This window comes from Cricetulus griseus, chromosome 3 (genome assembly GCF_003668045.3).
Source record: "Cricetulus griseus strain 17A/GY chromosome 3, alternate assembly CriGri-PICRH-1.0, whole genome shotgun sequence".
In the NCBI taxonomy this organism is placed as follows: domain Eukaryota; kingdom Metazoa; phylum Chordata; class Mammalia; order Rodentia; family Cricetidae; genus Cricetulus; species Cricetulus griseus.
The window spans coordinates 258,385,650-258,457,738 of NC_048596.1; the positions used below are offsets into that span (position 1 = coordinate 258,385,650).

General features: G+C 42.0%; 1 pseudogene; it reads right to left on the bottom strand.

Moving 5' to 3' along the window:
* Positions 1-34,124: 34,124 nt before the first annotated feature.
* LOC100768813 lies at positions 34,125-34,537 on the bottom strand (annotated as a pseudogene).
* Positions 34,538-72,089: the final 37,552 nt, after the last annotated feature.

The following is a 72,089-nucleotide window of genomic DNA, read 5'->3' on the forward strand; positions in this document are numbered from 1 at the left end:
GAAGGATTAGGAGGTTGTTCATGTTGGAGATGTGTTATCAGAGGTAAGCTTTGAGGTCTCAAAAGACAAAACCATTTTCCGTTAGCACCGTGTGGTTGTGGATCTGATGGAAGCTCTCAGCTACTGCTCTAGCACCATGTCTGTCTGCTTGTTGACATGTTCTCTGACATGATGGTCATGGACTCATCTTCTGAAAGCATCAAATGCTTTCTGTTATAAGTTGTTTTGGTCATGGTGCTTTTCACAGAAATAGAAAAGAAAGACAATTACACGCTGAGCCCAACTAGTCTGCCCACCTTTGCTTGAATGCGGAGTCATACCCTGGGTCATGGGAAATGACCTAGTGGCCATCAAATGCCATTAGTTCTTCAGTCTGAAGTAAGTCCTTGAGGGTCCTTCTCTCCTATATACTTGGATTTTTTATCTGACCTGACCTTGTGCAGGTAACCACAGACACTATGAGTTTGTGTGTGCGACTGTCATGTTTGGAGGACAGTATTTCATAGGACTCCTTTCCACCCTCTGACTCTTACATTCTTCTACACCTTCTTCCTTGATGTTCCCTGAGCCTTGATGGGGTGGGTTGGTGTAGCTGTCCGTCCACAGATGAGTCCCCATGGTTGTTTATTTTCGGCACTTTGAGTCTCCACCGTCTATGGCAATAAGAATCTTCTCTAACCAGAGTTGAAAACAGCACAAATCTATCAATATAAACATAAATAGTTAAAAGGTATTTTGACAACATGACCATTTAGCAAAACATCAATAGGTTCTTCCCTAGGGCCTATGACTCCTCTAGCCTTGGGTTTTGGCCATGTTTTCAGTATTGGGCATGAATTCCCTCCTATGGAGCAGGCCTCAAATCCAAAGAAAGAGAGCAGTTGGTTATCCCTATAAACAAGCAATCTTGCCATTATTGCACTAGTGGGTATATCTTGCCTGGCAGGTTGGTATTGCAGCATGCAGGGTCCCATGCTGGCTAAGACTATTGATATCTTTTCTTTCTCAGAAGTCTACACGACACCTTTGAACAGCTTGAAAGTTCGTCACGAAGGATAGAGTTTCCTGGTCACTTTAATATACTTTCCTTTGTATCTAGCAATCAAAAATGTGAGGTGACTTCAGCAATAAGGTCTTGCTCTCTAGTTAGAGTAGGCAACCAAGAGCAATGACAGCAGCATGCAATGTCTTGGGTATTTAGGGGACCTCCCTGAACAAGAGCTCACAAGGAATACTGAGGTTTTCATTTAATAATCCGTGTCTTCTTGGCAGTATTGTTCACCCGTGTGTGGGGGGTACCTCTGCTTCAAGCTCTCCTTTTCCTTTTAATTTTATTTCTAATTTGCTTATAAACTACTGGAATTTTATAAGACTTCTTTGTATATTCTTAGTTTTGGTTTTTCTCCCTTCTATCCTTCCTTTTCCACCTCCTTATTGCCCTTTCCTCTTAAGCCTTTAGTTCCTAGTATTCCCCCTTACCTGTTTTTTTTTTTTTTTTTTTTTCATATCACGTGTGTTCTACTATCCCATCATACTATATTTCTTACTTGGGTTGGTTACTTATTAACATAGATGCCTGTGTAGCTCCTTCATGCATACTTTATTTGGTTAACCCTCCCCCAAACCCTTCACGTCTTCATCCCCATGACTCCACTGCCAGCTTGGACCTTCTTGCTCCTGTATCCCCTATTTCCTATTTTCATTTCACTTCCGTTCTTCTTCTACTTCTACCTCCTCACTTCCTCCACTCCTTACCCTCCAAGGCTCATTTCTAGATTCCTGGATTCCTCACCTACTCAAGCATAGACACAGCAGATAGTAGATTTGAAGCTAGAACCCACATATGAGAGAGAACTTGTAGCATTATTGGGGGAGGCCGAATGACCTCCCCCAATAATGGCATAGTATTTTCCAGTTCCACCTATTGACAATTAGCTGCTCAACCCAGGCAGCAAAGGCCTGGGGGCTCCTTGGAGAGAGAGTCATTGGTTTTCACTCCATGTTTAATGCCAAGCGGCTCTGGTGATAGATGCAGTTGCTTAGGAAGAAGCAAAGGCAGCTGGTAGCATTGCTTTGTCCTCAGAACTCTTTATTTGTGGGCCACTTATTGGGAGGTAGTGTTTACTTTAAAGGTGGGTCACCTCCCTTCCCCTCACCATGTCCAGTTAATCCTCTCTGGAAATGTCCTCAGAGCTGCCATCAGAGGTGTATATTCTAGGTGATTCCAAATCCTATTAAGCTGGCAGTCAAGGTTAGCCACACCTTCCAGAAACTCCACCCCTGAATACTAATGCACTGAGGACAAAGCCTTCAAAACATGAGTTTTGGGCATTTCAGATCCAAATCATAGTAGAGCTTCATTCTAGAGTTCTCTGAGCATACCACTGTAATTTGTTTTTCTGTAAGGGCCTATTCATGGAGACCAGGAAACATTATACAATGAACAAAAATCAGAGTCATTTGAGATATCGACTGTTTTTCTGTCTTTGTAGGATAAAGGAAAGTTTTTGTAAAAGATACACTTTCCATTCATTTTATCCAAAACTATTCTTGCCATTCAGGGTATCTTAACCCATGTCAACCACCAAATCATTGGCTGCACATTTATTCATTAGCATAATCAGTCATAGAGGGAAATGGCTCAGCAGATAAGAACAATTGCTGTTCAAATGTGAGCACCTGAGTTCAAAGCTGTAAACAGCTGTCATGTCATGTAGGGGACAGAGCAGGACTCTCACTGGGGTTACCGGCTGTCAACCAGGTTAAGCGAGAGACCCTGTCTATAGAATAAGTTATAGAACAGGTTTCTGTGCATATTCCTACAATCCTTAACTTGGGCATGCAGCACACACACACCACACACACACACACACACACGCACGCACGCACGCACGCACGCACGCACGCACGCACGCAGACACAAGCATGCATACACACACATGTGTACAATGCTCACAAGTTAATCAATCAATGGAAAATTGGGTTTTCTTTTAAAAGTAACTAAATTGTAAAAGTGGTGGTTTTTTTAAAAAAACTGTGTAGGAATTTCCATTTCTTGTTTTTTTAAAAAAATCCCTTTATTTTTATTTTATAGTTATGGGTGTTCTGTCTGCATGTATGTCTGCCTACCATGTGTGTACCTGGTACCCAAGGAGGCCAAACAATGATGTTGGATTCCTTGGGACTGGAGTTGCAGATGGTTGTGAGCCACCCGTAGGTGCTGAGAACCAAGCTCTGGTCCTATGTAAGAACAGCAAGTGCTCTCAACCACTGAGCCATCTCTCCAGTTCTTAAAATCCATTTTTTTTGCTGGGTAGCATATACATGGAAAAGCATTTTCATTGTAAACACCCAACTTAATGCATTTCCACAATAGCAGCTTCCTATCTAGGCAGCTTCACCTGGAAGGGGAGGCAAGACTTGCATACATCTGTGCATACGTTTGGCAATCTGTCCAGCCACTCATCCCAAGAGGAACCAACCACTGCCTGGACTTCAGATGCCATTTATTAATTGTTTCTGCTGCTGAGATTTTCAAAAACACTGTCACATGCACAGGAACCTTCAAAACGTTTCTAACATTTTGTTAAGGCCCAATGACACCCACTGCATTTCATATATTTAAAGGGTGCAGTCTGATGTGTTTTGACGTACGAATATGCCCATGAAGCCATCACCACAATCAAGATAATGAACATAACCATCACTCCCAAATCTACCCTCTACCCCACCCTCCTCTTCTCTCTGCAGGCTATCAGTGATCTGCTTTCTGCCACTATACATTAAAGTTTTCTAGAATCTGATATAACTAGAATAATATGAAATCTGTTTTTTTCTTTCTCTTCCCATAATTTCTTTGAGATTCACTTGTGCTGCCCTCCTATGTATTATTATTTAGTTCCTGTTTATTGCTGAATAATGTTCTTCGGTATGCATATATACACATGTTTGTGTATATACATATATGGATATAAACACAAAGGATATATTATATATACATACAAATGGATAAAAGTGAGTAAATATATCATATTTTTTATTCATTCGCTTGTTAGGAAATACTTTTTGGTATCTGGCTTATTTTGCTTCACATTCTTCCTGCTACTTATAAGGAGTGGAGCTCAGAGAAAGTTACTTCCCGCTTGTGTGCTTAGTTTGTTTTACCTGTACAGTGGGATAATTCTTAAATAGTATTAATCACCTAATAGGGCAGTCACAAGAACTAAAGGAGTTAATATAGTTGCCTCCTGGTATCCAAGAGGGATTAGTTCCTGGCATCCCATCTGCCTAAAAACCTAAGTCTAGAGACACACAAGCCCCTTAGTGTTTAGTGTTTGCATGTAACCTCTGCGTATTCTTCTACACATTTTAAATCACCTCTAGATTACTTGTGATGCACAGCACCAGGAAAATGCCTCATGAGTTGTTGCTATTACCGTATTCTTAGAAAATTATGACAAGAAAAGAACTTGATCAGTACAGATTCAGTCATTTTCTTCTGAATCAATTCACTCTGAAGTTTGAACCTGGGTGTGTGAAACTCTTGGGTATAGAAGCTTGACTGTATGTCCAGAGCACAGAGAGCAGAGTTTGGGGTGGGGTAAAGACTTAAAGGGATGGATCAGCCCCCACTGCCCCCACTGTGGCCTGCGTACTGGATGTGGCTCTACCAAGGCATTGTGGACCCCAGGGGCTTTGATGATGCTGTGGTTTCATCCAAGGCCTTGTTCGTTAGCACCTATGCCAATCATAGAAGGGAAGTTTGTCTTCAGCAATTTTCCTCTTGTAGCACTTGGTCTTCTCTGCCGGTATTTGATGGTCATCCTCTCCTTTTGGTCCCATTTGCTCGATATCTTTGCCCTCTTGATCCTGACTATAGATGGGACCACGCCTATCAGAATTACCCCACAAGATTTCCAGCTTCTTATTGTGTTTGAACTATTCTAGACACATATGTGCACACAGCAACATCTACCTATGTGTGGGCAATGGCTGTGCACTAGGTGTGCTAGCTTGCTTCTTTGGTGCTGTGATAAAATACTTACAAATACCATCTTGAAGTGGAAAGTGGCTTACACTTGTAGGTAATAGAACATCACCAAGGGAAGTCAAGACAGGAACTCAAGACAGGAACCTAGAGGCGGGAACTGAAGCAGAGACCACGGAGAGACACTGCTTTACTGGCTTGCTCCCCAAGGCTTGCTTAACCTACTTTTTAAAATACAATCCAGGACCACCTGCCCAGGAGTGGCTTTGCTTATTGTGGGCTCAGCCTTCCTGCATTAAAAATCAAGAAAATGTCCCATAGACATGCCTGTGGCTGTTTGAATGAAAATGTCCCCATTGGCTCATGCATTTTCATTCTTAGTCCCCAGTTGATGAACAGTTTGGAAAGATAAGGGAATGTGTTGTTGGAGTAGGCGTGGAATTGTTGGAGGAAGTATGACTCTACGAGTGGTCCTTGAGCTTTCAAGACCCTACACCAGGCTTACTGTCTCTCTCTGCCTGTCTGCTACCTACAGACATAAAGCTCGTAGCCACTGCTCCAGTACTATGCCTGTCTGCTTTCTATCATGGTGATCGTGGGGGACTAACTCTCTAACACTTTAAGCAAGCTCCCAAGTAAATGCTTTACTTTCTAAGAGCTGCCTTGGTCATGATGTCTCTTCACAGCAATAGAACAGTAACTAAGACAATGCCCATATACCAATCTGATGGAGGCAATACCTCAGTTGAGGCTCCCCTTTCCCCGGTGACTATAGTCTTTGTCAAGTGGACAAAAACTAACCAGCATACTATACTAGAAAACTAGTTGCAGCTTCCAACTTTAGAAGCTTGCATGTGGCATTGGAATCATTCACAGGGAACTATGGTATGCCCTGAGAATCCCAGCTATTCAATAGGCTATTCAAGAAGGCAGTTATATTTTTTTAGGGAATATTTCAAAATCATGACATACTGACATGTAAGACTTTATCTACTTACCTGTGAGGCATAGTGTTATAAATATTAGAGGCTGGGGATGGAAAGATGGTTCAGTGATTAAGAGTATGTACTTCTCTTACAGAGGACCCCAGTTTTGTTCCTAGTGCCCATACTGGGTAGTTCACAAAAGCTCTAGGGGATCTGACACTCTTCTGGACTATGTGGGCACCTGCACTCATTTGTACACACACACACACACACACACACACACACACACACACCCCACAGTAAAAATAAATCTTGTAAAAAATGCAGCACATGTTACAAGTATTTAAAGGCTGGGAATGTGTACTTTTTAAAGATCCAAGTGGTTATAAAGGCGGAGTAAGGAGAGTGGCATTGCTAGAGAGTCAGAATGATGAGTCACAGAGTCTTCGGAGAGGACCCGCAGGCCTTTCCTGAAAGCTGCTGGTCACTGTGCACAGTGACTCTGTGGCCCAGCAGGAGGAGTTAAAGATCTGATGCTGTAGTCTTGGCATGTAGCTGGGCATGTAGCTAAAGCGGAAGAGAATGACCACAGCACTGTCCCACTCTTCTCAGTGGCTCAGATTCCCCTGGCACTGAAATGCTGATGTTGCTGCTGACCAGTTGTTAGGAACAGGTAGGTTACTGGTCAACCTTGAGGTCATTTGCATTTGAGATTGCTGATTCAAGTACAAATTCTTGAGAGCTTTCTCTGCTTCTCAATAATCGGAGCTACATCTTTTTTAGCTCAGTGACATTCACGACTGCCTAATATGCAGCCTGGCTTCCCTCTAGTTGCTCTCTCCATCTTTATTGCCTTCTCCTCAGCATTCTGTGGCTTCCACGCATGTTCTTCCCTGCATCAGATACTTCTTTTTACTTATTGGTCATAATTCCATAGGCACATTTTATATGTTTTGAAGACAATTTCTCATAGCCCAGGTGGCCTCTTAACTTCACTTGTAGTGAAGATGGCCCTGATTTTCATATGCCACTCCTAAGTGCTGGGATTGTAGGGTGCACCACCATGCCTGGCTTTCCAATTCTTTAATGACTTCTATGATCTTTGTCACGTGAGTTTCCAGGTTACTATGTCTATAATCTTAACCATTCGGTTCAGCCATTAATTAAATCCTGGTTGTGTCATGTGCTGCTGTGGCTTCTATGGAACAGGACACTTCTGGGAGCCTCTTTTCTCCTTGTATTCCACAGCACTGAGCAGAGCATCCATCTAATAGTTGCATCAACCCATACCATGTTACAGGAATGGAGCCCAGTACTTTTTCTTTTTTAATCTAAAGCTTATACAATTTGAGGAACCCTCTTTAAGGGGAAGCTAAAAGATTATGGGTACAAAATCAGAAGCAAAAGTGAGTGCACTTGTAAATGAATCCCTAGTACCCTTCTGGTGGGGGGGGGGCAGGGAGGAGGCTAGTGTAATAAAGGGAGATCAAGTAGCCCTGAAACTAAAGGTAGAGTTTTGGCCTTTTTGGTTTCTTTTCTCTCCTATTGTGCACAGACCAAAACCCGGACCCTGCTGTCTGTCTCACAGTTGTGTCTTATGTCTATGTGGGAGAGCACGCCCTCCCCTCCACTTCTTAACTCCAGGAGACAGATCTGGGTGTACAATTGTCCTAGAGAAAAAAAGGTTGGTTGATAATTAAGCATCAGCAACACCACTGAATTTTGAGGACTGAAGTTGCCTCTATAAGACAAAGATCTGTGCAAGCATTTGCCATGTACCCGTCACAGCTTTGGATTTCAACCAGAGAGCACAGTGCTCTGAGCCATTTTTCCTTCACAGAGGCTGCTATTTGGAATCTGGCCAGCTGATGTCGCTATGGGACCATGAATATAGCCACATCCTGATTTAAAAATAATAATAAAAAACCCCAACAACTTGGGTTTGGTGCTGTAACCCTGGGAAGGATAACCTCCTCCCTGCCCACAGCTGCCTGACCTCATCTCTTCCCCTGCCGCATAGTTTATAAAATTGAGGACTTGCTGACGGATTTAATTTTGATGGAGAATTACCTGTAGGCAAGAGGACAATCAAACTCATATTGCAAAGGAGGGGGGGGGTGCTGAGGTAATGGATCTCTGTTTAGCAAATGGAAGAGTGTCAGGCTAATGATTTGCCAGACTCCTTTTCCTCTGCTATACACTTTCATTTCCATCTTGTTGGGTACCACGAGCTTAGAACCAGTTATAAAATGACTATAATTTTCAGGCATCTGATTTCTTTTTTTCTGTTGCCTGCCCCTCATCTATTAGGACCATCAGCAGAGTCTTGGCTGAACTTAGAATTTACAGTCAGTTGCTGGATACAGAATTCTAGTAACTGTGCAGGCTTGGTAGGCAAGGAACTTGAAGGCAATGGTGAAGACTTAGGAAACTAATGTTTGATAGAAAAATTTACTGCCTCCCTATTTGATCTCTACTGCAAACCATGTCTGTTGCAGATCACAGAGGGACCAGATAGTCCTTTTAGTGTTTAAAGTCTGTTAAAAGAAGAGTCCTGCTGGCTTGGCTCACTAATAGTGTCTAGTAGAAAGCTTATGTTCTCCCTAGTTACGTGGTCTGTAGAGAGCTTTCCCAGGCATGATCAGAAACTCGCTTTGATCTCATGTTAGCCCTCTAATAGTCAGCTTGGGGTAGCATAGCAAATGACACATTCAGGGATGGTGGCTTAAATGACACCATGATTTACTCATAGCTCTGGAGGCTGAGAGTCCGAGATCAGGAGGTTAGTTTCCCCTGGGGCTTATAGGTGGCTGTGTCCTCTGCCACCACAGATGGAATTGCTACTGCTATGCCTGCCTCACCACAATGGACTGAAATCTTTGCAGAGCCATAGCCCAATACATCTTTCTTCCTTTAAGTGATTTCTATCAGATATTTTGACATTGTGACAAGAAAAGTAACTAGTAAAGCCCCCACCCTAGTCTAGGTTCCCCATTCTGAGAAGCTGACTAGCTGATCTCCAATTGTTTTAGCTTGGCTGTGCTCTTTTGAGTTTTGTAAAACAGACAGAGGAATCATAAGCCGTTAGTGCCTGCTGATCAGAATCACGTGGTCAAAGAGAGTCCCTGTTCATGCCTGGGAGGCTGGCTGCAGACCACATAACTCAGGGGAACATAGCCCAAATCAGTTGTTGACAAGAAGATTTTGTTTGCATGCTGACTTGGTCTCCTTTCATTTCTCTAAGAGTCTTTGAAAGCATTTTAAAGACTCATATCGACATTCTCAAAAACTAACTGACTGAAGAGTTAGTTCAATGCAAAAAGTCATTGACAAGATGCTTTTGCTTGCAATATGGAGTTTTGACCTTTTGATACATAAAAAGTAAGGCAGATGGATATAGATAGCATGCAGCTAATATGGTTTTGCTATAAATAAAAAACAATAAATCTTGTGTTTGAAAGTAATGGTAAATAAAAGAAAAATCAACTATGAATAACTCCTACTACAGAACTGTTTTTTTTCTAGTGATCAACACACTTTACAAAAAAAAGATGATAACATTTTAGAAAGCATAATTTTTGGGTTAGTTTTTTGTGTATGTGTTTGTATGCATGCACATATATGTACACGCATACAGTGTGTTTGTGCCTGTGTATACATGCACACATGTGGAGCCTAGAGGTTGACATCAAGCATCTTCCTCAATCACTTTACACCTTATTTATTGGGAAAGGGCTTCCTACTGGACCTGGTGCTCACTGATGTGGCTACACTGACTGGGCAGTGAGTCTCAAGGACCATCCTTGTCTCCACCTCCCCAGTCCTGAGATTATAGCAATATTCTTCTTCTTCTTTTTTCTTTTTTGGTTATAGCAATATACTTCTGAGACCAGCCTTTTACATGAGTTCTTGGGGATTAAACTCAGGAGTATACAGAAAATACTTTATTAACAGAGCCATCTTCTCAACCCCATTCCCAGTTTTCTCTCTGTCTCTGTCTTTGCTGACATTCTCTCTCTCTCTCTCTCTCTCTCTCTCTCTCTCTCTCTCTCTCTCTCTCTCTCTCTCTCTCTCCTAGAGCTAAGCATATACTCTTCCACTGAGATATACCCCAAAACTCAGTTCCAAATTTGTATGCATTAAACGTTCTCTGATGGTTGGATGCATTTTATATCACTGTTGATCTGAAGTGATAACTGCCAAAACCATGAGATATAAACAATTTCAGGATGGTCACCGAGGGCTTGGAAAAAAAATCCAGTGACAGTATGCAGTATGCAGTATGCAGCACGCCTTTGATCTCTATGAGCAAATGGTTATGGGACAGAAGTGGCAGCTGTGATATCCTCAAGGGGTGCAGCATCTTTCTGCAATCTGGAGTCTGTCAGGCCCACTCTGCCCCTCACCCGCAGGGTTGTGGTCTCTAACAGCTTTAGGAAGTGCTGCATTATCAATGACCTGAACGACATGTTCAAAATTGTAGTCATAAGCTAATTGTGATCAGATCAAAAACAGATTCAGACAGGTGGAACTCAACGCAAGCGTTTTTGGTTCTCTTAATGTCATGCCTTTAAAATGCACACACAGGGTGTACACGATACATAAAACCTGTGCCCGCTGAATCAAAAAGAGCTCCTTTGGGGAAGACAAGAGCATATAGTCTGTAAGAAAGAAGCATCAAGCCCAATCTGAATCAGCAGTGGCTTTCTTCCTAGTGCACAGAAAACAGTGGCGAACGTCCCAGCCAATAGCTTCTGAGGTTGTAAATAGTGGTGGTACATCACATAGAGAGAAGTGACCAAGCTGCTACATCTTTGAAGGTGGCCTGGAAGTCCCTGAAGCATTTGCAGGACACACACAGAACAATGTCCTAGGCCTGTTGACAGAATGAACAACACAGTTATTTTGTCTTGTCTCTCCCACAAAGTACTTGTGTGGATTTTGGGATTCAGTTTTTCTCAGCCTGTTGGGTTAGAGTCTAAATGATGGTCTTTTGATGTTTCTTTGTGTGGCCAGCCAATGAGCACACAGGACTGCTGTTTAGAGTATAACACAGAGGGCATCCCACTCAATCGAAGATGACTGTAGATAGCATTCTGATCCAGGTGTTCTTTTCTGGTTCCTTCTGGTTTTCTTGCCCAGCTCATAAAAGGTGACAATTAGTGTGAGAGAACCACACGAGCCCTTTAATAACTTGTGTAAGCAGAATTAGAAAGAAATAGACACTAGTGAGTGGATTGTATGTGGCTCTCAACAAGGTTACCTGGGAACTGTTTAATTCATTCAACAGTAGGACAGGGTCTTTAAAGTAAGAGAAGTTGGCCTTTAGGAGGCAAGGCATCTATTTGAGGAAATTCCTTCTCAGGGCTGTTGATGTCACCTAAGAACGAGCACCCTGTCCTCCAATTTCTGCCAGCTCTACCTCCCCACACGGTCATGTTTCCAACATTTTGCTCTTAGGACATATTTTTTTTTTCTTTTTGAGATAAAGTTTCTCTGTGTAACCCTGGCTATTCTGGAACTTGCTCTGTAGACCAGGCTGACCTGGAATTCACAGATCTGCCTGCATCTGCTTCCCAAGTGTTGGGATTAACGGTGTGTGCCCCTACCGCCCAGCTTTTAGAAATTTTCTATTTTGATTGTGCATACGTGCATGTGAGTGCAGGTGGACCTTCACACAAGGCCTCCATCTTCAGTCCGACTCCTAACATGATGCAAGCAGCATTGGTGTACCAGGTGCTTCTGCTGATCTCCAGGAGCTGGAGTTCTAGATGGTTGTAGCTGGCCATGTGGGTGCTGGGACTTGAACCCCAGTCCTTCTGGAAGAGCAGCCCGTGCTCTTACCCACTGAGCCATCTCGTTGGCCCCAAGATAATTTATCCTTATTGACATAAGCTTAAATCAAAATATAGTCATTTCTAAATGCTTCCCACTTTAGTGACAACAGTACTTTGGGAAAATAACTGATTTCTTTTTTTAAATACAGGTTTCAGATAATAATCAGTAAATAAGGAATGTGAACCTGCCAATCCCACCTTTTTCCAGGGACTGTGCAGGATAATTAAAACTGTCAGAATCATGGCCATTTACTTTTCTTTCTAGCAATGTTAGATGTACTTACCAGGGTCTTTTTTTTTCCACTTTTGTGTGTGTACACATGGTACTATAGATGGAAGCTAGATCTTTGCATAAGCTAGACGATGCTCTACTACTGAGATATCTCCCCAGCCCTTATTAGTAACTTCTGTTACAGTGACCTTATTTCAGATTGTAATTTTCTTATCACACAGCTTTCCTACTCAAACCCATCTATCTTCTAAGAAAAATCTGCCTCTTGAAAGAGCAAAAGCTGTAACTTTAACTTCAGACAACTATGCTTGGATTGACTTTCTCAGAGTGGCTCTTTCATTTTAATTTTAAAGATGGGGCATTAGATGGCAAGATGTTATGTATGTGCCAGAGTAAGGCATGTGTCAGAGAACCTGAAAAACAATGTGGACAGGAAATACTAATTAGGTATCCACCACAGTCTCTAGTCTGATGATTCATTTTCTTTAAAGAAAAATGATTTCTTGATTTAACCTCAAGTGTGCCTTTCTAAAAAGCATATAAAGAAGTCTTCTTGTTCTTTTTTGCTATTAACGCTGGCTGACAGCATTCTAGCCAACAGGCAATGCCTGCCATCCTGAAGAATAGTGACAAATATTTATGATGGTACAGGCTTGGTTCACATTATCTGTGCAACCATTTTCTTTTTCTTTTTCTTTTTTTTTTTTTTAAATCATCGTCAGCTTAATTCAATGTGAAGTGTCAGGAAAGGGTGTTTTTCACAGTGAACCATGATCAAATCAAGTCACTTTCCTGCTAGCTGAGGTTTAATCAACAAGAACATTGGCATTCTACGTACTGCACCGCCCTGCTGTGAAATGTGTGTGAGTTCTTTCCCTAGTCCCACTTCCTGTTGTTTAAGGAATAGGGCGCTATTGTGCATAGCCATTTTGCACCCAGCAGACTCAGTTGTAACTGCCAAAGGACTGTGGCCGTGGGTTCTAGTTCCAGGGACACAGCCAGGAGCTGCTCTAGGGCTTTGTGCTTCACTGTAGAGCAGCCATTGGGGGAGAAGTGGTCCCCTGTTGCTCATTCTACAGATGAAGAGAAGAGAGCAGAAGGGAATGAAGGACACTTCTTTGAATGGAAACAACCATTTCAACAGCCTGAACAAATGCAGTGCAGTTGGGATAGAGCAGTCATTATGCCTACAGACAGCAATCCGCTTCCATTCTCTTTGATTTCTTTTTCCTCTATACTTCCGCGGGGAAACAGAAGGGGGACTTCAGAATCATATCGTATGTACTATTCTTTTGGTATTTATTACTTTTGAGGTCAGAATAATTTCTCTCACTTTACAACTGAGGAAACCCTGAACTCAAATGGCAGATTACATGCCCAAGGTCACAGAGATGTTGCTGCAGTTTGAATTAGGAGCACCTCTCAAAAGCCCTGTGTTAAAGCTCAGGGCTTGAGGGGTGGTGGACTCTTTAAGAGGTGGGGGCTGGTAAAAGGAAGTCAGGACATGGGAGGTGTGCCCTTGAAAGGAATGTTGAGACCCTGATCTCTTCTTCTTTCTGTCTTGGCTTCCTGGTCCTTGGGAAGAAAGTGGCATTGTGCTGCCACATGCTCCCACTGTGATGTTTTGCTTTGCCACAGGCCCCAAATCAACAGTACAAATAACTGAGAACCGAAATCTCTGAAACCATGAGCCCAAATAAATACTGCCAGGCTGTTCATCTCTGATAGTTTGTCACAGTTGTTGTAGATGATGAATAAAAGAACTGAACTTTTGATTCATAAAATCCCAGCACATTTGTGTTAGTTTTCACCATTGTGACAGAATATCTGACATAAACAGCTTGAAAGAAAGGGTTTATTTTTGCTCATGGTTTTTGTTCATGCTGAGTTGGCTCCAGTACTGTGGGCTCAAGGAGAGACAGAACATCATGGCTTCAGGAACACATGAAAGAGAAGACTGTTCATCCTATGGTGGTCAGGAGGCAGAGAGCAGTGACAGGAAGTAGCCAGTACTAAGATGTATCCTTCAAACTCATGTTCCTGATGACATGCTTCTCATGACCTCTTACCTTCCAATAGTCAATTCAAATGTGAATCCATCAATGCAATCAATTTATAAAATCAGAGCTCTCATGATACTTCACTTCCTCAAAGCCCTCCTCTAAGCATTGCTTCCAAGAGATCATGTCTTCAACAATTGGAGGAATGCTTTACCTACATACAATAACAATAACAATAACTTTTAATGGAAATTATGTTGTGTATTTATAGATGACATTTCATATTTACAGAATTTTGAATCTTGTATTAAATATTTTTTAAACTACAGTGACTTAAAGGTAGAGGAGGTTCTTGATACAAACATTTTGAGAAATGAAATATTCACAGGCTTGATAATTATTCACAGTGGGACTTAAAGCCACTGCTGGTGATGTGATTTTGTGCAATATTCTTTACTTACACTATAAAAACGCTTCTACTCCATAAATATTATCCTTTGGTAATTTATTCTAAATGTAACATATGGATTGCTCACAGTGAAGGGATTTAACTGTTGTTTAGGAGGATTTGAAGTGTTTCTTTTTCATTCTTTTCTTTTCTGATTTAAAACATTGTCCCTGTCTCTGTCATATGTGTGGTGTGTTTGTATGCGTGTTTGTGGAGGGCAGAAGTTGATCTTGGGTGTCTTCCTAAATAACTCTCCCCCTTGTTTTTTGAGATAGGATCTCTCACTGAACCTGGAGCTCTCTGATTCAGTGAAGACTGGCTGGCTACTGAGCTCCAGGGATCTGTCTGTTTCCATTCCTCCTTTATCTCCAGCCCTACTGTACTACATTCCACTTTGACATCAGTGCCTTGAATTGATCTTCAGTCCTCGTGCCTTGTGCAGCAAACACGTTAAAGACTGAACCATTTCCAAAGCCCTTTTTGTTTAAATTCTTGTATGAGAAGGGTCTTCCTATGTGGTCTAGCTGGCCTTGAACTTCCAATCTTTGTACCTCAGCCTCCTGGGTGGTTAGATTGCCAGTATGTGCCACTATAACCTAACCTAAAATGTTGAATATTTCTTATGGGTTTTATTTACTGACTCCTCAAATATCTATCATGTTCATATACAGTAATTTTGGCAGAGGTATTGAGTTGGCAATTTGTCTCATTGATAAAACCAGGCCAATTTAATATATTATAATGAAGATGTGCAAAAAATTAAAGTTTTCCTTATTGCTTTTAATTAGGACATGCACTACTCTAGAAATTCCATTTTCATTGATTTCTGAAAGACTTACATTTGACATCTAAAGATAATGGTCTCTTTTTCTTTTAAAATGGTCCCTTTTGGACAAATTGGGTCAATTAAAAAATTTCAAATTCTCTCTCCTCCTCCTACTCCTTTCCCCTAAGACATGCTGGAAAGAGATGCTCATGATCTCTTGGGAACTCAGACATCCTAGTCTTCCTGGTCACTTTATACTCTGCCTAGAAATGCCATATTATGTTGGGTCCTGCATGGTTTCTGGGCATCCTGCTAGTGCCAGCTGGGGAATAATATCCTTCTGGAATACCAAGATCCTCTGGATCTTTCTAGACATTTCCCCTGGGCCATTGGTTCCCCCATGGGTTTCAACAAAGAGTATGCTGAAGTAGCCTCATGATGGAGAAGGTAGTGAGCATGAAGTGTAAGGAGAGGGAACCCTGAGCATAAGCACCATGTCTATGACAATGGAAGCTCAAGAATTGTAGATAATTTGCTGTTTCTGGGAGTTAGGTGATGCTGGGTGAAAATCAATGCTTCCCAAGATCTTATCAGTGTATAAATCAAGGGCTGCTGAGCCCAAATTCTGGTCCTTTAGTAAGGTTTTCTGTGAGTTTAACTCAAGTTGCAATCTGAGAAATGTGTTGGAAATAAGTGGGCAAGCCAAGAATGGTGAGTTTCTTGAGAGCTGGTGATGGAGTGAAGGAACATGTAACAGGCAATGGATGGAGTGGATCCTTCTTACTCATTGGAGGAACATTGTAAGGTGCCCCTCTGGGGCATGAAGTTGTGGTTAGAATTGACCCAAATATATATATATTATATATGCATGTTAACATATACCTTACATTATGTGATCTTCAATATGATATGTAGTATACATAATATCATTTTGTATATAAAATAACTATGACAAAGTTTAATAAATGAATTAAGCTATTTAGAGTATCAGTAATAACTAATTGCAAAATAGGACAATTATGACAACATCTGTAATAAAATTTGTGAGAATGTGCTCCCAGTCTTTCAGAAACTCTCATGCACTGGAGATCTCAACAACCTCAGCATGAAGTTCTCTTTGCTTCTCTTTAAAGCACACTTCCACCATTTTGTCCAAAGGAAGCATTTCCCAGCTTCACTTGGCGTATCTGAACTGCCAGCATCATTACTTTTGTACGCTGGGACCATTAGTAGACAAAACAGAATTACTTGAACACAAGCACTGTAATTCCATGAGTTGACCTGGTACCAGCCACGGCTACTCAGAGAGGAACAGGTCGGTAAGTGGTTCAGTTTGGAGAAATTGGACCAAGGGATGACTCAGGTCCTAGGCTGGAGGGAGTGGAAATGTGCAAGAATTCATTATGCTGATCTTAGGTAACTAAAACCATAAAAAATGAGACTACAGCTAAGTGGGGCCTGAATACATCACATGAGAGGGCTCAATAGTAGGTTTTTCCTTTTTGAGAGATTGGCAGGTAGAATAAGATGTGTATGGCTGGGGATGGGGACATTGAGAGATGAGACTTGACAATGGAACTGGGACCAAGTCAAGAAAGGTTATAGTAACCATGTTAGCCATAATCATTGTAGCCATTCATAGCTAAGAGCAATGGGACAAGTACCAGTCAGTGTTTTATACAGGCACAAAATCATACATTTATAAAATTTTTGAGACAGGGTTTCTAACTATACATCCAAGGATGAAACTGAACTTTTGATCTTCCTGCCTCAGCCCCTTACATCTGAGACTCTAGGTCAGAACCATCATACCCTTTATGTGGTACTTGGATCACACCCAGGGCTATGCACATGACAGGCAAGCACTCTACTAACTGAGGTGCATCCTTACATTTACATTTCTAATTAGAATAGGGGATTCATTACCCTGGTTCTCATGATTAGAGGGTGTACAGTCCCACGTTAGAAGTGTTTAGAATGGAAACTGCAGGAACCCAAATTTGGAAACTTCAGAACAAGAGGAACCAAGACCATGGCTCCAGTGAGAAAGTGAATGCCTGGAAGCTTCCTGGAGAGTTTCTGGTGAACTATAGTATCTGAAGTTCACAAGCATCAGGAGTAAAAAGGCTCCCGCTCAGAAGGATCTCTCTCTCTGTGTGTACAAGCTTCGTCCTACTTTATGTCACATGGGATGGTACCATTCAGAGAAGTTCCCATTTTCTCAGTTTGTTAACCTGCATGTCTGTCATCTCTAGAAACACAGACATACCTAGTAATGTGCTTGACCAGTTTTCTAGATGTTTCTCAATCCAGTCAAGTTGACAACAAAAGTTCATCTTTATAGGGAGCTGCAGAGGTTGGTCCTGTAGGTGGGAGAATGGCTAGACTCAGGGAATGGGTCGGAACATCTTTTGTTATAGTCTAGAGATTTATCAGAAGAAAAATTTAGATCCTATTCCCTCCTTAATCACTTGTTCTTCCTTCTACAAAAGCATCTAGAATCTACGTGTGCCCTAGAAAAATAAGGCAGAGTCTCTGTGTGGGTGTGCATGGTTTTCTACAACAGGGCTCCTAAAAACTTCTCAACATGACCCCCTTCCACCTGTGAATTTTTCTTTTCTTTTCTTTCTTTTTTTTTTTTTTTTTTTTTGGTTTTTCGAGACAGGGTTTCCCTGTGGCTTTGGAGGCTGTCCTGGAACTAAGCTCTTGTAGACCAGGCTGGTCTCGAACTCACAGAGATCCACCTGCCTCTGCCTCCCAAGTGCTGGGATTAAAGGCGTGCACCACCACCGCCTGGCCCCATCTGTGAATTTTTAAGTGTCCCTAGGTATAGGTATATAAAATGAAAATTGGTTCAGAAAACATCTTTAGTTAAAATGACTATTAACAATTATTTCAGAGTTTTGAGAAAAACTCATTTACAACATTTGTTCAGTATTAGCTAAATGGCAGCTACTAGATTAGACTTCAAAGAATAAAAGGATGGACTATGTTTAGCCTTCCAGCATCTCATCTTTAGATGGAGAAATAGACACAAAGTAAGTACAATAGACAAAGTAAGTACCCCTAATAAGATCTGCTAAATTCTATGTAGGAAAAAGGCTGCATGTTGGTGGATAGATGCCCAATGTTGTTATATGAAAGGGTTGGCTTGAATTTAGCTCCATCTGGTTCATTATTAGTCTAGCACATCAGAGAGATTTAATACTTCTTTCTCTGTAAAAATTTCTTGTCATTGAATGCACTGTTTGGATAATTTCTTCTTCAGGTTCAGAATAGCTTGTTTGGATTTCATCAACTACTATCTGAGCAAGAAGACAAAATGTTTATGTGTTAAGGGAAGGCATAAACAATCTCCTCAAGAATTAAAAAGCCATGTTAAAACAAACACAAATATATAAGTATCCCAATAAAGCACCTCTTTGCTTAGCCTTCTGAAATAAGCTGGCCTAGCCAGTGCGAAGGTGCAGGCTGGAAAGCAAGCCCTCACTCTTACGGCTTTAACAGGACCTGACAGTTTCTTATTTAGGCAGAGCGTGCTTCTTTGTTGACATGAAAAGTTCTGATGACACAAAGCCCTAATTATCCTCTACTCTCTGCAAGAGCTGAATCCTTAACACAATTCTGGGTGACATGTTTTCCCCTTTGTTGCTGTTGTCAGTATCCACCCACTGGTCATCATCTCAGCTCAACCTGCAAAGACAAATTCCCAAATCTTTTAACAAGACCTCTACAGCTAGCTTTGAAGCCATTATAGAACTCTTTGCCAGTGAACCACTTCAAGGAATGCTTCCAATAGCATAAAGGTGTCTATCTTAGAGATGTCAAGTTTGGGGTGCCTGGCCTCTGAAACTGGCTAATGCATTGCTTTTTTTTTTTTTTTTTGCTAGGACAAGGTAAGGACTCACTGGAATGATTAGAGCAATTATTTGTAGCTATCTGCCATGGATAATCAGCCCCAGGTCAGCTGATGGGAAGAGGTGACCTAGACCTGCCTTTTCGGGATGAACGTTGTTATCAGATGACATCGTTGCCTTCAGCATCTCCTAAGACATGCTCAAGTTTCAAACATCTTTTAGCCACGATTAACTTTCTTGGATTTATATTTCTTCCACATTTTAATAGTTCTTTGACTCAGAGGAGGTCACCTGAGGCTTACTATGATCTATTTTTCTTCTGCAATTTCTCTTTTATCCTACTTGACATATTTCCTTGCTAAGTTCCCTTGTGATACAGCAAGAGTTCTTCAGCTATGGAAAACTTGTTTTCTTTCATCCTGTCAAATCATCCCAAAGAGTAGATAAAAGCCTTTCAGTGAACCTTGGTGTTTATTACAAGCAAGGAATGAAATGTGAAAGTCATAGGAAACGGCTACTCTCTGATGCAGACGTTATAGAAGAGGAAGGCTTTGTCATTATCTACTGTGAGTCTGTCATCCTCTTCATCATGCCAATCAACAACATCTTCACTCATATTATTCTTGCTTCAGTACCACTGGGTACTCTGTGTAGGCCATGTAGTGCTCAAAATGCCATAAAAATGGGATTAGTCCTGCCTCACCGAAAGATGCAATTTAAGGCAAAGGAGCTCAACCCATGCATAAACAAAAACAAGGTATATCTTTGAGGAGAGACCATATGAGTTCAGATTACAGAAAATAGTTGATACATTTTCTTTAAACATAGTACTTTTCTTTTGTTTTTTTGAGACAGGGTTTCTCTGTGTAGCTTTGGAGCCTATCCTGGCACTTGCTCTGGAGACCAGGCTGGCCTCAAACTCACAGAGACCCACCTGCCTCTGACTCCCGAGTGCTGGGATTAAAGGCTTGCGCCACCAACGCCCAGCTTAACACAGTACTTTTTAAAATTTAATGTGAGAAGTGTGCCAGGTTTAGTGGCTCATACTTGTGATGGCTAGTTTTACATCAACTTGACATAAACTAGAGTCATTTAGGAGAAGGGAACCTCAATTGAGAAAAATGCACCCACCAGACTGGTCTTTGCTGCATTTTCTCGATTGATGTGGGAGGGCCCGGCTCACTGTAAGCCATGCTGCCTGTGGGCTGGTTTTCCTGGGTGCTATAAGAAAATGGACTAAACAAGCAATGAGGAGCTTAACTCAAGCAACGAGTAAGCGGAACTCTTCTGAGGCCTTTCCATAAGTTCTGCCTCCAGGTTCCTGGCCTGACTTCCCTCAGTGATGCAGTGTGTTGTGGAACTGTGAGTGAAACAAACCTTTTCCTCTCCAAGTTTCTTTTGATCCTGGTGTTTATCACAGCATTGTAAACCCTCATTAAGACACTTGTAAAGCTGGAATTCATGAGGCTAAGTCAGGACAATCATGGGTTCAAGGCCTGCTTGGGCTACATAACAAGTTTGAGACTAGTGAGGGGTAGATAGAGAGATCCTGACTCACAACAATAAAATATAAGCATGCAAAGGAACCTAAGGATGACCTTCCAGGCAGCCAGCTGTTTCTGTCATTTCTCATAGTTTTGGAAGTTGCTTGCTCTGCACTTCGTGTTTACTCAGGTAATATATCCTTCTCGGGTTTTTGATGTAATTCAAGACTAGGCAGATATAGTTACAGTTTTCCTTAGTCATAATAGAAAGCAAATTAGGTACAAAACTTTGGACTTGTCAAGAGAGGAGTATTTTCTCTGAATTTGCCAAATGCAAATAGACATTGTGAATTACACAAATTACATTGTGAGTGTAATTCTTACTTGATAGTTGTTCTTGTATATGGTTTCATTTGTTAATACCTTTCCTTTTTATTTAGACAATACCTGATATTTTCTCTTATTGTATATAGTTTTACTATGTTAGGTTAAAACCTTTCTTTTTTATTTAGACAAAAAGGGGGAAATGTGGAATAATCTTTTGTACTGTGAAGGTGTGTCTTTGCCAAGGCACCTTCTGATAAAGAGCTGAATGGCCAATGGCTAGGCAGGAAATGGTTACGTGGGACTTCTGGGCAGAGAGAGAGAGAGAGAGAGAGAGAGAGAGAGAGAGAGAGAGAGAGGGGGGGGAGGGAAGGAGGGAGGGAGGAGGAGGAGGACGAGGAGGAGGAGGAGGAGATGAATCTAAGTGAAGAAGAGATGCCAGAGTTCACAGAGAGGAACTAGGAGGTGAAAGATGGAAAGATGTAAAAAGCCATGAGGCAAAACGTAGATTAATATAAATGGGTTAATTTAAGTTATAAGGGCTAGTGGGACAAGCCTAAGCTGCAGGCTGAGCTTTCATAATTAATAAGTCTTTGTGTAGTTGTTTTTTTTTTTTTTTTTTTTTTTTTTTTTGGTGAGCTGGCAGCCCCAAAAACATTCATCTTCTGTTGTGATCCTTTAATACAGTTCCTCATGTTGTGGTAATCTCCAATCATGAAATTCTTCTTGTTGCTACTTTATAACTGGAATTTTGCCACTGCTATGAATTGTAATATAAATAACTGTGCTTTCTGATGGTCTTAGGCAACCCCATGGAGGGTTTGGAGGTCATTTGACCTCCAAAGGGGTTGTTACCCACAGCTCAAGAACCACTGCTACACTCTTAGAAGTAACCCTAATAAACTCAGTTATTTGACGAAGGTGGACTCATTGGAGTATTTTTTTTTTTTTTGTCTGTCAGTGCCCTCCTTATTTGGAGTGAATAGATATCCCTCTTATCCTTTATATCTCCACAGGATTACCATGCAAGAAAAAGTATAGGCTGTCTACACAAAACCAAGGTGTAATTTCACTTTATAACCACCTCTACTTGAGAGAATGAACTATGCAAAGCCAGTATTAATACTTTTCATGAGCAGTCTCTTTCTGCTCTGTCTCTTAAAGGCATCCCTTTCTAATACTGCCATATCATACTATGACCAGGATCCCAGCATAGCAACTTTTGTGCAGACACTAATCATATTCAAACCATACACCACATATACCTTAACTGGGCATTCAGAAACCCCAGGAGGATATGGTGGAAATGCACTTAAGGTGAGCTCACCTATATTCCCCGGGGAATCGCTGTGGGTGAATAAGGTCATATTTCATTTCAGATGTATGTATTTGAATTCCACATAGCTCAGAACACAGCTACTGTATTTTTTGTAATTCATAATAAAAAGAAAAATATTACAGCAACTGTGCCTTACTGTCCTTCAGTATTCTAGAAGTAACTGGAAAAAAATGTTACTGCTCTTAAAGAAGAAGAAGGAAGACTGTTCCCCTCCTCCTTGATTTAAAGGTACAGCGCAAACCTCGTCATATGTGTGGGAATGCATATTTGCGAACCAGATGTACTAAAAACAAACTACTAGAGTGGAAGGGTTATTCAATACTCCCCTTAGTCTAGCTGTTTGCTAGGTCTTGAAGACATAGAATGGAATCTCAATGTTTTGACACATTGCACTCAAAAGCTATTTGATTTAGCAGATTATGGGTTCTGCGTTTGAAAAACGACATGTTTGCTGCTGTGGTTAAAAGAAAAATCTTTGTAAAGATAATCTCATTTCAACCCAGTGGCTTTGGGACGGTGCATTCCCCCTCACTGCCACTGAGCAGCTACATCCCTCCCAGGCACACCGCCTCACTCAGTACCATCACTTGAAACAGGACTAACATCATAACATTTGTAAGTGGCAGCGTCGTACAAGCCTGCAGCGCACAAATTGAAGCTCTTCCTGGCAGGCCTAAGTGCTTCATCAAGTAGCAGAGATGTTGTGGTTTAGATGTGGTTTGTCCCCAGAGGCTCACAGGCAGAACTGGTGCTCAATGTAGAGATGAGGGTGAGAGAGAACCACTAAGAAATGAGGTCTAGTGGGTGGTGATCAGGTGACTCAGTCATGACTAGCCTCATTAAGGGATCAATGCAGGTCTCAGTAAATTAGTTCTTGAGAGAGTTATTTCTTATAAGAGTGTAAGGCTGGTTACGAACATCTGACTCCCTTTTCTTGTCTGACCACAGGACCCTTCTTGCATATACTTTTACCATATGGCTAAATCAGGGACCTTGGAAATTTCAACCATCAGAACCATGAGCCAAATTAACTTCTTTTATTTGTATTTTACCCACCTTTGGGCATTTTCTTTTTTGTAGCAACACATAAAGAACTACGACAAAGAAGAATCTTTGCTACCACTCAGAAGTATTTGGGAACTTGGGCCTCTTCTCACCAATTCTATTTTACCAGCTGTCCCAGGAGACATCCCCCTTCTTATTTTGGTAAAGGAAATAGGGAAGTCATTTTGTCTATTGGGAGATAGAAAGGACCTACATCAGACCTAGTTCAGACTATCTCAAAGGCCCCCTCTAAACTTAAAAAAACCACACAGGTAAGTGGGTGGAATCTTTCCCACTGAATCTAAGTCTAAACATGTACCTAAAACACGAGCAAGAACGGTGTGTGTGTGTGTGTGTGTGTGTGTGTGTGTGTGTGTGAGCTTCCTTCTCATTACCATCTACTTTTCATTTTTATTTCACTGCCATCACCCATTTTGATTGATTTTTTCTTAGCTTTTGAATATATAGGAGTGTTGAGCCTCTCATTTTCCCAGAATAGGTTTGCTCCTAAGTAAGCATTTCACACCTCTATTATTTTGCTTCTCTAAAATACACTGCAAGTATTTATGTAGACAAGTTTGCTTCTTTTTACAGCAGTGCAAGTACATTCTGTGGAAATACCTGACACCCTAGGAGGTAATCTTTGCTGGTTTTCAGGGTGTAACTTCTTGATTTCATAGCTTAAGGCAAAAAGATGAGCCCATTCTTTCAAAAAATGAGCTCATTCTTTCAAAAAACGAGTCCATTCTTTCCTCAGTTGCTCTAAATCCAATGGCCATATGCACTGAGAATGTGGGCTTAATTTTAGCACTTTCCTATTAAAGCTGCAGCCTGAGCCACAGTTGGATTTATCTGATAGAGGATCCGGATCCGATATATTTTTCCATTGCTCCTTTCTTTCCTAGAAAAGACCAATAACCAATTGCTTAGTGATAAGTATGCTACCTTCATAAGTCCACGCTTGAATCTCAGTTCCCATTGCAATTAATACCCAGCATGTCCATGGTAGAGGTGAGTGCTATTGACCAAGATCCCTGTGGAACCACCCACAATTCTTTCCAGAATCGTGGGCAACAAACTTACACAGAGATTGGAAATGCAAAAGTTAAATATAAATCTTCATAGAAATTTCAGTAATTTTTAATAATTTGTTCTTTTGTGGCATGCATATGTGAATGATATATATTTCCTACAGCAACAGGAATTCATTTCCCCACATCTGTAATATCTGCAGTAAGCTAAATTAAAAATGCATTTGTACTTGTACAGTTAAATGATCATATTTAATGAAATGTCAGAGATGAATCTTAGCAAGTAGCTAGGAAATTATTTTAGAGGGTACAGCATTTTATTACTTGTAGTCAGGGAAAAGCACAGTGATTAAACAAATGGTTTACTGCTCTAACGTGGTGGCTGCATAAGGATAGGAAAAGAGTGTGGATAGTGGGTAGGTCAATGCTGAATTTCTAGTCCTTTGACTGCTCTCTTTGGTGGCTCCCTCTACTCCTATGGAATCTTTTTAAACAGTATATATATATATTTTTAATTTATGTGTCTGTGTTTTAACATGCATAAATATACATGCACCACATGAATGCCAATGCCCACAGGGGATAGAAGACAGTGCCAGATACCCTACAACAGCAGTTACAGGCAGTTTTGAGCTGCCATGTCAGTGGTGGGAACTGACATGCAAGAGCAGTAAGTATTGAGACATCTCACTCGTCCCTCCTGGAATCTTGAGTCAGCAGCTCACAGTAAGAGGGAAGTAAGCTGTTATGAACTGGGCATGTTGCAGGTGGATCACTCATATTAGGTCTACCATCAAGTTTGCATTCGTCAGTTTTCCATTTACTGTAGCAAATGCCTAAGGATGAATAAGGAAAAGGCATTCATTTACCTTGGATTTGGGAAGCTAAAAGTCCAAGTTAGGCAACTCCATCTATTTGCTTTGATTTTGGCCAAAGCTTTAAGACATCATCATCACCAGAGTACCAGTGAGTGAGGTTGTGAAAAGAAGCCAGAGAAAGATCCCAGGAGTCAGACCTGCTCTTTTGTTTTCCAAAGTAAACATCTATTGAAAAGATTTGTGTGTGTGTGTGTGTGTGTGTGTGTGTGTGTGTGTGTATGCTCACATGCACATGCATAAGTGTGAGTGTATGTCACATGCGTGTGCATACCCTTGGAGACTAGAATAGGGTGTTGGAGTCATTGGAAATGGATTTATAGGTGGTGGTGAGCCATCTGACTGCTTGGAACAAAACCCAGATCCTCTTGAAGAGCAGTAGGCCTTCTTAACTGCTGAGCCGTCTTTCCAGCCCCTGACCTGTTCTCTCATCACAACTTGCTCTTGTAGTTTGTTTCAGTGTCAGTGCCCCCAAAACCCTCATTATTCTGAACCTAGCCCTACCTCGTAGAGGTTCTACCGAGTCTCAGCATTCCACATAGAGGGAAAGACTTGCAACCCAAGTCCACTCTAGTCATATCCAACCCAGGCCTTTCCAAAGCATAGACAGATGGATTAAGCAAGAGACTCAGGTCAATTGGATAGGAATAGTGTCTTAGTTACTTTTCTATTGCTGAGATGAGACACCATGGCCAAAGCAACTTATAGAAAAGAGATTTTATTATTTATTATCATTTGGGGCTTACAGTTTCAGAGGGTTTTACCATGATGGCATGGCAGGGAGCAAGGCAGCAGACAGGTAGGCATGGCACTGGTGCAGTAGCTGAGAGCTTACATATTGATCCATAAGTATGAGTCAGAGAGTTAACTGGAGATAGTGTGGGATTTTGAAACCTTAAAGAACATCTGAGTGACACACTTCTTCCAACAAGGCCACATCTCCTAATCCTTCCTAAACAGTTCCACCAACTCCCTAGTTCAAATATATGAACCTGTGTGTGTGTGTGTGTGTGTGTGTGTGTGTGTGTGTGTGTGTGTGTGTGTGTATTCTTATTCAAATCACTACAAATAGGAAATAGTTTGTCAAAGAAGGAAGGACTATTTAGGTCAGCCACAATTCTTCACCCATCACAAGCATTTGGGGTTGGTTTCAAATAAACTAATGCAGAGGAAAGATAGGAAATTTGGAACTGTGTTGTAGGTAAGCACAGGGTGAATGAAGACAGGCAGTAGTAGTCAAAGAAGGAGCAGAGAGAGAGAAGAGGATCGAGAGGACAAGAGAGAGTCTGGAGGGAGAGTACTGGTCAGCTGAAAGGACACTGTGACTGTCGGGTGAACAGTGTGACCTCAATTTGTCATTAGTACAGTACCACATCCTACACAAATACCACAGTGCAATTTGATGGTAGGGCCATCCAAAAATAAGAATAAGAATGACCAACTGATTTAGTTAGTGTGATGACTTGAACTATGGTCTCTATAGAAGCCCTTGGAAGTCTCAGCCCTTTGTACCTTGCACTGTGCCCTTATTTGGAAATGGAGTCATTACAGATATAATTAGCTAAGAAGAGTTTATACCTGAGCCGGGTGGGATCTTTATGCAGTATGCCTAGTGTCTTCATCCAATAGTGTGTGATCTGCAGGGAGAGGGCCATATGGCAACAGATGTGGAGCTTAGAGGGACACAGTTGGAAACCAGAGAGGCCTTGAGTGTCATTGGCATTTCCAGAGGCTCAAAGGGACAAGGAAGGATTCTTTCTGGAGCCGTCAAAGACCATATATCCCTGAAGACATCATGATGTCAGATGCCCCAAGAATCGTGAATCAGGAAGTTTCTATTGCTTTTAAGATAATCTGGTTTGTGGAGCTCTATTATTGTAGCTCTAGAAATTCAAGTACTATTAGAAGTGGCAGAACTAGTAAGTCATCTTTCAATGTATTATTGACTTAAATTTTTTACTGATACCTGGAATTAGAGTGGGATTATTGAGGCACAATTAAAGGGGCTACTGGAACACAGAAATGAAAAGGATAAATATTTGAAAGTCAATGATAAAGAAATTAGGAATTTGTATTCACATTTAAATATAATTTCTATTTACTTTTGTTATTTAAAATTGTGTGTGTGTGTGTGTGTGTGTGTGTGTGTGTGTGTGTGTGTGTAGGGATGTATATGAACATGAGTGTAGACACTGCTGGAAATCAAAGTTGTGTCCTATGGAAGATCAGTTTGCACTTTTAATCTCTCTCTCTCTCTCTCTCTCTCTCTCTCTCTCTCTCTTGTGTGTGTGTGTGTGTGTGTGTGTGTGTGTGTGTGTGTGTGTGTTCATGTGTGTGTGATTTTTAGAGACTCAGGATTTCTCTGTGGAATAGTCCTGGCTGTCCTGGAACTCACTTTGTAGACCAGGCTGGCCTCGAACTCAGAGATCCACCTGCCTCTGCCTCTCAAGTGCTGAGATTAAAGGCATGCATTACCACTGCCTGGCAAAAGTTATAGTTGATAAAAAACTTTTTTGTATGTCTGTATGTTTGTATGTTCATGTGTATGCGGATAGAGTGTAAGCATGTGTTAAACTTATGTGTTGTTTCTCAGGATGACCTCATTTTATTTTTGAGGCTCTTCCATTGTCCTGGAACTCACGGATTTGTCTAGGCTGGCTGACTAGTGAGCCCAAAGAACCACCCATTTCTTCTTCTTCCTTGTGGGATTACAAGTGCATGGTATCTTTCCCTGGTTTTTATGTGGGTTCTTGGATAGAACTCAGGTCCTTATGCTTGCATGGCAAGCATATTACCAACTGAATCATCTTCTGATATCTGCTATATTCAAGTTGTTACAGGTAGAAAGCCCAAATGCATGATATTAGTTAAGGCCAGTTTATGTAGGTCAAATTCATTTTTCTCTAGGTAAAGCTCAGATTGCATATGGATAACAAAAAGACCACATCAGAGCTCAGTTATGCACTGTTCAAATCTATAATCTACATTTAAAAAAAAAAAGACAAGCAACACTAATCCCAGTAGGGAAAGGGATTAGATTCTCTGGCCTTTGCCACATGACAGTAAACGACAGCATAATAAATAAAGCAAAGATGATTTCTGACTCCTGTTTCTCACATCGTCTCCCGGAGGCGCTTTGCTTTTGTTACAAGTATATTAAGTACAGGTCTGATTGTTTCCTAGGGAGAGATGACAGGAGGCATACTCTGTAGCAGGGAGCTGCTAGCATGTGTCTGGTGGTTAATATTTATTGGGTACTCGCACTTCTAAAGCCAGGGAGCGATCGATAGTAGAATAGGGGAGATCGAGATTGGAACAGCATTTCACATATTTAATGCATATTAGCTCTCAGCTGCTTAAAGGTATCAAGGAGGGTTTGACCTGTGATGATGACTGCTAGCTGCTCCATGCTCTGGAAAGATAAGTGTCACTCTAGGCCTTATAGGCTGTGGATTCCAAGAGGGAAGATGAATAAAGATGCAAACAATCTAAGAAAACATGTGGATTTGTGCTGTTGAAAAAAATGTTGATTCTTTTTAAAAACATTAAAGCATTTTTAAAACATTTACTCTCTCTCTCTCTCTCTCTCTCTCTCTCTCTCTCTCTCTCTCTGTGTGTGTGTGTGTGTGTGTGTGTGTGTGTGTGTGTGTGTGTGTGCCAGCTACAGTGCATGTGTAGGGGTCAAAGAACAGCTTGTCAGGAGTCTGTTCTTTCCTTCAACTTGGCAGTTTCTGTGGATCAAAAAAATAGGATATCAGGCTTGGTAGCAAGTATTTTGACTTGACCTGCCAAGCCATCTCTCTGGCCCTTTTTATTGACTCTTATTTTGTATGCATTTCTATGATTTTGAACTCATGTGTAGATTCATGTGCCCACTGCCACAGCACAGGGAACATAGCTTCAGACGCCCCCCCCCAGCTCCCACCTGCTACTCTTTCCTGGCCACATTCTGAATAATTTGACACTGTCTTCGAAGGGAGGCCTGGTAATATTGATATCTTACTTTTTGGGACCTAAGATATGCTTCTATCGAGTAAATATTCTGCAAATTCATTCTGATTTTAATAATTCACAGCTATTTGCTATTGAGTTTTAGAATCTCTGACTTCAGGTCAACAGTCTAATAAAATGTTTGAGCAAAAGAGGAAAATATGGAGATAAGGTTACTGTTTGAACAGATTTAGATGCAAATCACAGGCAGCCAGAAGCGGTACACATAAGCATGCCACACACTCATCTTTCAAGGGATGCTTAATCTTTGTAACATGAAATTTCTTCTGTAGCTGCATTTTTACAATTGATGTTGATAATTTGAATGGGGTTCAGATATTTTAAGTCTGATTTTTTCAATGTCTTCTCTTATTTCAGCCATTTTCAAGTGTACATTTTAGTGACAGTGAGTATGTCCAGGTTGTACAGCTGTCACCATCATCCATCTGCAGGTCTTTTCTGTCTTCCTCTACTAAAACTGTGCCCATTCAATATGGATTCCACATTCTGCTTCCTCCCCAAATCCTGGCCACCACTCTTTGACTACTGCAGACACTCATGTGACAGTCATGCAGTGTTTGCTCAGTGTTTGTGACAGGTTGATATCATTTTCATAAGGACCTTTCTCATATTTTTTAACATGTGATTTCTTCTTTGTTCAACCCTGAATCATATTCTGTTGCATATATATTCCTCATTTTGGTGCATTCCCTATTAACGTGTTATTAGGCACAGGTTGTGAATAATGCCCAGGAATATGGGTATACAAGTATTTGCCTAACACCCTACTTTTTATTCCTTCAGGAAACACACCCAGAAGTGGGGTTGTTGGCTTACCGAATAATAGAATTTATTTTTTTCAAGTACACGATTGTACAATTTACAGAATGGTTTACTTGTACCATTGTGTATGTCTACTAGCAGGGCACAGCGGTTCAGTTTCTCCACATTGCACCAACAATGGCTGTTCTTATTGCTATTGTTGATTTTTAAGTGTAACTATTCAGGGGCTAAAGAGATGGATCAGTGAATTAAGATATTTACCACCAAGCCTTATCAATTGAGTTTGATCTCTGGGTCCTACATGATGGAAGGAGAAGCCCCAATTCCCACCACTTGTCCCCTGAGATCCACACAGGGCATTGCCTTCCCCATCCCACTCCCACAAAACAAACAAACATAAAAGAAAAAAATCCAAATGGATAGAAAGTGGTATGCTGCTGTGTTCTGGGTCTGCATTTCCTTAAAGCCCAATGATGACTGGCACCCTTTCATGTGCTTGTTGGACATTTTGCCCATGTTTTGTTTTGGAGAAATGTAAAGTCCAGGGAAGATGTTGGTAGCTTAGTAGATTTATAGGCTCACCAGAGAACCCATCAGATCCAGGCTTTGTCATACCTCCATGGAAGATTTTGATTATCAACTCAATTTTTTTACTAATATGAGATTTTGATTGTTTCTAGGAATTTTCATACTTCCTCTAGTTTGTCCAGTTTACTGTCAAAGACTTTTTTTTGAGACAGGGCTTCTCTGTGTACCTCTGGAGCCTGTCCTGGAACTCACTCTGTAGACCAGGCTGGCCTCAAACTCACAGAGATTTACCTGCCTCTGCCTCCCGAGTGCTGGGATTAAAGGCATGCACCGCCACCACCCAGCAAAACTTGTTCTTAGACCTCTCATAATTATTTTTAAATTTCTGATTTGAGGTCTTTCATTTTAGTTAAGATATATCTGGTTATAACTTTGCTTCTAGTTATTGCTTTCAATGGATAACATGTTTTCATTTTTATTTATCTCAAGACAGTTTGTGTTTTCCTTGCCATTTCTATTTTTGGCTCATTGTTTGTGTAAGAGTATTTCTTCAGTTTCCTCCCATGTTTAATGCCTTTAGCTTTTCTCCTTGTGCTGCTCTCCTGAGTTGTCCCACAGAAACTAGAAAAGACACTCTGAATGAGTCCATTGTTTTCACTTTCTTCTGAGGGAGTTTTCATGCAGCCTTGGCTGGCCTCAAACTCTCTGGTAGCAGAGGATGACTTTAATCCTGATCCTTTCTCCTCCACATCCAAGGTGCTGGGAAACACACGCATGGCTCCATCTTCACATAGTTCCCACACATGCTTACATTCCAGGAGTGGCCTATACTAATGAAGTTCTCATATGCACATGGCAAAGTGTATACTCTGCTGTTGTTGGGTGGGGTGTTCTGTGTACATACATGAAGGGCTGCTCATGTCAGTATTTTCCCGTTAGTCTTCTACCTGGCTATACTATTTATATTGAATATGGCCCGTGGAAGACTCCCATTAGTATTGCAGTGTTGACTATCGCTCAGATCTATTGATGTTTTGTTTGTATAATTTAGAGTACTAGCATTTGATGCTTAAAATTTACAGTTCATATTCTGGATTAGCTAGATTTTAGTTGTTATATGATGCTTTTCCTTGTGTCGTGAAACTTGGGACTAAAAGTTTACTTTGGCATTAGGATTGCCACCTCTCATCTCATTATTTGTAATCGGACTATTTCAGCTTAGCATTTAGGTTTTTTAAAGAGAAAAAACCATCTAAGTCCTTTATTTATTTACTTTTTTGTGCATTAACCATGAATTCAGAGGGAATGGGCTCCTTTCTATTAGGTCTCAGAAAGCATGATTCTCTGGGTGCTGCAGGGTTCACTTCAGTTGAATCCAGTTGTGTTTGCTTTGGCGTCCATTTTTTTTTCTGGCCATTTTTCCTTCATCCATTTTAGTAAGGGCTCTTAGAAACTTAACAGTCCACACATCAGTTCTCCTGGCAAGAACTTAACTTGCCCTTAACAGGCTTGTTTTATAATCACACCCATAGCATGCTGAGTGGTGGTATAGAGTCTTCCAGTTTTGCCATGGTAAAATACTTATGAGATATTCCTTTCTGAACAGTTCCCATTCCCTTGATGTCAACAATATCACCCTTCTTTCAGATTTGTGTGTGCACGGCCAAAGCGACAATTCCCTGTTTCCCAAAAGGCCTAGACAGGGTATAAAGGTACCTCTCCTCATTCTCTCTGTGTTTGTCATTTTGGCGAGTTACTGGAAGATGGCCACACATTCACTTTTAAACTGTACATGTCTTTAAATCTTTAGCAACTCTCTTGTAAAAAATTTACATTGTATTCTATTTTACTTAATCCAATCTACTAATTTACAAATCTCTCTCTCTCTCTCTCTCTCTCTCTCTCTCTCTCTCTCTCTCTCTCTCTCTGTGTGTGTGTGCTGACTAGCCATGGAAAAATTTACTTTAGCCTATAGACATTAAACAGCCCCCTTACCTCACTGTCTTCCTTAGTGTTTAGATGATTTAATTTTAGCAACACATTTAATCCTCTTACCATTGCCTCTTGTGTATATTGTTTAGATATGCCATGTATCAATTCCACAGACATCACACTGTGGCATTCTAAGGTTATCACAAGCTATTTCAGACTGATGCCCCCTTGACTTCAGGTGCATGCAGATCTCTACCCCTTTACAGCCCCATCTACTTCACATGATTAATGTCACCAGTGACAACTTTACAGAATATATTTATTAGCATAGATTTAAAGTTGTGTTATGACCCATGAGGAAAGTAAGAATTATTATAAAGATTAGAACAGTATAAATTTTAAAATGATTTGTTCAGTATTTTCATTTATCAGAGAACTTTTTTATTTTGCTCTTTTTTTTTTTTGGTGTTTTGAGACAGGGTTTCTCTGTGTAGCTTTGGAGCCTATCCTGACACTCGCTCTGGAGACCAGGCTGGCCTCGAACTCACAGAGATCCGCCTGCCTCTCGAGTGCTGGAATTAAAGGTGTGTGCCACCAACGCCTGGCTTATTTTGCTCTTTCATTTCATCTTGATGGACTACTTCATAGTCCTTCTTGTAGTTTCTGGTGATAAAAAAAATGTCCTCAGTGATTGTTTGTCTGGGAAGGTAGTGATTGTGCCCTCATCTCTGAGGGATCATTTTGTCACACACATTTTAATTAGACTTTTCAGTGGCCAGTCACTTGCTGTTGCTGCTGCCTCTGACCTGTCAGGGTCTCTATCAGAGTCATTGCCAATGATTTTGTTGGAGTTCTTCTAGACATGGCGGTGAGTCAATTGCCCCTACTGTTCTCTTGCCAGTGTCTATAGTTAGTTATGACATATGTTGGCACAAGTCTGAGTTTATCCTACTTGGAGTTTGTTGACTTTCTTAGACTTTTAGATTTGTCTTTCCTCACATGTGGGAGGTTTTCAGCTATCCTCAGCAATATCTCTTTTCCTTCTTCCCTTTGGATTTATTTTCTTTCTACTCTTCTGGAAGTCCATTTGGCTCTGTTCATTTTTCTTCCTCAAATTTGACATTTTTCTCAGAACTCATTTTCTAGTTTTCTGGACCTTTCTCTTGCCTGTTTGAGCTTTGCTTAGAATCTCTCTATCAAGACTTCCAAATTAGTTATTTTATTTTTCAGCTCCATTTTCTTTTGTATTTCTATCTCTGTTGATCATCTCACCCTATTCATATTAATGAACCATTTCTTTATTTCCTTTAGTTCTTTCTGAGCATGTTTTCCTTTACTGCTTGAATGGCCTTAATGCAGTTGGTTTTAATTTTTTCTTCTCGTTAGACAAATGCCTGTGTTTCTTCAGGGATGGCTTATTTTTTTCTGTTGAATGGTTCATGTTTCTCTGTGTCTTTGCATGCCTTGGGATGTTCTGTTGAAAGCTGGACATTTAAGAAAAAATAGCTACCTCTTGGTTTTTATGAGCTGGTAAGAAAGACCTGTCTTGGATAGAGTGGAGTATTGGGAACTTTGGGGTCAGCCAGGGATAAGGCATGAGGTTTTCTAAAATTCTTTCTAGGCGTATATTCTGTCTGGGCTGTGTGTATTATTTATTTATTTATTTATTTATTTATTTATTTATTTATTTATTAAAAAAACCTATATCCATAACTGCTTTTCCGTATCTTTTTTTTATTGCTTAGTGGTTTATTCTCCTCTGTAGGCTCCATAAGCAGGTGGAATGGAACACGCCTCCTACTCTTTTTACCCCTTCTGCAACCAAAGCATTATACTCCTTCACCACCTGCTCTGTCTGGAGGACCCGCACATCAATGCCTGTTTCTGGAGGTACTCCACAGTGGATGGAGGCACCTTCAAAGCCTCGCTCATTCCTCTGTCGATCACCAGAGTCTGCACACCCTTTCTGCACACCCTTCTCAGCGACTTCCTTTACACCTGCAGGCTGCACCCCAGGGGATGCTCAGTTCCTGTTTCTCTCCAATCCCCAGCCAGACTGCCTCCTGGCCATACTTTGCAATCCTTATGGGTTAAGGTAGAGCCTTGCACTTTCATTTGTCCCCAAGAAAGGGAAGCAATTGTAGGGGAAGCCATAAGTAACTGAGCTGAAATCAGATTGCAGCGGACAGGGAGATGAATGGCGAGTTAAACGTACAGAGTTCCTGCATCTCAGGCCGATGCAGGCAGGAGGAAAGGCTGGGGGAATAAAACAAGAGATGGAAAGTGGGTCATCATTTAGGGTTCTAGGATCCCCGTACCCCTGGCGGCAGAGGTTCCGGGGTGAGCCTAAACCAACGTTGGGCGCCAAAGATGTTAGGTTTTTGCTTAAATTAGAAAATGAAGAAGGAAGGGCGCAGGATGAGACATGAGACTAAGAGACATATTAACCAGTTTATTATAGGCCCTGCAGAGTAGAGAGAGTAAGAGAGAAGAGAAACAGTGTTAATTGCTGACTGCCATGGAGACAGGAGGCAGAGAGAGGCAGAGAGAGACCAAAGAAAAGGCAGAGAGAGAGAGAGAAAGAGAAGAGCCAGAGAAGCTGCTTTTCAATATCTTAACATCTAGAAACATCTAGAACATTGGTTCTCAACCAGTGGGTCATGACCCCATTGAGTGTTACGTATCTGATGTCCTGCATATCAGATATTTACATTATGATTCATAACAGTAGCAAAATTATAGTTATGAAGTAGCAATGAAATAATTTTATGGTTGAAGGTCATTAAGACATGAGAAAACATGACCCTGTGTTAAGCAGCATTAAGGAGGTTGAGAACCACTGCTTTGCAGTCTCAGGCTTGGGGCTCAGATGTGTTCTTATATTCCTTTGCTGGTCGATTTCATTTTCCACATATGTGTGGGCCTATAATTTCCCTACAGTTTCCAAACACTGAATATTCACAGTTGCGTTCTGTTCTTTCTCCTGGCATGCATTATGCAACATGCTATCCTTTCAGTTTTATCTCTGGTCCAGGTGGGGACCTTAGGGCAGCCCACAGACCCTGCACAGTGCTGCAGTTAAGTTCACTTTGCTCCTTGGTGCCAAACATGAAGCTCCACACTGTGAATGTTGGAGGTGCCTTTCTTCTGTGACAGCTGGAATTAGATGCTGTTTCACTTTCACAATCTTTATTCATTTAAAGAGGCATTGTTTTTCATTTGTAACTTTGAAAAATTTACATTGAGTATTTTTAACGTATTAAAGTTTTTTTTTTACATTAAAGCAAAACTTAAAGGATTAATAGATAATTGGGAAACTAGGTACTTTAGTTGTGTTTAATATGCCATTTGTAGGACCCCAAACAAATTAAAAGAAGAAAAATGCAGACAATTCACCAGTGTGTACAAAGACAGGTGATATTTTGACACGTTTTCCACCACTGAATTAATGAAATTACTGGTTACTTTGATTTCTCATACGTGAAGTCCCAGAGCTGTCAAATGCTAGAAAGTGACATAATTAAATTAATTTGCTTTTCTCCACAGAAAATGAGAAACTATGAAGTGTTTGGAATAGTGAAGGCAGCGTTAAAACCCGTCCTAAATTTTCTGGTAAACACGTGTGGGTTCTCCTATGTATATAAAATACAATGGAAAACAGAGTTTCTGGTTTCATTCAGATAACTTAAACTTCTTATTTGCTAATTTGTCATTGACAATTCACAGAAAATTATTTTACAAATAAATATAATTCATTATTGATTCAGGCACTCAAAACTACTGTTTTAAGTTCTTGAAGTGTGATAACCCTGTGAAGAAATGATACTGGGCGCTGGAGGGAGAGATTGTGTCCTTAGGAAAATTCTCTTTTGAGGATGTGACTTACAACGAACAAAAAGGGTAAAAAAACAAAACAAAACAAAACAAAACAAAACAAAAAAACCAGAGGTCCAAGACTTCCCAGAATGAGAGCTTAACCTCAGGAGGCAGAGGGGAGGCTGTGAGAGAAAGAGGTCATTTAACTGGCGTCTTGAAGAATGGACAGATTTTCAGAAGCTTAGGGATAGGGAAAAGCTACTCCAGGCAAAACACTAAATGAAAACAAAGCTGAGGAGAGGAGACAAGGGCCTGGCTAAAGACTCACGCACGTGGGTGGGGGCGTGTCTTCAATTTTAGGAGGCATTTGAAGCAGATGGATTCCAGGGTTGGGAACAGAATTCAAGAAAATCGTAGGCTCTTCCCTGTTCTGCTGGTGCTATTCTACCCCCATCCCAGGCTCTTCCCTGTTCTGCCCTGGCTATTCCCACCACCCCCAGGTTCTTCCCTGTTCTGTTGTGGCTATCCATTCCCCAACTCTCCCTGCAGGGGTATTACTTTCCCTTTTACCTCTTTCCTCTCTCTCTCTCTCTCTCTCTCTCTCTCTCTCTCTCTCTCTCTCTCCTCTCTCTCTCTCTCTGTACAGATGGAGGAACAGAGATGCAGAGGGGAAGGGGCATGCTTCTTATTAGACTAGATGGAAAGACTAGTACCTAAACCCAGGCCCAACTGAACCCTAAGGACAAACTTCTTCCAGTGTGTCCTAAGGCCTTGAATGAAATGCTAGTAAAATGGGGGTGAGGAACCCCAGAGGGGCACTGACACTCCCCTCCTCAGCTCAGGAAACTGGAGGCAGTCTGCAGGCTGGACTGGATGGAGTGTGATTTATCAGTTTTTACCTCACAGAAGCAATGTGCTAATTTATATCTGATGAAAACGTGACTTAATTTTTTTTTTTTACATGTTGCTAGGCAAAAGAGCACATTGAGTAACTGAGGGAAAACATGCCTTGATGAAATTTTAAGAGTTGATGGAGTCAGTGGCTGTGTCATGCATGTTGACAGAGCAACTTGACTCATGGTAACCACTGGAAGTCGATGTTAAGGGCAAGCTGTAGTTTCCTTAAGGTTACAGAGCTAATGAGGGCCAGGTAATCTTAGAATCTAGGTTTGTTTCTATAACATGCAATGTTTTGTATCCTATGATTCTCTGTGGTGGGTGGCAATTCCAAGAGAATTTTGACTTTAAAAGTGGATTCAGGGTGCCGGAAGCTGGAGGTGGAGCCCCCTCAGCTTGGAAATATGGTGTGCACTTGGCATGCACCCTAGGCTAGACCCTCAGCTCTTTAAAGAGCAAGCGAGTGAAGAAGGAATGAGTAAATACACACACAAGCACATATGCAGTCTTTCTAGTCACTGTCTCTGTACCCATCTACTGTGGGTGGCTTCCAGGCATCTCTCTTGTTTTCTTTCACTAAGGACTTCTGGCATCATCCCCTCAGATCACGCCACTGTGCACAAATCATTTTCCCAGACGGTGTCACCAGGATGAAGTGAGCAATCCATCAATATCCACAGTTAGATGAACAATGAAAGCCTCTTTCCAATTTCAACTTGCTGTGACTTGGGGTGGGAGCGGGGTCAAAGAGACCGTGTTGTTGAAACACTTTGAATACTAACCTATCATTAGTGAGAGGCTCTGCAGTTTGGAAAATTTGTTGGTCCTGGTCTTTCTCACCCCCTCTTTCCTTCTCTCCTTTCTTCCATTTTCTGAAAAAGCATAGGGGAAATGTCACACTGGTTAAAAATGCAATAAGCTTGTTGCTTTTGTGTTGTCACAATTATCGTGTCTACTTCTATTTTCCTCCAGTTGGCTGCTGTCCCTAGAGTCTAGCTTTAACCACCCTTCTTAATTCAGCCAGGCTTTTGTTTATTGAGTGACTACTATGTACAAAGCATTGCCCTAAGCATTCTACCACATTAACTGGAGCAGTAATGATGCAGTGTGGGAGCTGGTGCCTCCCTGCTGTGGTTTCACATGCATGTCCACATGACACCCATACAGTCTCCATGGAACGCTAGGGAAACAGCCGAAGCAAGGCAACTACTTTAAGGTATAGTAGCTACTTGCAAATTTAAGAGCAAGAATCACTATTGGCACAAATAGGAAAATAGGAAGATCTAGGGGTTGGGCTCAGTGGTTGAGTGCTTGCTTTGCTTATATCAGAACCTGATAGCAAGCCCCAAGCAAACCAAAGAATAGAATAGTGGATTTGTTATACACACCTATAATCCCATGTTTATCATGAGCTAATTAAAGAATATTTCATACAGCTTTGATAGATCCATGGGTAAACTCTACACTGGGTATGTAACATGATAACATACTTATCCGTGCTTCATGCATGGACACCTGTAGACACAATGCCTCTTTAGGCTAATCAGGAAAGAAAACAGAAAAGATGAAGAACTGAACTGATTCTTGATAAATCTTTTATCATTTTTTTGGTGGGAGTGGGGTGGGGTGGGGACTAGGATTTAAACCCAGGACCTCATGCATGGTGGGTAAATGCTCTACCATTGGGCACATCACTATCCTCTCCAAGATCCACCCCCAACTTTTTTTTTTTATTTTATTAGTTCAAATTAGGAACAAGCTTGCTTTAGATGTCAATCCCTTCTCCCTCTCCCTCCCTTCCCCCCCATCATCCCACCTGCCCCTAGCCATCCCCCCTCTACTCCCCAGGCAGGGTAAGGCCCTCAAAAGGGGCTCCCCAAAGTCTACCACATCATCCTGGGCCAGGCCTAGGCCCTACCCTATGTGTCCAGGTCAAGAGAGCATCCCTTCACAAGGGATGGGCTCTCAAAGTCCCTTCTGTTTTTTTTTTTAAGACCTTACATATTTAATACAGTGCATTACCTCTGTACAAATGTGCACCCCCAACTTTTAGTGACAAGAGGAAAGTTTAAATGGCAATCCATCCTCAAAGTGTGAAAGAGCATAATTCTAAATCCATACTGAGACTCAGAAGGTTCAGCGAAGTATTTACTAAACAACGGACTGTTGAGCTTCTGAAAACTCCCTGCCAGAAAGGAACAGATTGAGGACAGGCTAAGTTTAGTTATGGGTTGCAGTGACTCCGATGTATGGATGCACGGAGTTCTAGATCGCAGGTCCTTGTGCTTTTTATAGGAACATGCTACTTTTCAAAAATGTTGCACACACTGCTCTAGAATGAATGCCATTCATCCATCCAGGTTTCCTGTGAGGACTCAGGAGAAGATAAAGCTGGCCCTGGAGCCTTTTATCATTGTTTATTTATTTTGCTTTTGCATTCCAAATGATGTTTCCCCTCCCTCTTCTCTTCCCAGGCGCGCCCGCACCCCATCCACTCCTCCTCTACTGTGTCTCTTCAGATATAGGCAGTTTTCCCAAGCATATCAGCTAGCCATGGTATATCAGGTTGCAGTGAGATTAGGCACCTCCTCTTTTATTAAGGCTGGATGAGGCAATCCAGTAGGAGGAAGCCAGGGCTGGCCTGATGCTAAGAAGGAGTCGAAGCATGCCTAAAACCCAGGATTTTCTCATCATGAGAACCACAGGAGTTTGGCTGCTCCCTGGCCTTATTTGGGTAACAACAAACCCCAGCAGACCGGCTTCCCTAGCTGGACACTCCATGGTGCTTGTAGCAACTGAGAGGCTCATGCGTCTCCAATGTTAAGAGGACTGATGGCTGTTTATCTGATGGCTGAATCATCCTGGATTGGACTTTCTTTTCTATATGACCTTGTAATGTTCCTTCCCCTGGCCCCTGTTGCTCCTGAATATGCAAATTAAGCATCCTTGAAATCTTTGCCCCATCAATAAGTTACCACCACATGGATCCAAACAGCTATTTTTCCTGGGGTATAATTATCTCCTATGCCCTCCTAATAAATGAGCTACCCTCTGACACCTGAATGTTCTTTCCTGTTGAACTCACTTCCACTCAGGATCTTCCTTCAGGCCTAGATGTGCTCTTCCACCCAAATGGGCTAGTGTGCAATAGTCCAGCTACACTGGGGTAAAGTGGGACCTCAGCCAGGCAGAGGAATAGGTCCCCAAAGCACTCTCGCACTGTTAAGGGTCTCACACGAAGACCAAGTTACACAACTGTAACGTATATGCAGAGGCTCTACGTCAGTCCTCTGTAGGCTCCCTGGTTGTCGGATTAGTCCCTGCAAACCCCTATGAGCCCAAGTTAGCTGATTCTGTGGGTTTTCTTATGGGTTTCTGCCCTTGACACCACTGCTAGGACCCACAACAAATAGTAGGTGGGTCTCAGGGAAGCCTGTGGAAATGGGGAGGAAGAATTGCAGGCCCTGTAGCTGTTAATAATAATGACTTTAGATCTTTTAGATCAGGCTCTGTATTAGTTTCTAAACTGCTGCCACAAGGAACACCAAATACCTAGTAGCTCTTAACAACAGAAGTGGGCATGGATGAGCAATAGAAAAATACACTGACACATACATACGAAAATGCCATAGTGAAATCTTGTATAAAAACATGAAAATTAATAAAGCAAAACCAAAGCATTAGAAATTTATTATTTCACAGTTTTCAAGTCCAGAAGTTCAAAATTAAGGTATCTGCTGGGCTACCCTCATTCCAGAGAACCAGGGTTGAGCCTTGCCTATGTGTTGTGGCCTTAATATCCCTTGACTTGTGGCCATACCACCTAGGTTTCTGCATCTTTTCCTTCCTTTCCTTTCAGTCACTGACATCCCTTTTCCTCTTTATTATAAGGACATTTGTTATCACATTTAGGACACACTGAGATACTCCAGGATGAGCCTTGAGTATTGGGTGCCTTTTCTTAATTTTGTAGGCAAAGATTCTTTGTCCAATATGGCCACACTCACAGGATCCAGACAAGAAAATAAGGAACTTCTCCAAATGAATTCATTTTCTTACAGTGAGAAAAGTCCTCTTTTGTACTCTACTTGAGACTGTTGTCTGGCAGTTCCATAAAGCCTCATTTCTTGAACCACTAAATTGAACCCATGATTCATTAACGTTGTTGCCAATGACAGCTTTAGATCCCAGATGATCCTGGGATGTGTAGAATCTGGGGATGCTTCTGCTTGGCTTGGATTCTCTAGGGCTGGCTGCACCAACCAGCACTGGAAGGAGCAGGTGGGGAGGTTAAGCATGCAAGGAGGGTACTGTACCATTTCACTACCTATTAGGGAATTTAATGTAAACCAACAATATTTACTGGCATGTTTTCATGCATCAGGAATTGTGCTAGGTGGGAGAACAGTTAACAATAACAAAAAACTGAATTACAACCCCTCTCATGCATTTCCTGAATTCTGTCTTATTTTGTAACATACAAATGGTTTGCAATGTGCCTCCTTAATGAGGATTTTCTCAGCAAAGACAAGTGACTATAAAGATCCACATTTTACATTTTAACTTCATATTTCCTTGAGTGCTGGAGATAGGGTGTCCCACTGAAGAGCTTAAACCCATGTTATGTTTTATAAACTGCTTCAAGAGGATTAGTCTATAGTTAGAGGAAGGTCATTTCAGAGAAGATACTCATCTACATTTTTCATGGCCATGTGGGCATTTTCAATGTTTTACAGAGGGGACTATACATGTCAAAGCACACACACACACACACACACACACACACACACACACACACACACACACACACACTCTGCTTCCATTTTAAGCAGGTGACGTAAGAGACGAAAAATCCATGATTAAGAAAAATGAAATTGTATAAATTATAGCAGAAATGCCTGTCATCGTCCGTATTAGCTGCTAAAATGCCTCCAGGGGGTTAGATTAGAAAAAGAAAATTACTTATCTGTAATTCTTATTCTCTTTAGGTAGCAATTATAATAGATATACACTCTTGGGTACAAGTCATTGGTGTGAGAAAGAGAAGTAGACTCGAAGTCAGCTAAAGAATTCTAACCCTCAAGGAACATGTGCCCTGGGACGTCAAGGGCAAAATGTATATGGAATGTCATTGCCCTGCATATCATTTCTATCTGACCACCAAAAAGAGCAGGAAATTTGGTCCCTGGAAAGGAAAGAAGGACTGAGTAGATCTATTACCACTATCATACTATATTAAATGTATAAAGGTCTAGCCCCAGGCAAGATTTGTGAATTGGGTCTACTCATTTTCTCTGTGTGCCTCTCTACCTAGTTCAGGAATCCAATACCCACTTAGTTGCCTTCTTCTCTCTGTTCCTAGGAAATGCCTCATTAAATTTATTTACACCAAAGCTGAGACATTTACTGCAGAAAGAGCCTTGGAGAGGGAATAAGGGGCCACATGCCTGGTGCTGTCTTAGCCACCAACTAGTTCAAGACACCAGGTAAGCAAGCCCTACATCTTTGGGCTCCAGTGTTATCTTTATACTGTGACAAGGAAACTGGGGAATGTGGTTCCTGGGAACACTTTCATCGTCATAATTTGGGGTGAAAAGGATGAGCTAAAATCATGCTAATTTTAGTTTGAATTGTTAGATGTTACCTTTGGTGATGATATTTAAATGTAGCAGGAAAATGGATCAGGAAAACGAAGACTATGTCCAGGTTTCCATCGGAACACAAGAGGATGCCTGAGGTGTTGCATTTGTCCTAGAACCTTTGAGATCATAGAAGGGAGTGGCTGCTACACAAAACCCCAAGGTTGTCTTTCATGCATCTCCATGTAACTTGAACTGAACACATTGCAACATGGCAGAAACGCTGTGTAAGAGTGTTTTTCCTGAAGGAGCTGCCAGGGCACAGTTAGCAGCATGGAGAGGAAATCATTCTTAAAAGAGAGTGGGAAGGAAGGAGGGCCATTTCCAGGAATGGCTGCCTCATTGCCAGGGAGCTTTTCTGCTAGGGAGTGTTTCTTTTTGATTCCTTTGCAAAATGCAGAGGCTCCTGTGTGTGGTTATTTGAACACAGACACAAAACACATTTCTTCTTCCTTTGTGGCAGTTTGTGCTTCTCCTTGGAGGCCATTCTGAATCAGACTGAATGAACACTTATTAGGAGGCATTGCCCAGCTCCTGAAGGTTTTCTAGGGAAGAAATGATATAGATGTTTGTGTGGTGCTATGGTTTAGTTATGGGGTTCTCTAAGCTTTCATGTGATGAAGCTTGGACCCCAGAGCAAGGCTATAGAGAACTGGTGGGGCCTTAAAGATGAGTGTGTTAGGGAGGCGATTCAGTCTTGTGGCAGTGTCCTCACCAATGGATTGTTGCCTTTCTTGAAAGACTCCTTAGCTCTTGAGTCTAAATTAGGCTTTACAAGAATTTGAGTTTACAGGACTAGGTTAATTTGCTTGAGACTTAATTGTTATAAAGGTGGTACGTGCCCCTTCTGTGACTCTCACACGTGTGTGTTTCTTCCAGGTGTGTACTTCCCCTTTCTGCTGCTCTACCATGTAATCACTGACATAGAAAACCAGGTGCAGCTGCCCAATTTTGTGCAGAATTGCAGGCCAAGCCAGACTTTTCTTTGTTACTTGCCTAGCCTCAGATATTTGTTATTGCAATCCCCCATAATAAGACCCACAGCTAAACATAGTCACATGAGCTACTTATCTGATCTGGCCATAGTTTTTATTCAATTCTAAACATGCTGGGTTTTCCCTAGAACTGACCCCTCCCCACAACATAGAGAGAAGTACTTCACAGAGCTATGAGATGTTTTTTATAGGATGGTATTAATGAATATGGTACATCTGTGTCTATCTTGAGTTCACATCCTGAGAATTCAATGCTATTCTATGGCTGAAGACTTGTATGTCTGTGCTTGGAGGCAGAGTAGTACACTCTTCCCTTTAGTTACCCAACTTAGGGGACAAACAGTGCTAATAGCTAACATTAAAGCAGAAATCAAGAAGTGTACTTGTGAACAAAGCATTTACTGTTTAATGAGGTGGGATGTTTGTATTTTAGATGTCAACCACAAAAACAAGAATTTTAGAGGTCATTGTATGACATCATATATCTTTTCAGGCTTCCTGAAGTCTGTAGAGCAGTAACACACAGAGAATCTGTCTAGAGAGCAGAATTACCCATAATCTTGCAAAGCTATAAAACAATTAATGACAAAATTATTTTGGATCATTAGAATCCAGAGTTGTTCCTAAGATACAACAACTTGAGTTAATAGCTTCTGGACTTCTTATTCTAATAATAAGGTCACATGAGAGCAGGCAGGGTTTTGGGGTAGGAGATTTGACACTTAGCTCATCCAGAATGGTTCACAAGCCCCATGACTAAATTAGTCTGTTCTAGCTGTCCTCTTTTCCTTCTCTTCCTCTACTTTAGAAATCTAGGGATATGGCTTCTTAGTATTTATGATCCTTTTTTTCAGTTGTTCATTCATTCATTCACTTAATTTGTTCATCCCTCTGGCGACAGTAATCTAATCTAGGTCTCACGGACCCTATGCAGGTGCCCACCATTTAGCCACAGAACTGGTGCTTCTGCAGTGGATTTTTATCTGGGAAGAGTAGGGAGGAGTAAGAGCCCTCTGGAGCCCCCTCTCTCCCTTTGGTCAGGGTTATGGGCACAAGCATCAGGTCATATGTCAGTTTTTTTTCATGAACCTGGTGACTACAGACCTCCCTGGAAACAGACTCATGGTGTTTACTGGAGGCTGACTCCTACCTTTGGAACATAGTTAGTAGGATTTATATTGGTTGTTTAGAAGTTGGAACTCTTTGGTGTATGATATGATTTTTGCTTACATATGCCACATGTTAATTTAAAACAGACAGCTTCTGGTTGATGAGGACCTGGAGCTTTGATGATGGTTCAAGACCCTCCCCACTTCCTCTGGACCTCTTGATTCCCCTGTGTTCTCAGAAGAACCGGTCTATCTTGACATTTATGAGAAACTGATTCATTTGAGATCAAGTGACAAACGGACATGCTGTTACCTTAATAGAATGTTGCCTTTGATGATAGCTGTGTTCCGTAACATTTCCATCCAGGTTTCATTTGATAAATTGTTTCATTTGCTTATGCATTGAGTTACTCACTCAGAGGATATTTATTGTGTGCCCATCGTCTGCCAAACATTCATCTAAGTGTAGAGGGTACAGTAGGGAGCTAAGGGACAACATCCCTGCCTTTGTGGAGCATCTTCCCATGTAGGCAGTAAGAGGCAGTCAATACCACAGTAAATAGAAGAAGACTGTAGGAGTAAGAGATGATAATTAAGAGAAAGATGGAGATAAATAAGAGTAAAAGAGATAGAGTGTGTGGTGGGGATGGGAGCAATTCAAATGAAGTGTCTGGGTAAGATTCTTATGGGAAAGTGACAATAGGTTGAATCCAAGAAGTTGTAGTGTGTGAGCATCGGAAAGGAGTGGTCTGAAACGTGGGGAGTGACTGGAAAGGAAGCCTGTGTGGTCAACAGGAAGTTCTGTTGTCCCGATCCAGAGGGCTATCTACTGTTGGCTTACAGGCTGGGGGCTTTAGGGGTCACGAGGAAGTCTTAGGGCTGCCCCCTAAGTGATATGAGGTATCCTGGGATACTTTTAAGCAGAAGAATGATGAGATTCAGCTTGTAGTTTTTAATATACTGTTTTTAATCAATTCTTTGGAAATTTTACACAATGTATTTTGTTTATTTTTATTTTAAAACAATCTTATTTTACATATCAATCCCAGTTCCCTCTCCCTCCTATCCTCTCATTCCGCCCACCGATTCCCTCATCCTACCTCCCATCTACTCCCCAGGGAGGGTGAGGCCTTCCATGGAGTATCATCAAAGTCTGTCATATCATTTGGGGGAGGGCTTAGGCCTCCCCTGTGTATCTAGGCTGAGAGAGCATCCCTCCTTAGGGAATGGGCTCCCAAAGTCCATTTGTACACTAGGGATAAATACTGGTTTCACTGTCAGAGGAATGAGTGTTTTGCTTGCATGTATGTACATGCCCTGTATGTGTGCCTAGTACCCACAGAGGCCGGATACCCCAGAACTAGGCAGAGTGAGCCTCCTGATGTAGGCACTGGGAACCACACTGTGCTATCTGCAAGAACAGCAAGTGCTCTTAACTGCTGACCCATCTTTCTAGTTTCATACAATGTACATTGATCTCATTCACTCTCACTCTTCTCTTCGGATCCTCTAAGATTGACCCCCCACTTCTCTAGAACCCACTTTTAAATAAGCCCCTGAGTCCAATTTGTCCTGTTCATATAATCATGGGTGTGAAGCCATCCAATGGAGTATGGTCAACCTACCGGGGGCCAAACCCTGCAAGAAAATGACTTTCTTTTCCACATATCACTAGTGGTCAATAACTCTCCTCCTCTCTCTGTGTTAGAATTTAACTTGTATTTTTAAATTATCTAAATTACCTTATAAAATTTTCCATTTTGCCTTTCCTACTCAATCTATAATAGTACTTGTTTTGTTTTTATTAAAAGTTTCATGGCCATGGTATTATATCATATAGGAACATTTTCAAGCTATATAACATTTTACGTGTTGAACATATCTATCCCACACCCCTACCCCAGCTTTTTCTCTCTCTTCCCATCAGTCGCTTTTAATACTCTAGATAGTTGCATGTTAATATATATTAATATATATATATATATATATATATATGTGTGTGTGTGTGTGTGTGTGTGTGTGTGTGTGTGTGTATGATTCTGTCCATATAAAGTGGAGGAACTGCATATGCATGCATGTTGAGGGCAGAAGTGGACATTGGTTGTCTCTCTGTTACTCTCTGTAGGGAGCCGTCCCTGCATTCTCCATTACAAGATGGCGCCTGCATCCGGCAGGCACCGAATGTAAACAAGATTATTGCGCAGGCGCTGGGTAAATTTCCATTCCTTGATCTCTGCCTATTCCGTGGCGTCATATGGCCGGATGAGCTGCAGCCAATCATAGGGTGACACGTCCCAGGCGGCGGCTGCCAGCCTTTATTAGGGGACGGGATTCTTGGCTCAGTGTCTCCGCTCTGGGAAGCTTATGCTCTCCTCTCAAGATGCATTAAAGCTTGTCTGCAGAAGGATCCGAGTGTCCCGTGTATGATTTCTTGCTGGCGAGGAATACAGAGCGGGCGCGGGACATATGGTGCCGAAACCCGGGAACATGTGAACATTTCCAGCACCTCGGAGACCCCTCTAACGAGGCGGATTCAGAACTGCAGGGTGGTAAATTCGGAGAGGTATGATTTTTCTGGACTTTGGCTTGGGAATGTTGCTATTGTGGGAGGTTAATATAGAGGCTTCTATGCTTTTACTAGGAGCTATTTTGACTTTTCTCACTGTTGTAGCAATCTTAAAGAAGTCCAGAATTACATATCAGAAACCGAATGTGGTGAGAGATGGGGCGCGCCTAACAATAAAATATAAGAAAAAAGGACCTCCCGGGATGTCTAGTGACAAGGGAGTGAATAATTTGTTAACAGAAAAAACAACAAATAAGAAAAAAGGACCTCCTGGAATGTCTACTGACAAGGGAGTGAATAATTTGTTAGATGATTCTGTAAATAAGTTTAAAGCTTTAAATCTTGATAGCTCTAATGACTCTAAAAGCTCAAGAGATAAAGTTTTAGAGGAAACAGCTCAGCTAGGTGAAAAAGAAACAAAAATGGAGGGAGAGAAAATAGGGAATAACCGGTCACACCCCGGTAAATTTAAGAGAAATAAAGACTCAAAACCTAGCCTCTTCCCTGCAACGAAACTGGAAGCCTTGGAGCTGAACAGCTCAGACTCTGAGATTTTAGACTCTAGCAAGGAAGCAGAGCTAGAGAAAGAAGCAGCACGATACCACCCCGATAGATATCGGCTGCCAAAAATGCCAGCGGGTGTGCTTCCATCAGCACCCCCACTATTTGGTACCGACTCCTTTTTACCATCAAAGGAGCGGAAAAAATTACAGATGGCTTTCCCAGTCTTTGATAGGGGAAAAGGCCGTGCATGTTATTCAACACTGCTTGGAGGCCTGGGATGCCTGGAAAAAGCCTCATATCCTAAAGTTGCTCAAGTAATTTATGTATGCTTGTTTTAAAATGTTCTATTTCCTGGTACGGCCATTTTGTAGCTGGTCACATGACTGACGGTAGCCATTTTGCTAAAGTTAAAAAAAGGATACTTAGACCGCCATCTTAACTAAAGGTTACCGCATGGAAATTAGAGGTACCATCTTAGAAACAAGTTTTTCAGTTAAGATTTAAAATGTTAATGCTTCTATATATTACAGAAAGACCTTAAGGGAATTTAAATTTCTTTTTAAAACCAGTTTTTCAAATGTTTGATTTTATTAATGTTTGTACTTAAAGAGCTTCAATTTAGAATTATTCTTAAGCAAAGCCTGACAATGTAAAGTTCTTGTTTTTATAAAAGATGCTAATCTATTATGTTGGTAGCACACACCTTTAAGCTCAGGATGTTGATGACACACGCCTTTAAGTTTAGGGCGTTGGCGGCATACGCCTTTAATCCCAGCACTAGGGAGTAAGAGACAGATGGATCTTTATGAGTTCAAGGCCTGCCTGGTCCGACAGATCAAATTCCAGGATAGGCTCCAAAGTCACAAAAAAAACCCTGCCTCAGAAAGAAGTTAAGCTACTGTTTAAGAAAGTTCAGCTGTATTACAAAAATAAGACTTTACCTAGCCACCTGTGTGCTTCTTAAAAACAGATAATGGGCCGGCTTATACCTCTCAAAAGTTCCAGCACTTCTGCAGACAGATGGAAATTACCCATCTAACTGGCCTACCTTATAATCCTCAAGGACAAGGCATTGTGGAACGTGCCCATCGCACACTTAAGTCTTATTTAATCAAACAAAAGGAGGGAATGGGAGCATCCTTACCCTCGGTGCCAAGAGTTGCAATATCCATGGCACTCTTTACCCTTAATTTTCTAAACACCGACGTTCAGGGCCATACAGCGGCCAAGCGTCATACCTCAGAACCTAAAAGGTCTAAGGAGATGGTAAAATGAAAAGATGTCTTAACTGGTCTTTGGAGAGGCCCGGATCCTATTCTCATAAGATCCAGGGGAGCGATATGTGTTTTTCCACAGGATGAAGAAAATCCCCTGTGGATCCCAGAAAGACTCAACCCGAAGAGCCTCTTCGGACCTTCAAAAGTCAGAACTCCACCCTCTCCCTGGGAGTTGAGAGCCGCTATTATCCAGATTAACTCCTGTCCTTGACGGAGAGATTGTCATCATAGATAGCTTCAGCTGTCTCCTATTTTAAGGAAATGGGTGGAGGTGGGATTGTTTGGTGCAGCCGTTTGCTGCGGATTGATGTTGCTTCTCTGGCTGGTCTGTAGGCTCAGGGCTCAAACTAAGAGAGACAAGGTGGTTATCGCCCAAGCGCTTGTAGCTTTGGAACAAGGGGCTTCCACTGATATTTGGCTAACTATGCTTAAGCAATAGGCCGCTGGCCAGACAGCTCTTGCACACCCGGAGCCTAGGCTCATTGCACAGGGTAGAGTGCCTGGCTTGAGCAGCCCATGAGGGATGTCGAGCAAGGCATCGCACAGAGAGTTGCCCAATATGCAGGCTTCTCTGGGAGGCATGTTGTCCTGCATAAGGGTTGCCTGCCCTAGTCTCCCTTTCCCAGAAAAACGGCAGAGGACAGGTCGAGAGTGCTTCGGGTCAAGCTAACAGCCTAGTTGCGACTCCCGTACACAGTCTTAATGTTTGATTTTGGGAAGGTTCAACCTCTGCCTCTATCCCTCAACATATGGGTGACCTATTTGCTTGTAAAAATATAAAGCCTTATCATTAATTAATAAAAAAAGGGGGATCTGTAGGGAGCCGTCCCTGCATTCTCCATTACAAGATGGCGCCTGCATCCGGCAGGCACCGAATGTAAACAAGATTATTGCGCAGGCGCTGGGTAATTTTCCATTCCTTGATCTCTGCCTATTCCGTGGCGTCATATGGCCGGATGAGCTACAGCCAATCATAGGGTGACACGTCCCAGGCGGCGGCTGCCAGCCTTTATTAGGGGACGGGATTCTCCGCTCAGTCTCCGCTCTGGTAAGCTTATGCTCTCCTCTCAAGACGCATTAAAGCTTTCCTGCAGAAGGATCCGAGTGTCCTGCGTATGATTTCTTGCTGGCGAGGAATACAGAGCGGGCGCGGGACAACTCTCCATTTATTTCTTGAGACAGTGTTTCTCACTGAACCCGGAGCTCATCAGTTGGCTAAACTGGCTGGCCAGAGAGCATGTGGAATCCTATTTCTACCTTCCCAGCACTCAAGTTACATGCCGCCATGCCTGGCTTTTTATGTGGGAGCTGGGAGTCAAAACCCAGGCCTTCAGGCTTGTGCAGCAGGTTCTTTAGTGTAGGAACCATCTTCCTCATCTCCTTGTTCTGCTTCTTAAAGTTCCCTGTAGTCTTTGCTGTTAGGGACTTTCATTTGTTACCGTCTCTTCTGATAGCTCTTGTGCAGCGCCTCCTAGTCTATTCCGTGGAGTTCCAGCAAGTACCTATGCCTTGTCTGCCATCTTGAGTTGATGTAGGAATTCTGAGAGTTTTAGCTGCCTTCTGATATTGTCTCTCCAGATTGATTTTTGTGTTTGATGCAGAGACTTCCTTCTCCTCCTCCCTGCTTCCCTTTCTCCATCTGCTCCCCGCCCCCTCTCCCTCTTCACATTGTGTCACCTCTCTTATAATTCAGGTGTCCTCATCCACATGGAACATCATTCTACAGGTTCCCTTCTATTCCTCTGAGGGAAAGAATTCTACCTGGAAACATGAGTGACAGTGCACACCTGAGGATGAGCATCTGGAGACCAAGGCTGTGTCTCTTCCATGCCTGCTCCTCCAGTGCCATGGCAACATGCCATCCGTGCTTACTTACCCAAAGATGTGTGGTTCATATTTCCACAGTAAGACTGACTTACAGGAGAAATGCAAACTGTATCCTAATGAAGGAAGCTTGGAAAACAGCTGCTGTGATTTGTTCTTCTTACAGTTCCACTTACTGGCTGCAACCCCATAGTGTGACCATGTTTGTCATCACTAGGGATCGTATAGCCTGGGTCCCAGCCCAGGAACCCTGTGTAACTGGCTTGGCATGTGCTCTAGGCATCAGCATTTTCAAACTTTTCCGTGTGAGGTTAGGAGGCAGCCAAAGTAGAGAAGACAGAGAAAAGGAAAATTTGAAAGCACACTGTTACTGCATGGTTGCTACATAAACATGGGATGCCTAATCCAGTTTCAAATTCCAACAGGCAACACATAATTTTTAAGCATTAGCTGTGTCCCAATATGGCATGGATTAAAGATGCTTAGAGATGACATGTTTTTTTCTGAAACTGAAGCTTAGCTGGGTGACTTGTATTTCCATTTTTTTTTTTTGAGTTAGCAAGTCTCGTTGCTATAACATTATCCCTCTGAGCTGATGCTGTTAGAACCACAGTATCCAGGTGATATGTCTTCATCCCCATGACGTCATGGTGGTATGTACTGTTGCTCACACTGACTTACCTTCTCTTTGTGTTCCCAGTTGTCTGTGCAGCTTTGACTCCTTCCACTTACTACCTGGTCACCTTCTCCCGTTACAAAACTCAATCAATTGATCAATCAATCAATCAATCAATCAATTAATTAATTAATCAATCAACCAATCATCAATCCATCAATTCACTCACTGACTTAGGAAAACTGAGGGATAAGCATGAAACATTCTTTGGAAATGTTCTCAGAAAAAGAAAGACAAAGATTAATTTCACAACAGTGTCTTCACAGTGCAATTAAAACCAAGAAAGAAGAATATGGATCTCTTAATTTTTTTTTCAGCAAGATTAAGTGAGGGAATTTAGTTAATGGAGCAATCAATGTTAGAAAGCATCAAAGATGGCCCATTTGTGGAACAGACACCAGAGTCTCTGCCTCTCTCCCACACCTACAGGTACATAAATGCCAACATGTCAGCCCACTCTTGCAGAACCCATCTTTCACCTCTCAACTTAGCAGGAGTCACTATCCAGCCATTGGAAGGTTCTGGAATGAGGAATCTCTAATTCCCCTGCTTTTTCTTCATTTGTTTGATGATGTTTGGAACCCAACCAATCAATAATTTTGCTTCTAGCTTATCACATTATTAGGGAATCATTAATGGAGATTGGGAGGATTCCTGTTGAAGTTTTAGATACAAACCCTCAAGGAGAAGTGGTACAAGAGAGCAAGGTTTATTTAGCTCACAGTTATAGCTCATCACCATGGGAGAAGGGATAGTGACTTGATCCTGAGGTAGCTAGTCACACTGTGGCCACAAGTCAGGCAACAGAAAGCTGACAGGATGTGGGCCAGGGCTACAAAACCCTGAGGCCTGTCTTCAGTGACCCACTTCCTCTCGTAAGACTTCACCTCAGTCTTCCAGAGTAGTGCTCAGTTAGAGACCAACACAAGAGACCTGGGGGCATACTGCATTCAATGCACGGCTGCTATATAATGGTGTCCTCATCTGTCTTTCATGTGGAGAGACAATGCCATCAATACATAGTTGAACACGTGGGGCAGACTGATGGAGGCAGACTCATTACTTCAGAGGCACCTGCCTAGCAGCACACTGTCATCTTCTTATGTATCATGTATCTTATCTTAACAACAGCTCAGCTAAGGAGACCAGTCCTTATCTACTTTCACTACTTTGCTAATAATAAACAAAGCCCAAACAATTAGTGGCTGCAAAAAGCTGAACACTTAGTAAGTGACAAGGACCTCAACTTCGACTTTTGGCTTTCTAATTTTGTGCTCCTATTGATTTTCCTCTCTGGTGACACTGCCTGAATGTGCAGGAGCCTGGTAGCTGTTCAGAGACTGCTGAAAAATGTGTGCGTCTTCAGCCTCGTTCATGTCAATTTGAATGTAGTGGATCCCAGAGTCTGACGTTTAAATACCAGCAATAGAGAGGTAGTACAGGCTAGTAAATTTGAAAGCTGTCATTGACTTTTATGAGACAGGGTCTTTCATTATAGCTCAGTTTGGCTTAGGAATTTGCGATGTCCCTGCTTCAGGCTCCTAAGCACTGGGATTCTAGGCATGCACCATCACACTAGCTTTGGGACTAGAATTCTTGATTGTAGTCCTTGGAATCCCAACCTTTTTTGGGAGTACAAGTATTTGGTAACTCTTTTTTTCAGGTTTTATATTTTAATTTTTTCCAGATTTTTTTAATTTGAATTAAAAATATGATTGTTTTACATGACAATCCCAGTTCCCTTCTCCCTCCCATCCTCCCCTACCACCCCCCCCAAACTAAAACCCTACCTATCACATATCCTTTCTGCTCCCCCTGGATGGTGAGGCCTTCCATAGGGTGTCATCAAAGTCTATCGTATCTTGGGATAGCGTCTAGGCCCAACCCCGTGTGTCTTAGCTCAGGGTGTATTCCTCTATGTGGAATGTGCTCCCAAAGTCCACACCTATGCTAGGGATAAGCACTGAACTACTACAGGAGGTCCCATGGATTTCTGAGATTTCCTCACTGAAACCCATGTTCCTGGGGTCTGGATCAGTCCCATGCTGGTATCCCAGCTATCAGTCTGGGGAGCAAGAGTTCCCCGATGTTCAGGTCAGCTGTTTCTGTGGGTTTCACCAGCCTGGTCTGAACCCCTTTGCTCTTCACTCGTCCTTCTCTGCATCTGGCTTCCAGTTCAGTTGAGTGATAAGTTGTGGGTGTCTGCTTCTACTTCTACCAGCTGCTGGATGAGGGCTATCAGGTAGCATATAAGTCAGTCATCAATCTCATTATCGGGGGAGGGCATTTAAGGTAGCCTCTCCTCTGTTGCTTAGATTGTTAGCTGGTGTCATCATTGTACATCTCCAGACATTTCCCTAGTGCCTGATTTCTCTGTAAACCTAAAATGTTTCCCTCTATTATGGTCTCTCCATTCTTGTGATCTTCTATTTCCGCCTGACTCAACCTTTCTTTTCCCTCATGTCCACTGTATCCTCTTTTGTAAGTGATTGCATTATTTATAGAAGTTGACTCAAAAATACGTTGACCTCGTTAGTAAGTAAAATGAAATTACCATGTGGGTATATGAATATGAATTCATTTTCAGTTGCCCACTTTAGTAGTGACTGATGGAGAGGAGGGATAGATTTCTTTTAGAATTTGTTCAACTAACTTTCTTACATAGTTGCATTTACTGAGTATCTGTAAAATACCAGGCACTGTACTAAGTACTAGAATTAAAAGGTTGAGTGAGAGCCATTGTAGGAAATAAAGGGACATAGGGGCCAGTTTATGTTTAGACAACATGGTGGTTGATGGGGTATCCAGTATGCGTCAGCATTAAATGGCTAGCCTTGGATGTCTGGGAAACCCCAAAGTAAACAATGATTTCATCGGTTATAACTGTGGTTGCCAGAGTATCACTTTGTGTGATTCTGTACAAAAATGGCATTGAGTCATAAAGCCTTTGCCTTTACCAGCTTGCCTGTTTGTATCTGTCTCAAGACCTGTGTGCCTACCTCGGTGTGGCCTATCTGCCAGTCTGCCTGTGTCAGTATGGTCCGTATGCTTATGTGTGCCTGAGTGCCTTCTGGCAACTGCCTGCCCAGTGGTATGTCCATTGGTAGATAAAGCATGTTTTATATCTATGATTTCTCATGTTCAAGTGCTGGGATAACAGGCATGTGCCACCAGCCTGGCTAAGCTGATTCTTATTGTAGTGGATTCCAGAATGTTTCTCAGAAAGCTGGGTTTAGTCATTGGTTAGAACTATCCTGGACTTACTGGGACAGAACATCTTTGTCTTGTGGAGATGAGGACCAAATGAAGGCAAACAAAGCCCTTTGTTTAAAGCAAAGGGATTGTCATCTGGAAATGACTTAGAGCAATGGTTTTCAGCCTTCCTAATGCTGTGACCATTTAATACAGTTCCTCATGTTTTGAGAACCCCCAACCATAACGTTATTTTTGTTGCTACTTTGAAGCTGTAATTTTGCTACTCTTGTGAATCGTAATGTAAGCATCTGTGTTTTCTGATAGTCTTAGGTGACCTCTGTGAAAGGGAGGCTTGACCCTCAATGAGTCGTGACTCACAGGTTGAGAACCACTGACTTAGAGCGAGGCCAGTAGTGGAGTCGGAGGACCAGGGGTGCAGAGTAGACTGTGGGCTGGGGAAGCAGGACCGTCCAAGAAGAAGTGGGTCTTCCAGACAGTGGAGAGAAGTATGTATTTCGCTTTCTCAGGCTGAGTCAAAGTTGGAATCATGAACATAAAGTTAGGCGTTTAAGTCTTGACCTTTTGTGACAACTGTCACAGGGGATGTAGTTGGGCTTCCTGGATGGCTAGTAGAGACCATGCCTGCCTTTCTCCATGGTATGATAGCCATGGCCAGCTGGATTTCTGGGCTGGTTCTCTAAAGTCATGAACGGACTTGTTGTGCTGGCTGTGCATTGCAGATCAGAGTTCTGTTTTTATAAATGGTATGGAACTCGGTTATTTATTCTCTCAGTCCTAAGGGTGAGGATCTGGAGTTTAAGTTGGGGTTGAGCAGAGTCTGTTCTGAGAGTGTGTGGCATACAGGGTGGATGGGGTGTAGGAGGAACTGAGTGAAGAGTGGGAAAGTGTCCCATAGGGCAGGCTATGTGGACCGTTTCCAAGGTCTACTCTCCACTCTGTTCTTTGAAGCTGATCCTTAGCAGTTGTGAATGTGTCCTGAAAATGTCTTTGATGGACAGATGACTTCTCTCTTCTTTTGATGTTTTAAATTGTTTTTGTCATATATTCATTACACACCACTATAGGTTTTGTAAGGCCACATTTGTACAAGTATGTAGCAGGTACTTTGACTACAGCCGCCATCTCCCTCTGTTACTCTTATTCTTTCCTCCAGCCATCTCTGTTCTACTCACGTGTCCTACGTACATGTATAATTTTAGGAACCCACATGAAATCTTAGATCTACAAATGAAAGAAAATGTAGCATTTATTGCTCCTAGTTGGGCTTATTTTGATAACTTAGACTCCATATCAATAAAATGCTTGGACTCTTGGTGATGCAAGCCAGGAACTGGGTGCTGGATTATTGCTACTGGAGATAAATACTGTAAGAGGACACTTTATTTTGATAGCAGCTCATGTTATTTTAATAGAAAATTAACTTTCTTTTTCTCCAGCTTACCTCTGATTCAGAATGGCTTGTTGAAAAGGGATTTTCTTTCCCTCCCTCAACTAGTATCAGGTGTCTGACCGAGGTGGTTGAGTAAAATAGTCAAAATATTTTTATAACGGCCATAAAAGGTTTTACAATACACTTGCTGTTTATAGGTTTTACAATACACTCGCTGGCATGTGGGAGAGCTGTCATGGTGGTGACGGGCACATAGAGAGACTGGAATTTCTTATGGAATTTGCTGGAATGTGTTAATCCTGGTGACAAAGCCAAGTATAAAATTTTAGTGGCTTCTGAAACTGTCACCCTTTTTTTTACGTTCCCTGTCTGAAACACTCTGGAAGCCAATGGAATCTGACAGAGCTAAATGCATTTGCTCCTGCGAACTGTGTTTATGAGGCCACGTTCTCTTGCAGGCAGAGGGTGGGTAACAAAGAGAATGAAGATCAAATGTCAAATGTTGCCTTTTAAATAATTGGTGGCGTGGAAAACAACAGCAATACTAAGTTTGGGGGGGTCACTTTTTCATTCATATCAAAGTATTTTTCCCCTTTCAAAGACAAGTGGTATTATTATTTTTATATAGAAAAACTATCAATTAAAAATATTTGAAGACAAGGGTGTCTGGTCTTGAAAAAGCAGGAATGAAAACACTGTCAAATGGACCAGGAGAGCATCTTTTGCAGAATTGGGAAGAAAAGTGTAAGCGATTAGCAACCTCTTTAATAGCCCACAGCAAATAACATAGTTTAATGACCTTAATGGTATAAATTCCTATGCATTAACAATGCTAGAAAATTATGGGGACACTCATTATGTGGACAGCCACAAACAGTATTGAGAGATGATTAAAATCCAGCAGAAGTTCCTCTCCCAGCATCTCTGAGCCCTGACTACATTTTTGTCATCTGTGCTGAGGGTAGTGCATACATCCTGAATGATGGTGCTTCAAATGCTGTGCTCACTGTAATGGGAAACTCGATTTCTTCCTGTCTTCAGAGGCAAAATATTCATGAGAGTTTATTTCTGAGATTTTTATGGCATTGACCACAGAGATAGTAAGAAAAGGAAATGCTAATAAAAATGTTTAGCTGGTCCTCCAAACAAATGGCACTTATTTTCTGCTCCTTTTACATGATCAAATTACTGTGCCATTTAAAAGAGGACAGTAGTGGGGCTAAAGAGGTGGTTCAGTTGGGAAAAGCTTGCCAGGCAAGCATGAAGAGCAGCTGAGTTTGATCCCGAGAACCCACACTTTTTTTTTTTTAAAACAAGCTGGTAAAATTAATTATATAAATGTATGAAACTATCAAATAGTTAAAAACCAGAAATATAAAAAACTCAATGCAATAATCATAAAAATCGAACACAAACAAACAGAAAACAAACTGGTGATAGCAGTCCCAGGGCTGAGGTGATAGAGACATCAGGGTCTCTTGGATTTGCTGACCATCCAGTCTAGCCCAATCAATGGGCTCTAGGTTCAATGAGAGACCCCCAACTCAACCTATGAGATGGATAACAACTGAAGTATTTAGCCGCAATCCTCTGTGGTCTCCATATGCCTGTGCATATAAATAGGAAATCTCTCTCTCTCTCTCTCTCTCTCTCTCTCTCTCTCTCTCTCTCTCTCTCTCCCTCCCTCCCTCCCTCTTCTCTCTCTCCCTCTTCCCCCCCCTCTCTCTCTCTCTCTCTTCTCTCTCTCTCTCTCTCTCTCACACACACACACACACACACACACACACACACACACACACACACACACACGAGAGGGTGGTAGTGTCTCCATTTGATCAGAAATTAGAAAAGGAAAAGTACTTCACTGGTCCCTCCACATTCCTGTGAGGAGCTGCTGGCAGTGGCTTGCTGTAAATTCAGTCAAACATCTTTAATGATGTTGAGACAAGGTCTTACTGTGTAGCCAGGGTCTTTTTGAGTTAGTGATGATCCCATAATGTTTACCTAAATTGCTCTAGTGTCATACAAACAGCAGTCAGAAATCGAGATAAAATCCTGGTAAACCCAAGAAGTGAAAAATATATTGGCTGACCCTCTCTCCACGTTTCCCTGATGTACCAGCCCTGTAAATTCTCCTGGAGATTCCCCCTTCTCGCTTCCTGTTCCTCTTATTAGAACTCCTCAGTCCTCCAACAACTCTGGTCACCCAATAGTTGACTCCGTCCTTTGATTCAATGTGGCTTTATTGGCACAATGGAGTGGCAGTATGAATAGCTCTCCCACAATGTGATCCTCCTGCCACAGCCTCCCTAGTGCTAGGATTATAGGACCCCATGATCAACAACTCTCTCAAGCTTCCGTGCCAGCATGCCAGGTATATGAGTGTTAGTGGGGGCATTCTATCTACCTCACCACCTTGACAACTCCATCTGTGTCTTTTGATCTTTTTTCCTTTTTGATCAACAACTCTGTCTTCCTGATCCTTTTTCTCACAACCTAGGATGAATCTTTAGTTTTCTCCTAGGCAGTCCTTGAACCCACAATCTTCTTGCTGTAGTCTTCTGAATGCTGGGATTTCAGGCATGTACCTTTATGCCTAGTATGTATTTAAATATTTAAAGGGGGGTGCTGTAGAGATGACTCCGAGGGTTAAAGTACTTTCTGTGTCTTTAATTGTAGCTGTGGTAACATTCTGACAAAAGCAGCTTAGGGGATAAAGCCTTCATTTTGACTCACAGTTTGTGACAATGTAATATTATGAAAATATCTCTTACTTTCCAAGGAACTGGAACTTTGCTGGACTTCCTACCCAGAGTTAGTAATACAACTTGTGGTGACTTAAGACCACAATTGTCTTTTATTCTCCTACACATGGACATTAGCTGTAAAGTAAAGGATAATCATACTACAATCCACAGGCCCAGAGAGGCTAAGAACAGGAAGGCTCAAGGCGGGGATGGGAATGGATCTCCCTGGAAAGGAGAAATAGAAGAGATTTTGTAGGTGGACTGGGAGATGGCAACAGGAGGGATTGGTGGGGGTGGGGATTGGGTATATGGAGAGAGTACACGGAGAGATGACTGGAAGCGAGGGACATTTTGGGGGTGGTGAGGTAAAAACCTAGTGCAGTGGAAACTCTCAGAAATCAATGAGGGTGACCCTAGTGAAGACTTGAGTAATGAGGATACAGAGCCTGAACTGGCCATCTTTTGTCACCAGGCAAGGCTTCCAATGGAGGGTTGAGATACCAACCCAGCCACAAAATCTTCGACCTATAATTTGTTCTGCCTGAAAGATATGCTGGGGTAAAGGTGGCACAGAACTTGTTTGACTAGCCAACCAATGACTGGTTCAACTTGAGACCCATGCCCTGGGAGGGAACCCATGCTTGACACTGCCTGGAGGGCCACAAACCAGAGTCTGGGTAGCCCAGAGACCTAGGATAGAACCAAACATGACTGGGAAAAAAAAGTTAGTGAAATGATTCCTAATGATTCTCTGCTGTACTCATAGACCAGAGTCTAGCTAATTGTCAGAGAGGCTACATCCAGCAACTGATGGGAGCAGATGCTGAGATCCACAGTCAAGCATTAGGTGGAGCTCTGGGAATCCTACGGAAGATGGGGAGGAAGGATTGTAAGAGCCTTGAGGGGTCAATGACACCACAAGAACATGGCCCACAAAATCATCTGACTGGGGCTCATAAGTAATCACAGAGACTGAACCAATAACCAGGGAGGCTGTATGGGTCTGGCCTAAATCCTCTGTATATATGTTACAGAGTGTAGCTTAGTGTTATTGTGATCCTAATAACAGTGGGAGCAGGGTCTGTCTCTGACTCTTTTACCTGCTTTTGGGACCCCTTTCCTCCTATGGGTTGCCCCAGCCAGTATTAATATGAGGGGATGTGCTTAGTCTTATTATAACTTGATATATCATGTGGTTGACATCCCTGGAAAGGAGAAATAGAAGAGATTTTGTAGGTGGACTGGGAGATGGCAACAGGAGGGATTGGTGGGGGTGGGGATTGGGTATATGGAGAGAGTACACGGAGAGATGACTGGAAGCGAGGGACATTTTGGGGGTGGTGAGGTAAAAACCTTTTCTGAAGGGAAAGGAGGAGTGGATCTGAGGGAGAAGGGAGGTGGTAGGAAGGGACTTGGAGGAGAGGAGAGAGAGAAACTGAGGTTGGGATGTAATACATAAAAGAATAAAGAAAAAAGATAAAAGACTTAAGATCACTATCCTAGTGTGTGCTCAGCTTATTTGTTTAACCTGCCTTTAAGAGAGCAATATAACAATCAATCTTACTTATGTTGGATTTCCCGTGTAGTCCACTTTTATAACCTAAGTTATTGCATAACTGTCATCTTAAATTATGTATTCTTCCATGTCCCTGACCCCAGAGTGATGCATGTGTATCATTTACTGAAAGCAACAAAAACAGAGGGTGAATGCAATCTTATGAAATGAATGTCCAGCATAGGATGCTGTGTGCAACACCTTGAGGTCACTTAAGACTTAAGGCTGCTTATTTATGGATAATTCTGAACATATTTGGATATTGATCAATAAACAGTAATGCTTGTAATACTGTGTTATTTGGGTTAATTGGTGTCAGTTGTCACCTTTGCCTTAATCCCTTGTAAAACCCCATTAAAGAGTTCAGTAAAGTGTCCTCCATCATTTTCCATGATGATACTTGCTGTGCTGTTCATTAAATACAGAGCAAAGCCCTTTGTTAGGGACAGTCGCACAGTCACAGACAGAGAGACAGAGACACAGGGACAGATTCCTAAGGCAGCCTTCAGGCAAGCATAGATTCAAATTCATACAACAGACAGCAGGGGAAGAAGACACAGGGAAGATGAAGTAGAGCATCTAATCACTCTTGGTTAAATGACACCAAGGGGACCAACGTGCTTTAATTTCTTTCCCTAATGAGGCACCAATGCATTACTGGAGACTTGGAGTTTATCACTAACCACATTTAATTTACCCTACAGTTCAAGGTTACAGTCCATTATGGCAGGGAAGTCACATTGGCAGGATCTTGAGGCAATTATTCTCATCATATCTGCAGTCAAGAAGCAGAGACAAATGCATGCTGAGCTGCTACTCAGCTCCCTTTCTCCGCCGACATAGTCCAGGACCCAGCCAGGGAATGGTGCCACCCATAGTGGGCAGGCTTTTCCAACTCAATTACTGGAACCAAGGTATCCCCCAGAGGCATTTTCAGAGGCCCAGCTCCCAGGTGGTTCTAAATTCTGTCAAGCTGATAATTAACACTATAGTATCCTGCAGGCATGAGGACTGGAATTTGGATCCCCAGCATCCATATATGGAAAAAGACAAGAGGGTGTAGTAGTCCACTTGTAGTCCAAGCACTTGAGAGGTAAAGACAGGGATCTAAGTTGGCTAGCTAAAGATGGGCAAGCTTCGTGTACAGGACAGTCTGTAAATACACAGTAAAAGTGGAAACATGTCAAGAAACACATACATCAGCCTCTGGCATCTTTATGCATGTGAATACACAGGCACAGGTACCCCCAGATGTGTACCCACGCACATATGAACACATATGCACATGCATGCATGTGTACATCACACACACACACACACACACACACACACACACACACACACACACACACACACACAATTTGAATAAGTATTTCTAATACCTTGCAGACAAGTGGCAAGAGATTCCCACTTTCTTAGGCAGTGGGGTCTGTCTTGCTCAGGATGGACACTCTTCAGAGTCTCGTGATTTCTGTTTATAGCTAGTGCTTTCAGTGATCCCAGGAATTTCTGAGCTCAGAGACCAAATAGCCAGCCTTTTCTCTCTCTCCCTTGGGACCCACTTGTGATACTTTAAAAGAAACAGATCCTCACATATGCCAGCCCAGTGAAATCCAAATCTTTGGTATCATCTGTTCCTAAGTGATGGGGATATAAGGTGAGAGGAACACAGGCTCCAGTGATAGCCTGACCATGTCATTCCACATGACAATTGCCACTGTTCTTAGAGCCCAGCCCTTCAAGTGCCACTGAATAACCCAGGCTCCTGTTTCTTGGTATTTGTTGGACTGCTTCAAAGCTGGCCAGCCAAAGATCTTGAGTAGGTTAGTGGAAAATTCATCTCACTCAAAGGCTGTTGGTACCCACAAATGGGCTGGGGGTGGGGGCCTATTTGGAAGAATGTTAGTTGCCAGCCTTCCCCAATGGCTAACTACAAACAGCACATTTTTGAGCAAATGGATCTCAGAGTTCTGTGCACATGGTGCAGGAGTCTGGGGAGAATGAGAGGTGGAAAGGAAGAGGTGGAAGGGGTAGTAGGAGGAGAACGAGCATGAGGAAAGATGGCATGGTTGGAAAACACACGCTTCTAGAGTAGCGGGCTCTCAGTGCATCACTGTAACCACAGAGCAACCTGGTTAGTTTTTAAAAGTGCTGAAAGTGAAGATTAAACAATTTCCCCACAAGTCAGCTATTGTGGTGCACGCCTTTAATCCTAGAACTTGGGAGGGAGAGGCAGGCAGATCTCTGTGAGTTTGAGACCAGCTTCATCTACAAAGTGAGTTCCAGGACACCCAGGGCTACGTAGAGAAACTGTCTCAAAAACCAAACCAAACCAAACCAAGCCAAACCAAACCAAAACCCACCACCAACAAAATACTTTCCCCACGACCCAGAGGAAGCCATGAGGCTGCAGGGTGGAGTGTGACAGACATGGTTGTTAGACCCTCTTGCTGGGGAACAGGTCAGTCTCTTACTGTCACGGGTCACTCATGCCCTCAGGAAAACTGTCAAGACTCTGCAGGGTAATTAATGTGTTCCAACGTGACCACAGGTATCTCTGGAGATAAGAATATGATAGATTACTAGAACAAAATAAAGTAGATTGAATGTCTCATAAACAACAACATTCACTAACTTTTGAAGTGGGGGTATTGAACCCTACTTCTTGCTAGGCAAGTGTACCCCTAGTGAGATACAGCTCTAGACTTCTAAGCCCTAGGTACCAGCTTTCTGGTCTATAGACAGAGCTTTCCTGCTGTGTTCTCATTTGGTGGTGGAAGGAGGAAGACAGGGTCTAGGGCCTTTTTCATGTTATTAATACCAAGAATGATGTTACCACCATGGCTTATAATCTCCCAGGCCCCACCACCTCACACCATCACCCTGTCAGTTGGAACCGTCACATATGAAGTCATGGAAGGGAGAATGCACATGTTCAGTACATACTACCAGAAGTTTTCTTGGAGGTTGAGTGCTTCCTCAGAATCAGCAGAGAGAAAGTGCGCGCCAGTGTTTTTCTTTGCTGAAAGTTGGCTTTTCAGGATAAAATCAGAACATAAAATTGGCATCCTTGAAAATCAATTTTTAATAACTTCATATTTAAGACTCTTTGTAGATTTCCCTTCTGCATACATTTTCTTGCCTTGAGCCCGGTTTTATGGTTCTTTGAAGCTTAAAAAAAATCAACCTCTGGATGAAAAGCCTCATTTTTTTCCCCCTTGGCATTCTGGTGATTTTTTCATCTCATGGCCTGAGGCTCCAACAGTGTGGCCAGGGGAAGGGTCCAGAAGCGTGGCTGCGATAAGGCAGCTTGAAAGGGGGCGAGGCTTCATTTAAACAAGAGGTTGGGGTGCGGGGGTAGGGGGTGGGCCGTGGCTTGACAGTTTTCCTGGCCAGTAAGCAGGTTGAAAGGTAGCCAGTTTTCCCAGAGCTCCCCGTGGGATCTTGAAGGCTTTTTGGGGGTCCCTGTGCTAAAATCTTGTGTGGGATTTTTTTTTCCAGAGAAGCAAAGCCCAGAGCATCAACAGAACAAAGAGAGGATTTGGATTCCATCCAGGTCCAGTGTGGTGAGCCAGTGGCTGTATTGGAGTCACTAACAGGAACTCAGCCTATTCAAAGCAGCTGCAGTGACAAAATAGTCCTCCTTCTGACTGACAGAAGCTGCCCCACTGAAGAACCTCAATCCCGTCTATCTTCCCTCTAGTACAAACTCCCACATTTTCAACGACCATGTGTAGCTGTTGAGTCAGTGGCAGGAATCTTAGCTGTGGGTTTGGTGATTTTCCCCATCCTTCTGTGAGAGAATAACAACTCCATCACTGTTCCTATAGGCCCAGCTGCCACTCTATTGTTCTATTTATCTCATAACTATTGCTGCAGACTGAGGACCTGTAGGTCACTATAGTACTTCCGTTTCACAAAGGCCAGTGGGCATGTCATGTCCAGGGGAAACAGATCCACTGCTAAAAGACTCAGTCCTCATCTTGTTGCTTCTGGGAGGTGCTGAAGTTTTCAGGAGATAGAAGCATCCCTGAAGGTGATATGGAGCTCTCCGTGCTTTCCCCTCTATCTCTCTTTGCTTCCCAGCTACCATGAAGTGAATAAATAGGCCTGCTATGCTACCAGCTGCTGCCATGTACTCCCTCAGTCCAGGCACACAGGCACATAGGCAGTAAGGCCAAGTGACTGTGTACTGAAACCTTTTGAAACTGTGAGCCAGAACCAACCTTTTCTACTTATATGTTGATTGTTTCAGGCATATTGTCATAGAGATGGAAAGTTCACACACTTCTGAGAAGATGGAAGTCCCAACTGTTTAAGGCATATTAAGAACCAGGGACAGGCTGCATACGGGTAGCATTGGTGCAGAAAAGGGCATGGCATGATTTGCCTGTCATAACACAAGGGCTAATGGTGTTCTGCAGACACAGTTCAGAGGGACTCAATTCTCTGGTAACAACACGTGGAGAGACTGTTATGTGCAGAGCCTTGCCACATGGGAGGTGAACAGGAATGCCCTAGATAATGCTGTAACACAGAAGGGTAAGTGCTGTCTGATTTCACTCACAGGTGATGCCCACCCCGAGGGCTGGAACCACCCGTGTGTGCCACCATGCCCCAACTCCTTGCTTACTTCCCCAAATAGCTTCGTGGGGATGTGATTTATAGGACACACTTAGGAGCCCATAGGAAGAATGTAACTTAACAGACTCCAGGGGAGCCAGAGCTGTGGACATGTATCATTGTAGTCTCTTTTAACAGTCCGTTTTAGAATGTGTTCATTGCCCATGATGGAACTCTGTACCTGTGAATCACCATGTCACAAATCACTGTCTCAGTCCTCTCCCTCAGTATCCACAAATCCGCCCACTGCTGCCCTAGATTTCCATATTCCAGACATTTGAGTGGAATCATGCAACATTTATCATTTTGGGCCTCACTTTTCTTCTTTGCATAATGTCTTCAAAGTTCATCCATCCTGTGCTATGTGTCAGAATTACCTTCTTTTCAAGGTTTAATAATATTCCATAGTTCTACGCTATCAACCACATTGGTGCTTGGGTGGTTTGAGCCTTTTAACTTGATTACTGCTTTTGGTTGTCATTAATGTTCAAATGAGGAATTTAAGTATCTTCTTTTAGTTCTCTTAGATGAAACTGTTGTGAGGTGATAATGCTGTTTAGCTATTAAAGGCTTGTCATTAAAACTTTTAGTATTTTTGTATGTGTGTGGTTAGTATGCATGTGTGTACATGTGTGTGTAAGCGTGTATGTGCTTGTGCATGCACACATGGAAGCTGGAGGTGGGAGTGTCTTCCTCAGTTACTATCCACATTATTTCTTGAGACAGGGTGTCTCACTGAACCAGGGACTTACTGATTGGCTGGGTTGGCTGGCCAATAAGCTCCAGAGATCTAGCCGTCTCTCCCCCTCCCTACAGTGCTGGGGTTAAAAACATGCACAAGCCTGCCTGGTTTTATGTGGATTCTGGGAATCAGAATTCAGATCTTTGTGCTTTTGTAGCAAGCACTTTACTCGCTCAGGCATCTCCCCAGTGCTTTTGTATAATTTTATTGTAAAGAAATAGGCAGAATGACCTTTCAACTCTTATCATCTATCTTGCTTTTCAGACAGCAATGGTCAAGTGCTGTGATGAACAGCTTTATTGATAACTGTTCCTCCTGACTAATAAAGAGGAGGAAAATAACATAGAAAGTATTTTTATGTGGAATAAAGAGTAAACTAGGAGGAGACTACCTACATAATCATATTAAAAAATTGTGGTACATTTTCAAGGAATACTGATAACCCTATAAGCTTAAGGATAGTTAACTATCTGACTTTCTATGGCCATATTTGCTCCCCAACACTGAAACACAGCAAATTTAGTTTTTGGAAATAGTTCAGAAACAACTGCCCCAAGAATCCTCAATGTAAATCTCGACATTAAGCCAGTCCTCCCTTCCCTTGCCCCTTGAATCATTTATTTAAGTGGCAATAATAAAAGGTGTCAGCAATTCAGTTGTGAGCTCTGGGACATTTCTGTGTGCTGACCTTTAAGTGTTCCATGCTAACACGTGAGCTGTTCCTACCATTTCCTATAAGATGCAGCGTGGCTGAGGGGTCAGGCATTCTAATGATAAGATTACCATTTACTTTTTCGGTGGCAGACCGAGAGGCTGACATTATAAATGTAGGGAACCTTTCACCTGACAACGAGATCACAGTGCAGGAGACACGGGAAGCATCAGATCTAGTTTGCCCTCCCTTTCTGGGTTTCTTTGCAGCATGTTCTTCTCATTCAATCTAGAGAGCATACTCTCTGTGTGGCATGGGGCCGAGGTAGGTTTGGAAAGGTGGCCACCTTTGTCATCTCAGCTTCCAGAGACTTTTGAAGCCTGGCTGTCCTTCTATTCTTTCTTTAAACTTCAGGTGTGTGTGGCTTTTGTTGATTGCCTTATTTAATCTGTAACTACAGCCTTCTTCCTGCTGATGCCAATGGAGTGGTATTTCAATACTTGGGATGGGAATAGCATAAGCAATTAGAGAACTCAGTGGTGATTTACAAAGATACTTCAAGTTGTGAAAAACAATCACCAATCACAAAGGGGCAATGGCCAGAGAAGGGGCTTGAAGAAGAAGACAAGTTGGTGCAAGATACACAAGACTTATGAAAATCGATATTAATGCCAGATCTCTAGGTCAGTGTCAACACAGAGCATAAATTATACCGCATAGAGAGTAAGAGAGTTCATTTTGAGACAGATGAGTGACTATGGCCCAGGAAGACAGATGAATTTACCCCAAATTCCATGTGCCGACGTGGTGATGGCTTCATGAAATTTGATAGTAATAGAGCAAATGTCAAAAACCAATAGGCTTTACAACTGCATTAGTGGAAACTTCAGGAAGGTGGGTTATAGCAAAACAGAGGAGCCCTAGCTACATGTCTAAGATGATATTTGATAACATTTTTAGCTTTGGGGTTGGTGGAAGCTAGGGATCTTTTTCACAAATCCTTTCACAAAGGATTTACTTTATAGTTATAGGATGTTAGGCCACACATAGAAGAAGACAGGCTATTCCATGGGCAGAGGTAGCAGTAGATAAATTTTTTTTGAGACATGTTAACCAGTTTATTATAAGGCCCAGTAGAGTAGGGAAACTAAGAAGAGAAACAGAGTTAATGGCTGACCGCCATGGCTGGTCGCCATAGAGAGAGAGAGAGAAGCAGAAGCAAACAGAGAGAGGAGAAGAGAGAAGTAGATAATTTTTAATTGGGCCCCTGACCTGCAACTTTCTAATGTCTTCACAATCATTCAAGTTCTTTTTATTGTTAAGATTAAGTTTATTTTTAGTTATTTGCACACTTATGTGTCTGGGTATGTGCGCTTGAGTGTAGATGCCTGCTGAGGCCAGAAGAGGGCATCACATGCTCTGAAACTGGAGTTCCAAACAGTTGTGAGCTACCAGCTGTGAGTGCTCTACAGAAGCAGTAGAGCTCTTAGCTTTTGAGTCATCATCTCTGCAGCTACACCACTGGCATTCTGATTAATCAGCCCCATGGAAGGTTCTGTGTAAGGTGGAGCTTCTTTATAGGGACTTATTTCATACTTGAAAGATAGTGAGGTATACACTCTATTTCAGTATTAATTGACTGTACTTGAATGTGTCAAGGGATGGTGCAATTGTCTCTAAATGACACTTTAGCTGAGTTCCCAGAGAATGGACTCACAGAAAATGAGGATGAGAATGAGAATGTGCTTTTTTTTGTGAGATTCCTTATTGCATTTTTACTTTCTGATGGTGTAAAGAGTAGAGGACATGTGTGTGGGGAGCAGGAGGTAGGGGTGAGGAGGAAGGAAGGAGGGAGTAAAGGAGAGGGAAGGGAGCAAGTTAACTTCTGGCCTTTGGTCATTTTAGTGGTTTGAATGGCATGCCCCTCATGGTCTCGGGTATTTGAAGACTTGGTCTCTGGTTGGTGTCACTGTTTGGGAGGTCATGGAGCATTCAGGATGCAAAGACTTTCCAGAGGATGTGGGCTTGACATTGAGGGTTTATAGCATCACCCCACTTCTGGTTCACACTCTCTGCTTCCTGTATGGATAAAAATGTGACTTCCTAGTTTCCTGATGCCATATATGGACTTTCCCTTTGAACCACAAGCCAAAATAAACCATTTCTTCTACATATCTCTTTTGGTCATAGTGTTTCATCACAGCAACAAAACCCAGCTAATACAGTCATACTAGAAGCTTTCCCAGAAGAGGAAAAAGTCACTGTGGCTGAATTAAAAGTGAGAGAGAGCCAGCTGGGCGTTCACTTGGCTTTCCTGAATCCCACCTCTGCCTTCACCTTGGAAAGGATGGGTGATTAAAAGGAGCTAGGGATGGAGTGAGCCCTGACTTCTGTGAAGGTGTCTTAGATCCTGTCTGTGAAATTGAATGCTGCTCTCATGGCTTGCGTGGCATACACCTTTAATCCCAGCACTCGGGAGGCAGAGGCAGGCAGATCTCTGTGACTTTTAGGCCAGCCTGCTCTACGGGGCAAGTGCCAGGATAGGCTCCAAAGGTACACAGAGAAACCCTGACTCAAAAAAACAAAAAAAAATACAAAATAAAACCCTAAGAAGTCTGCCCAGTTGCTTATGTCTTTATTAGGCTTGAGATTTCATACCTAACAGTTATCAAACATCATAAACCTTCAGTCATGAGATCTCATTTGAGATGAGTCCCAGGAAGGAGATAAAAATTTTTGACCACTTGCAGCATATTCAAATGAAAGCTGGTGCTAATGAAATTATTCTTATGTAATTAGACATATTCAGTAATGTCCCAGGTTGGTTCAGTGCCATGGTTGGACTGCTAATTTTTATTCTTTCCAGGCACAGAGCTATTTCTCTCTGAAGATTTGTGCCACAAGTAGCCCTGGAAGCTGGCTGAGTCTGGAAACACAGATGTCTTAGAAGCAGAACTCACCATGGCATCCCCTTTAAGAAAATCAAGCCCTTCTGTCTGCCTTCGCTCTGTAAGCTGGAGGCTTTGGACAGAGAATGCAAGAAAAGCCTTGGCTTGTAACTCTTTAATGAAAACCCAGCAAGTTGGCAGGGTCAACTTCAGCCTTACCAAATCTAGAGTCACTTCTAGGTTCAGCAGATCTTGTCCTCTTGTCTGTGTTTATCACTAATTAGTTCCAATCCAGAGAACAAGTATCACAGAATACGAGTCCCATTTCCCCTTGACAAAGTGCTCAGCCACACACTTAGTCATTATCTTTCCTCTCCTTCCCTAGGTCTTGTACCATTCAGAAAGGTTTTTTGTTGTTGTTGTTTTTTGTTTTTTGTTTGTTTGTTTGTTTTGGTTTATTTTTCGAGACAGGGTTTCTCTGTGGCTTTGGAGGCTGTCCTGGAACTAGCTCTTGTAGACCAGGCTGGTCTCGAACTCACAGAGATCCGCCTGCCTCTGCCTCCCGAGTGCTGGGATTAAAGGCGAGCGCCACCACTGCCCGGCTCCATTCAGGAAGTTTAAATCTTATATTCTTAAGGAATGGCCTGCCTTGTTGTCCTCTTTCCACCAGTGGAGCGTGGCTCAGCATGTGCAGGAATGGGAGAAGATACAAAGCAAAAAAGCCTTAACCCCACCTTCACATTCTTCCATTTATTTCACTTAGATAAAATACAGGGAATGAAATAATTTGAGAAATTGCCTTTCACCCTTGATGACATTCCTACTCTATTGGATGGGCTGCCATAGACTATGCTTTCTTTCTTGTTTCTTCTATACCTGTGGTGCTGAGACCAACATTTTCAATCTGGTTCTTGTATGTGGGGCATAGATGAGGTCATGTATTGCAAATCCATCCCCACCTTGAAGCAGAAGTGCCAACTGACATAGCCTCTGAAGAGAAGGAGGTATTCTCAATCTTGGCAATTATGTTTCTGGAAACAGACTTTATTCCAGAGAAGTAAGTGTGTGTGTGTGTGTGTGTGTGTGTGTGTGTGTGTGTGTGTGTGTGTGTGTGTGTGTGTGTTTTACAGATTTGAGATCTTAAGCCACTAGCACCAACATTAGCATCATCTGAAAGAACTCTTTCAAGGTAGATCCTTACAATGTTTAACTGGGAACTAAATATAGTTCCTCCTCCCTGCCACCAGGGGAAGGTAGATGGGATTCTAGGTGGAGGACTTTGCACACTGAAAGCAAACTTGAACAAAATTCCTGATTCTCATCAACTAGCCAGCCATTCCTGACCCTGCCATTCCAAAGGCTAATGCATTTTGTAGATTGGTAAAAACTGAAAAGGCATCTTTCTTTGGGGGCTGTGGATAACTCTGCCTCAGAAACTACTTATTGATTCTTCAGGTTCAGATCAACATAAATCATGCAAAAAGGCAAAGACATGCTGCTTGGAGTCCCTGTGGCAGGAGGCCAGGGAGCAGGTTTCCTTTTCACAGTGGCACTCATGTCAAGAAATTATGAAAATTGATCAATAGTCAAACAACTCAAGTGACAGATGGATCATTCTGGTACAGACCAATGTCTCTAAGATGTCACACAATGAAAACAGTGGGCCCACATAATGAATTTTATTTGACATTACTCAAGCTTTTACTGATTCTATCACATTTAACTCATTTTTCCCCATCAGTCTCTGGAAATAAGAAGATAAAAGTAACTACAAAATAAAATTTAGGCTTTACATTATAGTGCTCAACTCTTCTATAATTTTATAACAGAAAGTAAAGTTGCTCATTCCATATCAGTTGAAAAAACCTATAGTAGGCTATATTTGAGAGGATTTTTATATATCAGAAACACTCACTTTAAGTGCTATTTGAATTATAACATGATTTTCTTTTTGTTCTTTTGTCTTTAAAAAGTTTACAATGAGCCGAGCGTTGGTGGCGCACACCTTTAATCCCAGCACTCGGGAGGCAAAGGCAGGCATATTTCTGTGAGTTTGAGGCCAGCCTGGTCTCCAGAGAGAGTGCCAGGATAGGCTCCAAAGTTACACAGAGAAACCCTGTCTCCAAAAACCCAAAAAAAAGTTTACAATGAAGATTTAGTCTTGGGAATTTTGTCTTATAGAATAGGTTGTTATCTACTTTGCCTACCTGTATAGTATTTTTTGTTTTCTTTTCATAGTTCCATGTACATTGAATATGTCTGTGGAAGCTCATACCCTGTCTTAGTCAGTGTTCTATTGCTATGAAGAGACAGCATGAGCAAGGAAATGCTTATAAAAGAAAGTATTTAACTGAAGACTTTCTTAAAGTTTCAGAGGCTTAATCCATTATTATCATGGCATGGAGTGTGGTACTTACACAGGCAGGTATGATGCTAGGGCAGTGGTTGAGAGCTTTACATCCTGATCCATAGGCAGCAGGCGGGAAAACTGAGCCTGACATGGGCATTTGAAACTTCATACACTTCTTTCTCTTAATCCTTCTAATCCTTTCAAACAAGTCCACTCCTTGCTAACGAAGCATTCAAATAA